Genomic DNA, 72,089 nt, shown 5'->3' on the forward strand with positions numbered 1-72,089 from the left:
TGTGCCTCGTACGGCTTGAGATCCGCCTAGGTTATCTTTAGGGTGGGCAGACTGTTCTTGAACAGTATATCGATGGAGCTACCACCGTCGATCAGCACTCTGTCGAACTGAACCTTGTTGATGCAAGGATCGAGGACCAAGGGAAAATGTCCTAGCTCGGGTATTGCAGCCCATTGGTCCTTTCTGCTGAAGGAGATCTCATGGTGAGACCATGGAGGGAGCCGTGGATCGATGAGGAGGTTATCGGTGTTGGCCACGTTCAAGCAAGCGCGGGCGAGCAGCTTGCGTTCTCGTTTGGTCTCGATGGACACTTTGCCTCTGATGATGGTGTGCACGCGATTGGTTGGCTTGACGTACTTGTGACGGGGATCTGCGTCTTCATTGTCGTTGTCCTCGTTGCGCTGTTCCCCTGCGTTGTTAGGCTTGTCGGATGTATCCGAAGCCTATTGACGCGTGTAGATAGACTTGAGAACACGGCAATTCTCTATGGTATGATTTGACTTGGGATGGAGCTGGCAGGGCCCTTTCAATGCTTTGGCATAGTCATCTTCGTAGTTACGACGTCCGCCACCTTTTTTAATGGTGTTGACCTCACCGTCGTCTTCCCGAGCACGCTTGCCCCTGTAATCATCACGGCGGTTACGCCGCTGATTACGTTGGTCGCGGTGGTCATGGGAGTCATTGCGCTGGTTGCGGCAGTCAAAATTGTCGTTCCGACCACGGTTGCCATGGTAGTCGTCGCGGGGTGGGGGTGGTCAGAGCGTGGAACCCTTGCTGCTTCTTCGATAATTATCTTTTTAGCGTCATCGGCGTCCGCATATTTCTTAGCGGTGGCCAGGAGCGCTGTGACTGATTCCGGCCTCTTGCACAGGAGCTTGTCCCTTAGGGCATCGTGGAAGCAGAGGCCAGTGATGAAAGCCTTGATTGCCTCATTGTCGGAGATTGATGGGACCTTGATGCGCATCTCCGAGAAACGCCAGACGTATTCGCGTAGTGGCTCATCTTTTCGATCTCAAATTCATTGCAGATCATATTTGTTGCCGGGTTGCTCGCAAGTTGCAATGAAGTTGTCGATGAAGGCTTGCTTGAGCTCTTGCCAAGAATCAAAGTAGTTCACCGGCAAGCTGACTAGCCATTGGTGACATGCGTGGCCAACAGCGACTAGGAAGTAGTTAGACATGACGTGCTCATCAGCCACGGCTGATCTGCACGCAGTTTCGTAGAGCATGACCCATAATTCGGAGTTCTCCTTGTCGTCGTACTTCTAAAGTTTCTCGAGCTTGAAGTTCTTGGGCCATATGACTTGGTGAAGGTGTGGAGTAAACTACTTCAAACCCGACGGGCCGTGGGTAGTGTCATATTCCATACGGCGATAGCTTTCATGGGATGCACGATCGTTGGCTCTCTGGTTGATGCGAGCGCGCAGATCACGTCCTTCGAGGTAATGACGGAGATCGTTATTGCCATCGCGGCGATCTCGGTTGCCATCTAGATTAGCCCTGCGACCGTGGTTATCACGGCAATTGTCGCGGTTGTCTCGGCGGTTATCGTCCCGGACGTCGCGGCGGTTGTCCTCCCGACGGCGGTTGTCATCCCAACCACCATCATGGCCACCTTGACGGTTGTCTGATGGGTCATTATTGCGCGAGCCACGTTGGTTGGGTGGCTGTGAGCGACTTGAGTACTGGCGGCTATGGCTTGACTCGACTGAGACGGATGGAGCCCGGGCTTAATTTACAATATCTGCGGTCTGGGCCATAGCAGCCATCAGATAGGCTTGTATTTCATCGCGAACCGCTTGGGTTTCCGGGGTATTGGGTAGCCATTGCATCGTCTCCATAGCAATGGCTATATTGGCACTTGGAGTCCTGAAGACCTGTTTGTCCCCTACCCTGTCGAAAGCATTGATGAGGTCGCGTGGCTGGACCCTTATGCGTCGTGCCTCCTCTTCTGCTTCGGCTTCGATTTTCGACGATTAAACCGGTCAATATTGCGTGCTTCGCGTGCAATCCTCTCTTGTTTGTTTCGCTAACTGCTGGTGGTTCATCATTGCTGACAACATTGATCAAATCCCCTCGCCTTGGTGGGAAAGACAGGAATTGTGGGAACCTCGGGGCGTGGTCTGGTATATCCAGATCGTATTCGACGACTTCATCGTCGTGATGTTGGAGCTCGATGTGGACGGAGGCATTAGATGCGATGCCAGACGAGGAGCTGGAGTCACCCTCTTGGACCGTGTGGACGGATCCTTCTTGGTAATCCTCAATCCGGATCATGTTGACAAAGTTGCGTGGCCTCGGCCGAGGTCGATGTACAAAACATAGATCCGAGCAGCGTTGTATATTATACGCATAGTTGGAGGCAGCGTTTCGCAGGCCGTAGGGCTAGGCCTGGTAGTTCTCCGTCGAGGCTTCGTACTCGGAGAGCCGGAGGCCCGTAGCGGAGGCTGGCCGGCGACGAGCGGAGCGCCCTTCAGGAGTAGATATGACCACGAGATCTGTACCAAGTCGTGCAAGATGACTGACCCGAGCTGGTCGGGTAGATCTATTGTGGGGAGTGGTTACCTGCTCATTAGGTTGACTTTGAATTACACTTACCAGAGCTAGGGTTTCAGCGAGTTTGGTGCCGACCCGATCAATGGAATTGAGCAGGTCGGTGTTGTCGATCTACTTCCCTTTGTAGCGGGGAAGCGGACGACGGGTTGTCGGCATGGCTGAAGATGATGCAGGTGTGGTCGGAGCTAGATGTACCGTGGTTGGAGCCAGATCCATTGTGGTTGGAGCCGTATCCATCGTGGTCGGAGCCGTATCCACCGTGGTCGGAGCCGTATCCAAGCTGGTCGGAGCCGTAGCCGATGCAGGTGAAGCAGTGGTTGACGCAGATTGAATCCACGCCTCCTCCGTAGTCATGGCGATGAAGTCATCGGAGCCGGTGGTCCAGGTGATCTACCCGATGGTGAACGTGAGGCCGTTCGGCGTAGCCACGGAGCCGGAGATGATGACCATCTTGTTTGCTTGGAGAGCAGTACGCACACCCCCTACCTGGCGTGCCACTATCGACGAAATATGGTCGACAGTCTACCTAGGGGTATGCCCAAGGTAGTAGATTGTCGGCAGACAGATGCGCAAGTCACAAACAAGACGGTGACGCAAGACAGACACGAAGTTTTATCCAGGTTCGGCCGCCAAGAAGGCGTAATACCTACGTCCTGCGTCTAATTGTATTGCTGTATGTCAATGAGAGATGATTTTGAGAGGGGTCCCCTGCCCGCCTTATATAGTCCGGGGGGCAGGGTTACAGATCTAGAAACTAATCCTAGCCAGTTACAATTGACATAAGTGGCCGGATAAGGATTCCTATTCTAACCGACCAGGATCTTGCTTGATCGCCAAATCTGTCTTGACTCCTTGCGTGGGACTCCAAACAGATTGGCCGAGCCGCGCGTCGTCTTTTGGTGGACCGGACCCTCTGATCCGAGCCGGCCCAAGCCTAGCCGTAAGGGTATAGGGGTTAATACCCCCACAGTGTTCATTTGAATAACAGTTTTGTACGGTAAGTGTTATCTCAGTTCATTCCTAGAACCATTTGAATTGTTTGGAGAACTTCTCTGATTTCTTAGCATCAAAATACATTTCATAGTTATTAAAGAACTAATAAGAAAGACATGTTAAAATAACAAATTTATGAAATGTTGAGAATAAATTCTTAGATTTTCTAGTATTTCAAGATATTTGAACCTTTAAACTAGAAATTTTTTTTCTAGAAATCATTAAAATTTCTATTTTTTCTCTCTACAAAACCATGTTCATAGTTAGAGAGAACCACAAGCCATTTGCTTCCAGGTTGTGACAGCAATAATCTCCATCTTTTTAAATCATATGAAGCCCTTATCATATCGCCTAAGTCATAGCCCACTCACTTCAATGCACTACCCTTTTGACGCATCCCATTCCTAAGCTTTTTCTTATGAGAAAAACCACCATGATGCCACTTGATATACCCTAAGTGTAAATCACATTTATTGGACATTTGTAATGATAATATCTTCTTATATCCATTTTTGTTTATTGATTTTTCTCACACATGTATAAGCTTTGTGCCATTTCATTATAAAAAGAAAGAAAGTACCAAACACAACATCAAAAGTAAAAGGAGGGAAAAGATTGGAAGAAAAGAACACATTGCGAGAACAAAACCAAGAAAAATAATGTAAACAACAACATGACAAATAGAGGTTGAGCAAGGTCGTCTAAGCCCTACCACACTTTCATAGGATATTTAGAATCTTTGTCCATATATTCTACATGAGGGCTCCAATGCCTATATTGTACAATCATGTGGTAAGTACGTATATTGCAGATTTTCCCGAGCTCCCATGCATGCACCCATGCCAGATGAATTACCAGCAAGTGAGCCCTTTTCCAATGCTACTTATCAACCCATTGAATTGAACACCAAGTACAAATACAGTGCTTGGGAGCCCCTCCCTCCTCCCCATTCTCCATGCACCCCTTATCCTCCTATGTTTGTTGTATTTGGACCTCTCTAAGATACAAACTACTACATGCACCCCAAACTATATTATATACTAGATAACACCTCGTCGCGCATTGCTGCGGGAATTTTCTTGTATTATTATATGAAAGGATTCATAGGGTGAGAAATAATGAAACCCTGAAAGGAAATATGCACATGTTTATTTACAGTCTTCATATGAGATTCCGAGCACCCCGACGACCGTATGTTGTTCCTTCGGCCATTCATGCAGCGTCTTGATTCGGACTACGTGGATGAATACGCAAGAAAGATGATGTGTTATCATTGAGAGTTTCACACCGGTACATTTGTGATACTACGCAAGAGAAACTGCAGAGTGGCCGTCGACCTGTTAATGGAAGGTTTCCTCCATGCACTTGGATCCTAATCACATAGACGTTGGGAACAACTTATCGGAGAATCAATTTTAATTTGATTAAGATTTTCTGATAAGCTGCGGTCTAAAAATAAACAGTGTGAAAAAAAATTGGGCGTTTAGCAATTTTGATTATTGTCCCATGGATTCTTTGTCTTGAGTGTAAAATAACTTATATGCCCTTAGGTTGATAATACATAATTTGTTGATCAAATATTAGTGGAAAGCGATTATGGTAATATTTTTCTTATTTGTTACACCACATAACACAAACAGATTTTGGATAGAAGTTGAAATGAATAGTTGATAAAATTCACGTACCTACGTTCACTTGTATAAGGGTCCACTTCTAATAAAAAAATTGACTTTGTCCCAGCTGTCGGCTTTGATCATCAATCTCCTTTGCAGCTCCGGTTTTTGGCAGCGGCGGCGGCGGCGAATAGGAGGCCCAACTCAGACAACAGGTTACGCAGCTTCATCCTCCCCTGCGGGCATCGACAACTCCAATTTTAGGTGGCGCCGGAGTTGATGAGGAAGGAGGCCCAACTCTTGTACACGTCGAATTCCGCAGCTTCATTGATCTCCTCTGCATGCTTGCGTGGTCGAGCAGGGCGGCCTGATGAGCGGGAGGTCAGTGGGAGCGGACGGCTTATCGAGCAGGAGCTAGTGGCGGTCGGGCGAGCGGGTGGCCGAGCGACCAAGCACGTAGAGCGAGGGAGCCAAGGATTCAGAGTATAAAAATAGCCACTCAGCTGCCGCATAGTTGCAGGTGGGGATGATTTATTTTATAAGGAAGATTGGTCGTAGACGTTTTCACATCATGATGCATGCGTGATAGTGGCGTTTAAATTCATGATGCATGCATGATAGCTAGCGGGGGAGGGCAGGAGGCAGGATCGGTGGAGCACTGGAGCCTGGAGGAGAATCGCAAGCGCCAGGAAGTGCCATAGTGGTGAGCAAGGGATGGATGAAATCTGATGACGTGGCTTCATGAGAAGCTAGGAAAAATCACCTAGTGGGGATCTCCTATTTAGATATAGGAGATAGGAGATTTCTAGCTTGTCAATAGGTCCCACCAACTAGAGAAGATAATGGTGTCAAGCTATGGTACCAAAATGATATAACTCAAGCCTTTGTTATAGAGAATCATATTTGCTTCCGTCTGACAATGATACAAGAAACAAATAGGCAGTCAATAGTTTCACCAATTTGATCACAAAAGTGGGCTTCTTATCAAATGAGGTAATTCACATCTAGCCACTCTATTAACCATTAGAAAAATATTAGAGTCACAATACATAGGAAAACTTTGCATTGTAAAAGTTTGTAATGTTTCCATACTCGCTTCTAAGGCACCAATTTGATGATGGCACACAAAATTTACTTGTAGGTTGAGTTACTTAGGTATGTTGTTATCCAGACAATCTTGCACTACTACAAAAAGCATTTTTAGGGGCGGCTGGTAACCCTTTGTAGGGGCGGTTTGGCCAGCCGCCCCTACCGAACCGTCTCTACAAATCATGCATTTGTAGGGGCGGTTCCCAGGCCGTCCCTACAAATCGATTTATAGGGGCGGTTGGTGATTGCGCCGCCTCTACAAATCGATTTGTAGGGGCGGCTGGTATTACGAACCGCCCCTACAAATCTATTTGTAGGGACGGCTCAAGAACCAACCGCCCCTACAAATCTATTTGTAGGGGCGGCTGTAGTGCCAGCCGCCTCTATAATACATGTTTGTAGGGGCGGTTCAATCTAGAACCGCCCCTACAGTACGTTTTCCCGCCAAAAAAATTCAAATTTACAATTCAAATTCGACCAGAACTGTTTGTTTTTGCGTATTCCATCCAGCATCCGCGTTGCCGAACGCCCCGCGACCAACGTTCCGAACCGCGTTCGCGTTGCCGAACGCCATGCGACCAACGTTCCGAACGCGACTACAAGCACAATAGTATTATATAAAGTACAATTACAAGTCCAATTCATAATGATATATATATATACAATCCATCATTAAATATACAAATTTTATACACATTGTTATCAACGTCCTAGAGCTAGCCTTTCAGTCTCACGAAGGTGTTGGTACTGAGGATTTGTACCTAAGTCAGACTCTCGATCATGGTAGGCGCCTCTGACGTGTACAATCTGGTCCAATATGAAGTTGCAAAGGTCGCCGATGAGCTCTAAGAGTTGGTCATCCTTGTATGGGTCTCTTTTCATTTCTTTCTCTTCTCTCCACTACAAGAAAACAAGTTTCAGTTTAGTATTTCATACCATTTATGAAATTTTTATACTATGGGTGAAGAGGTTCAAACTTACCCTTAAGGGGTGTCTCCTGTAGGCACCGGTGTTACTCATCATAGAACATATATAGTATCCACAATGTACACTCCCAGGCCTCTGCTTGGGGCACTGTGTGTTTTGCATATGAAAATATTAGGTAATGCTTTTGACAGCCATGTAACGGAGTACTGAAGAAGTAAGTTACACTTACCGCACATAGTGTTTTTATAGCCAACTTTTCCTTCCTCGCTGGATCATGCCTTCCGTGATGATGAGAGACATAGAACCTAAATGCCCTGTTCGAATTATTTTAGCAAATACAACTTGTTAGTATGCATAAGTGAACGTTACAAGTATGTATACAGACATATAAGCTAATGAGGATTGTCGATATATATACGTCTTGAGAATCGATATGAAGTCTTTGTATGTCGCCGGGTCCTTATCTATTGAATCAAAGACCCATGCCATGCTCTTCCCGACATCGACGGCTATACAAATCCAGTGGTTGCTGCATGGATTTAATCATAGAACTAGATAAGCTCTTTTACATCGAATAAAATATATCGAACATAGCTTTAAGTTATAGTTAAACTTACTCGAAGTTGTATGGTAGCCATATAGTAGAGTGTTATTGGAGATTTTTGAAAGCCAGAGCAATGTATGCCGCAACCTTAAGGGACTCTTCCCTTAGCTTCGCACTACGGATGCGCTCTTTCTCCCGAAGAGTCTTTGCAGCTGCTAGCTCTTTGGCATCCAGTGTCCACCGTTTAGGGTAATTAAAATTTGTTTGGGCTATAGCTTGAGGGTCTACATACCCGGCTTTCACACTTGGCATTTGTTTGACAATGTGCACTTGCATTCTACAAATCACGGCGTGGGTTAGTTACAACAAAATTCAAAGATTACATTCATATCATATCGGGAGGACAAGGACTTACAGGCACCACGTGCGAATTAGATTCATCTCCATTTCTCCCAGGTGAAAGCATGTGTGCATGTCATTGAAGTCAAAGACAATTTTCCCGGCTGGGCTTCCAAATGTGCCGGTGGGAAAGCATGCTTGTATGATATCTATGCTCATTGGGAGAACACGCAAGTACTAATCATGGAACCTTCTCATTCCAAGTGGTAGGCGCTGGATGTCCCGGTTTGGTAGGAAGGGCTTGCCTCTTTCATATTTTTTCGGGCAATCCTTTGACCATTCGATGGCATCAACATTTGGATACTGCTTTGCAATTTGGTGAAGTTTGCTACTGACGGCCTCCTCAGAACCCCGTGATGGGACTTTTTTAACTTGGTTTTCAGGCTTGAACTGATCATGGGAATACCACTTGGACACCGACGAGACGTCTTTGATCGAAACATAAACTGGCCTTATGTGGATTGGAATCTTCTTTCGGAGTTCCCATTCAGGCACGTCCTCATCTTCTTGTGCATCACCTTCTTCAGGAGGCACTCGTTGTTCATGTATCGGTTGTGCTTGTTGAGAAGACTGTGGCATCTCATGATGCACTTGCCCGGTACGAGCTGGAGAAGGTTGTGGCATCTCATCAGGCACATGCTCGATAGGAGGTGGGGAAGAATGTGGCATCTCAGGAATGTGGGGGTCACGAGACGGTGAAAATATCTCCCCGGCCTCAACAATTCGCTCCAAATTTGGGAGAGGGGGAGGCGGCGAAGAAGCAGTCAATATAATGTCCCGTTTGTGCCAGAGGATGAACTGCCCCATAACGTCTCCGAGTAACACTAGCCCCTCGGGAGTTGCGTAGTCTATCCTCCACTGCATGAACTCGGGCTTCACTGTATGCACCTCGACCCTAGTGTAGTCCGGCGGTATGTTATTATTGTGGTGTAAGCCACCGGGAGGATGTGCAACACCCGTTGCCACCTCCATCACAGTGTTCTGCCGACTGCTGAGAAACACCAAGGTGCAACTAGTAGGTTCCCGTATGAGATCGACTGAGGTTGTGGCTGCAGTGGAACCTTGGCTGCTAGGAACTTTCGGAGGGCTGCCAACTAATGCCAGTTCTCCCGGTGGCGTCACTAATATACGTGGCTCCATAGACATTCCTTGCTCCTCCAGCGCCTTCGCAACTAGAGTCTTCACTTGGAGCTCAAGACTAGTCTCCCGGTCTTGGCCATGTTTCTTGTACATGTGCCTGTCCTCTTTGAATCCTTGCTTCCAAGTCATCCTTTTCCCTAGCCCCCTGGTGCAGCCTGTGTGCTCCTTATTTCCCAAGCCAAGGCTAAGCTCGTCCCTCTCTCTAGAAGGATTGAATGAGCCCTTCTCTTTGTCTTCAGCATATTTCAGTATCCTTGATACCGCCTCTTGGGTCTCCAGCTTATCAAACTTAAGATTACTGCCGGATGGTTCTGTACTCCTCGCATATATCCAGTTCCTTGAGCGTACCTTCAACTTCGTCACATTGATATTCCCAGCAGCTGCGGCCTCTTCATCCATCTTTCTAAACTGCTCTTCCTTGGCATAGTAGCCACCGGGGCCTAGATGATGGTGGTGTTTGTTCCTCTTTGCTAGCTCGGTGTTATGAGCACTGAGCTCCAATGCCTCCGTTGAAGTCTTCTGAGCCACGAGCTCCTCCCATTGACTAGGAGTTATTTTGCCAAACTCGTTGAAGGGAGTTAACCCCTTTTGGATATACTTCGTGTTAAGCTCCGACCTCCAATGTTGCAATGACTCTCCCATCATCCTGATAGCATTTTTTTTACCAATTCGTGCTTACCCTCCGGAAATCTAAAATTGACCTTCAGCTGCCTATCCCATAGTGCATTCTTTATATTCTCTGGTACCTCTTTCCAGTTAGGGATTGCTGGGTTCAATTTATCTCTTACTAGGGCCCCGATCGCATTACGAAATCATCCTCTTAATTCCTTCGGCTCAAGGATCTCCCCTGCTGGCCCAACCTCCGTTATCACATAGCAAGCCTTATCTGGATATAGATTTCCTTTTCTATCCCCTCATTTCCTCTTAGGCTTGGTAGTCATGGTTGTGTCTTGAGTTTGTGGAGCAGAGGCATCGTGATCCGTCTCTATGGTTGTTGCCTCTGCTCTCCTTTCCTCTACTCCATCTTGTCCAGCGAGATGTCGCAGACGTCGATGTTGTCTTTTCTGAGTTTCAGGAGGGACCTGTATATAGGACAGGTCAAAGTGTTAGCAGAGGTAACACAGCCAAAGCTTTAGCAAAATTTATAAGCTAAGGCTTCTTCCCTACCTCCTCGTTCGGGTCAAAATCTTTGTCCAAATCTTCCTCCGTTGGCCTCCTTCTTGCTTTAGGTGGGAAAGGATCCTTGGGACTTTCATATCCCTCTTCTGACTCATCATCCTCTTCTTCTTCGCCTTCAGCAGCCTCTCCTTCAGGGCCTTCCTCCTCGTCACACTCCTCTTGAGTAAGCATCACTTCTAGATCTTTTTCTACCTCGTTATCGAACTGTTCCTGAGTAAGCTGGTCCTCTAGTGCTTGCTCCTCAAGGGTTGGCTGCTCATCATGCTTGGGGCATCGAGCTGCACGGTCTGTTGTCCACGACATTATTTCGCGCTTTGTTCTAAAAGATGCAAGAAAGTGTGCTTTAGGTACGCGAGAAGGTATAAGAAATCAAAAAGGTCTATAAACCAAAGTAGTCCTATAAAACAACAATATAAAAAAATGAGAAGTAGCAGTGGTAGAGGCCTCAGAAACATGTCAATCATCATCTGATCTTGAACTTGGAGCATCAAGGCATCATAATAGAGAAGAGAGGAGAAGGTAATGTAGGGGCAGCTGCTAATGATGCCAAGTTCCTCACAAGTTCTTGATCATCAGCTCATATTCCATATAATGTATGGACTTCGACAATTTCATCATCGGCAAAACAAAGGAGAGGAGAGGAGAGGGGAGATTTGGCAAAAAAAAAGCAACTGCTGCTTAACAAACCAGCAGTATATAAGAGGAGTAGTAGGAGTAGTAAGAGGAGTAGTAGTAGGAGTAGTAAGAGGAGGAGTAGGAGTAGTAAGAGGATTAGTAGTAGGAGTAGTGGTAGGAGGAGTAGTAGTAGTAGCAGCAGCAGCAGCCACTACACACCAGCAGTATATAAGCAAAAAAATAGAGGAGTGGTAGTAGTAGAGTAAGAGCAGCAGCCACTTAGGAGTAGCAAGTAGTAGTAGTAAGTAGAAAGTAGTAGAGTAGAGTAAGTGTAGCAGTAGAGTGGTAGTAGTAGAGTAAGAGAAGCAGCCACTTAGGAGTAGTAGTAGGAGCATCAATGAAAGAAGAGCAGCAGTAGGAGTAGCAAGTAGAGGGAGGAGTAGTAAGAGGAGGAGTAGAAGGAGGAGGAGGAGTAGGAGCAGGAGGAGTACTAGTAGGAGTAGTGGTAGGAGTAGTAGTAGTTAAGTAGTAGTAGTAGCAACAGCCACTACACACCAGCATAAGCAAAAAAAAAATAGAGAAGGAGTGGTAGTAGTAAGAGGAGGAGGAGTAGGAGGAGTAAGAGGAGTAGGAGGAGGAGGAGGAGGAGGAGGAGTAGTAGTAGTAGTAGTAGTAGTAGTAGCAGCAGCAGCAGCAGCCACTACACACTAGCAGTATATAAGCAAAAAAAACAGAGAAGGAGTGGTAGTAGTAGAGTAAGAGCAGCAGCCACTTAGGAGTAGCAAGTAGTAGTAGTAAGTAGAAAGTAGTAGAGTAGAGTAAGTGTAGCAGTAGAGTGGTAGTAGTAGAGTAAGAGCAGCAGCCACTTAGGAGTAGCAAGTAGTAAGAGGAGTAGTAGGAGTAGTAAGAGGAGGAGTAGTAAGAGGAGTAGTAGTAGGAGTAGTAAGAGGAGTAGGAGGAGGAGGACAAGGAGGAGTAGTAGTAGTGGTAGGAGGAGTAGTAGTAGTAGTAGTAATAGTAGTAATAGCGGCAGCCACTACACACTAGCAGTATATAAGCAAAAAAATAGAGAAGGAGTGGTAGTAGTAGAGTAAGAGCAGCAGCCACTTAGGAGTAGCGAGTAGTAAGAGGAGTAGTAGGAGTAGTAAGAGGAGGAGTAGTAGGAGTAGTAAGAGGAGTAGGAGTAGTAGTAGTAGTAGTAGTAGTGGTAGGAGTAGTAGTAGTAGTAGTGGTAGCAGCAGCAGCAGCCACTACACACCAGCAGTATATAAGCAAAAAAATAGAGAAGGAGTGGTAGTAGTAGAGTAAGAGCAGCAGCCACTTAGGAGTAGCAAGTAGCAGCAGCCACATGGTCGAATTATACAAAATCTCAGAACTGTACAACACACCAGCAAAGATAGGATAAAATCATGAAATTTTTAGGACAACAAAGATACTTAAATTATCTACAACTTTTATATTATCTAGGTTCACATAAAAGGTCATTTAAAGCATGAAAACATTTTTCTAACCAAAACTATACCAGCAGGAATTTTTTAAGCACACAAATCAAATGTTCTTTTATGCATTTCAGTACTCTTAAAGACAGGTCATTTAAACTGATGAAGCAATAGTTTAAAGGGTGGGGGCTCAATCTTCAGGGGGAACTTAGAAAGCTTAGGAAAGAACTTCAAGAAGAATTGATTACTCTTGAAAATTTAGAGGAAACAAACTCTCTTTCTACAGACCAGTGGCAAAGGAAAACCTGGATTATCAGTGAAAATCTTAGACTTCTTAAACAAGAAGAGCTATATTGGTATAACAGATCCCATGAAACATGGTTGTTGAATGGTGGCCTAAACACCAAATATTTTCATAGAGTTGCTAGTGGAAGAAAAAGGAAAAACATGGTTGTTGAATGGTGACCTAAACACCAAATGATCATTCAGACCATCAACTACTAGGTACCACCAGCAGAAATGAGCCAATAGCAGCAGCTAGCTCATAGTTACAAGGACAGATTCAACTTTCATTGAACAATAGACATTTTAAGATAGTGGATAGCTACAGTTTAGGTAACTAAAAATGTTGGCATGCAACATCCCAAGCAATAAAACAATCAATGTTGCCATAACAGCGACAAGCAGTTCTTTGAAAAAAAATAGTTCCTAGCTAGATGTCAATAGCAAATGTCCTAATAATATCATGGTTTAGTTTTGTGTATTGCGGAAGAGAAACCTTTAATAGATACATATCTAGCATACACAGCGGCAGAAATTTCTAGCACAACAATAACCCCTTGGAACCTTAACCCTTTTACCAGAACAGAAAGAGTGCAGGTTAAATCATGATGTACAGCATAAAGAGTTAACAACTGGCACAAAATGGAGGAAATGCTCAACAGATGTATGGCAACCTCAAGAACAAGCCAGCCTACTTCAGAATGACATCTAGCAGGCAAAATTACTAAGAACAGATCATGCAAGATCAAACAGCTTCATGGTTTTCATGAATCATTTTCACCATAGCCTTGAGTGAAGTTGCATCAAACCAGATCTAACAGCTTGATGACCGAGCAGTTCTACTAGATTAACACACAAGCTATTGAGCAGACTCGCAAGGCAAAGCTAGCAAGAATCACCAGGCGGAGGCAGGGGCGGAGATCACCTGCGCGGCTTGTGGCAGGCGGGGTTGAGCTCGCCCGTGTGGCGCGTGGGGCCCAAGGGCAGTGCGGGAGGCGGGCGCTAGAGCCGGCGTCGTCGGCGTGCGGGGGCCGGGCGCGGGGCGCCGAGAGCCTGCATCGTCGGCGTGCGGGGGCAGGACGTCGGGGGCCGAGCGCGGGGCGCCGGGAGCCGGCGTTGTCGGCACGCGGGGGCGGGCGCCAGGGGCCGGGGGCGGGACACCAAGCGCCGAGGGCTGGTGTGGGCAGGCGCAGGACCGCCGGCAGGGCCGGCAGCGTGGGCAGCGGTGGAAACCCTAGGCAGCCTAACGGCGTCGGAGGAAGAAGACAGCGCCCAGACGATGACTCCCGTGCGCTACCCTCCAATTTATACTAGGTATCATTTGTAGGGGCGGTTCCTGATCTAGCCGCCCCTACAAATACATTTTTAGGGGCAGTTCCTGATCCAACCGCCCCTACAAATATTTTTTTTTAATTATAAATTCTATATTTTTTATATCATAAAAACACAATTATAAATTCTACATTTTGTTCAAACTTTCTCAAATGAAAAAAATGGACTATATAAGTATTATAGATCTTGATGAGATGAACAACCTTGTTATTTAGAGTTTTTTCATCTGAGGTCATTTAGTGTCTTATTTGAGCAAGTTTGACCAAGTCAAATTTGGTCAAATGAAAAAACAACACTTTGACTCTAGTATTATGAACTCTAAATAACTTCAAATTGAAAAGTTTTGAATACCAAGTTTGATCATCTCAGCAAGATCTACAATTGTTGTTTTGGTCAACTTTCCATTTGAGAAAGTTTGGATGGTTCAAATTTGTGATTTTTAAATTTCGACGCCTACAAACTAGTTTTCGGAACCCTAGGTTATCTTCAAATTGAAAAGTTTTGAATACCAAGTTTGTTCATATCATCAAGATCTACAATCCTTATATAGTCCATTTTTTCATTTGAGAAAGTTTGAACAAAATGTAGATCAAATTTCACAAGTGTGTGACATAGTTTCAGAAAGTCTATATGAGATTCAAGAATTTGTGACTAGTGTTTGATAAAACTTTCTCAAATGGGAAAATAAGCTATGTAAGGATTGTAGATCTTGATGAGATGAACAACCTTGTTATTCAGAGTTTTTTCATCTGAGGTCATTTAGTGTCTCATTTGAGCAAGTTTGACCAAGTCAAATTTGGTCAAATGAAAAAACAACACTTTGACTCTAGTATTATGAACTCTAAATAACTTCAAATTGAAAAGTTTTGAATACCAAGTTTGATCATCTCAGCAAGATCTACAATTGTTGTTTTGGTCAACTTTCCATTTGAGAAAGTTTGGATGGTTCAAATTTGTGATTTTTAAATTTCGACAGCCTACAAACTAGTTTTCGGAACCCTAGGTTATCTCAAATTGAAAAGTTTTGAATACCAAGTTTGTTCATATCATCAAGATCTACAATCCTTATATAGTCCATTTTTTCATTTGAGAAAGTTTGAACAAAATGTAGATCAAATTTCACAAGTGTGTGACATAGTTTCAGAAAGTCTATATGAGATTCAAGAATTTGTGACTAGTGTTTGATAAAACTTTCTCAAATGGGAAAATAAGCTATGTAAGGATTGTAGATCTTGATGAGATGAACAACCTTGTTATTCAGAGTTTTTTCATCTGAGGTCATTTAGTGTCTCATTTGAGCAAGTTTGACCAAGTCAAATTTGGTCAAATGAAAAAACAACATTTTGACTCTAGTATTATGAACTCTAAATAACTTCAAATTGAAAAGTTTTGAATACCAAGTTTGATCATCACAGTAAGATCTACAATTGTTGTTTTGGTCAACTTTTCATTTGAGAAAATTTGGATGGTTCAAATTTGTGATTTTTAAATTTCGACACCTACAAACTAGTTTTCGGAACCCTAGGTTATCTCAAATTGAAAAGTTTTGAATACCAAGTTTGTTCATCTCATCAAGATCTACAGTCCTTATATAGTCCATTTTTTCATTTGAGAAAGTTTGAATAAAATGTAGATCAAATTTCACAAGTGTGTGACATAGTTTCAGAAAGTCTATGAGATTCAAGAATTTGTGACTGATAAAACTTTCTCAAATGGGAAAATAAGCTATGTAAAGATTGTAGATCTTGATGAGATGAACAACCTTGTTATTCAGAGTTTTTTCATCTGAGGTCATTTAGTGTCTCATTTGAGCAAGTTTGACCAAGTCAAATTTGGTCAAATGAAAAAACAACATTTTGACTCTAGTATTATGAACTCTAAATAACTTCAAATTGAAAAGTTTTGAATACCAAGTTTGATCATCACAGTAAGATCTACAATTGTTGTTTTGGTCAACTTTTCATTTGAGAAAGTTTGGATGGTTCAAATTTGTGATTTTTAAATTTCGACACCTACAAACTAGTTTTCGGAACCCTAGGTTATCTCAAATTGAAAAGTTTTGAATACCAAGTTTGTTCATCTCATCAAGATCTACAATCCTTATATAGTCCATTTTTTCATTTGAGAAAGTTTGAACAAAATGTAGATCAAATTTTACAAGTGTGTGACATAGTTTCAGAAAGTCTATATGAGATTCAAGAATTTGTGACTAGTGTTTGATAAAATTTTCTCAAATGGGAAAATAAGCTATGTAAGGATTGTAGATCTTGATGAGATGAACAACCTTGTTATTCAGAGTTTTTTCATCTGAGGTCATTTAGTGTCTCATTTGAGCAAGTTTGACCAAGTCAAATTTGATCAAATTAGTGTCTCATTATGAACTCTAAATGACTTCTGGATGTTGCAATAGAGTGGATGTTCAAATAGAGTCATCTGGATATTGCAAAGGGTAGTCTCACACACATGCATAAAATGTAGTATCACACACATACAAAAATATGTAGTCTTACACACGTACATAAATATATAGTCTCACACGCATGCATAAATGAAGCCTTACAAACACACACAACTAGCTAGCCCGCTGTAACGACTTTCCCATTGACACCTTTTTGTTCCCATGGCATTATATCTTTGGGGATGTTCTTTTCCACAACACTGATCTTCTTAGGAAAGTCTGTGAATAACGACATCTCATCATAGTTATTGTAAGCTTCAACATCATCCACGCCATCAACTCCAATAATGTGTTGTTTCCCAGAGGCAACCACGTGCTTTGTCTTCTTCTTCGGGGGGAGGTTACTTTATGGGTCAGACATATAGAAAACTTGTGCGACATGTGAAGCGAGCACCCAAGGGTCATCTTGGTAGCCTAGATTCTCGAGGTCTAGGACTCTCAATCCGATCTCGTTCAGTTGGTGTTGTTTGATCCAGCGGCATCGAAACAGGGCCACCGTTATATCCCTTCCATAGTCAAGTTCCCATATCTCTTCAATGATGCCAAAGTATTGGATCTTTCGCCCTAATCCATCGAGAGCCTCTATTCGAACGCCGCTGTTTTGGTTCACATATTTACTATCCTTTGCGTGGGTATAGTATGTGTACCCATTGATATCATAAGTATTCCAAGATGTAACTTGTCTCGATGGCCCATTCGCCAACCTACTGATGGTAATAGAGTCTATGGTTTCTCCAGGCGGTATGTTTTGGTCCTTCAACCATATAGTTAGTCGTTGCTTGTGCTGTTTCATGACCCAATCATCCGAACGGCCATTTCTCTCCGCCATAATGATAGCCAAGTGTTCATCAATATACGGTTGCATTAGTTGTGTACTCTGCAAGACACTGTAATGCGCCCGACTCACCTCTTTGTAATCATGGTCGATGAACACTTTTCTACCACTAGTGCCCTTCCCAGCCAGCCTACCCTTGTGACGAGAATCGGGTTTACCAATCCCTTTCTATACTTTTAGGTACTCTTGATAGCACTCAACGACTTCTTCAGTACTATAACCCTCTATCATGGAGCCCTCTAGGTATGCTCGATTATGCATGTATCAACTTAAAACCGACATGAACCGCTCATAGGACCACATTTCATGCAAGTAGCAAGGGCCAAGCGCCTGTATCTGATGAACCTTGTGAATCATGAGATGTGGCATTATATCAAAAAAAGCAGGAGGTAAACACATCTCCAGTTGGTTTTGTGTCTCCACCACAAATTCATGTAGGTCACTTAGCTCTTCCTTGCCAATCGTCTTCTGTGAGATCTTTGAAAAGAAGTAGCACATGCGGGTGATGGCCATTTTCAAGAACTCTGGCTTTATAGCCCTGATTGCAATAGGTAGAAACACTATCAGCATCACATGGCAATCGTGAGCCTTGTAGTGTGTTATTGACAAGTCCTTCATCGACACTAGCTTCTTCACATTTGCTAAAAACCCAGTCGGGATTTTGATCCCCCTCAGGAAAGTGCATATAGCTCTCTTCTCGTCTGGTGTTAGGTTGAAGCACGCTGCGGGCAGAGTGTATTTTCCATTAGCCTCAGGTACCAGGTGAAGCTGTGGCATCATGTTTAGCTGCACCATGTCTTTCCGTGCTTTCAGACCATCCTTTGACTTGCCTGTGTCCATCAAGGTAGCAATGAGACTCTCAAAGACATTCTTCTGTACGTGCATAGCATCAATGGCATAGGGGACCTCCAAGTCTGGCCAATAAGGTAGATACTGAAAGAAGATCGATTGTTTCTTGAAAGGTACGCCTTCGATAGGAGGTGTGCTTCTATCTCTGTTCGTCCCATCTGGATTCTTCTTTCCATAGACAACGCGTATATTTTTCACCATTCTGTACACATGTTCTCCGTTATGATGTCTCTCCGGAGGGGGTTCAATCTCTAGGGCGTTGTCATAAAATCTAAAGAACAATTTGCTGCGGTACTTGTGACTTGTCTTTAAGAAGCGTCGGTTCCTTAGGTAAACTATCTTCTTGGATGCATCCAGGTACACCCATGTAGTACCATCCAAGCAAACCAAGCATCTCGTCTTCCCTTTGATCTATCCAGACAAAGCAAACAATGCGGGGTAATCATTGGTAGTAACAAATATTATTGCTCTACATATGAAGTCCTCCTTTCGGAACGCATCGTACATCTGCTCCCCATGCCTCCATAGTCTCTCTATTTCTTGCATCAAGGGCTCGAGGAACACGTCTATATCAATGCCTGGTTGTTTAGGGCCAGAAATAAGAATAGTGAGGAGAAGGTACTTTCTCTTCTGACACAACCATGTTGGGATGTTGTACATGGTCAAGATCACTGGCCATGTGCTGTGGTTGCTCATCCTCTCATTGAAGGGATTCATTCCATCAGTGCTCAAGCCAAACCGTACATTCCTTGGGTCATCGCTGAATTCTTTGTGCTTCTCATCAAACCTTTGCCACTGACTACAATCAGCCGGGTGTGCAATCTTATCATCATCCACCTTGCGCTCATCATCCCACCATGTCATGAGTGCGGCTTCTTTAGGGTTTAGGAACATACATCTCAAGCGGTCGATCACTGGCAGGTACCACATTACTAGGGCAGGAATTCTTCTCTGCTTTGCATCGTTGCCTAATGGAGTGTCCTCTGGGGGCTAAGATTCTTGTACCACCTTTTTTGTACCCTTCTTATTCCTCTTTTTCCCCGTGGATGGTTCATCCCCACCGTAAAGGTCATTGTTCTTGTACCGGCTGGCCCCACACCGGGGACATTTATCCAATGACTTAAACGTTTCACCACGAAAAAGTATACAGTGGTTGGGGCATGCATGTATTTTTTCAACCCCCATTGTCAATGGACTTATGATCTTCTTTGCTTGGTATGTGTTGGCGGGAACTGAGTTTGGTTGTGGCAGCACCCATGACAGGAGATGCAATAGATCATTGAAACTACAGTCTGACCAGCCGTACTTAGCCTTCAGGATGAGCAGCTCAAGCACGAAACATAGCAATGTCCAATGTGTCGGACAACCCTTTTCAACACCATACAAAGTCTCCTTCGATGCTTTTGTCACTCTTTCCAAAATTTCTAGACCTTTCGGGCTATTTAGTAAAATCTCTGGTCCAAGGGTTCGAATCATGTCATCTAAATCATCTTCAACTCCAACACGTGCTCCACCATCATTATTGGCACCACCTTCGTCGTTACCATCCCAACCACCAGCATCACCACCTTGTTCATTGCCAAACTCGAAATCCATTTGTGCATCAAGCTCGGCTGAATATTGGGACAGGGATTCTATGGTTTCATCGTCGTATTCCTCCTCATCCTCGTCGTTAACAATAACCGTTTTACCATGATGAATCCACACTGTGTAGTCCTCAACAAATCCTCGTATAATCAAATGTGATCTGATGATAGTCACATCTGTCCATGCCATACGGTTCTTGCAATCTTTACAGGGGCAAATAATTGTATCCTTATTCTCTTTCAATGTCGTTGCATGCTTCGTTGCGGCTTCAATAAATTTATCCACCTCTTCACGGAAACCTGCCTTGAACCTTAACGAACCATACATCCAAGAGTTCCTGTACTCCATCTTTTACAACAACAACAAAATAAACATTAAAGGACTACTTATTCAGATATATATAAAAATTAATCAAAGTAATAATTATTTGAGAATAATTGTATATACCTCAGATATATATGAATATAAATCTAATATAATTACATGAAGCATACAAACACACCATGGTAGAGGAAAATTAATTAATGGCCCATTTATCCATAAATAATTAAAATACATATTTATTGATTACAATAAACAATTTCAAAGATAACAATTAGCAATAATTATACTTTACACAATATCTTTCGTACAAACCCTAGTCCAATTTTATCAAACATAAATTTAGAAAAACGAAATTAATAAAAAAACCAAACCCTAGATCTAGATCACATGCACATGAAACATCCATAAAACTAACTAATGGTTCACTAAAATCAAGAAACATGGACCAAATAAGGGTATGATCTTGTTCCCCTCCCTAATTTACCCTAGTACATTTAAAAGTTGGGTCTAATTTGCTCATAAATAGCTCAAGCACCATAGAAGAGAGAGAAAAACAAAACTCTAATTATTCACTAATCAACCATTAAAACTTCAAAAAAAAAGTGTGGAATAGCATTTTCTTACCTTCTACAACCTCTCCACCAAAGGATTTGAGACCAAAACCTTCCCCCCTTAGTAGAGCAATTTTTGGGAGGTGCCCAAGCCCTCCCCAACTTTCTTTCACGGGTTGGAGTGAATGACCCGAGGAGGAAGAAGGTGCTGCTTCAGTTTTATATGGGGGTCATTTGTAGGGGCGGCTGGTGATTGAGCCGCCCCTACAAATAGAAGCTATAAATACGGGCCATTTTTAGGGGCGGCTCAATCACCAGCCGCCTCTACAAATACCATTTCTAGAGGCGGCTGGTGATTGAGCCGCCCCTAAAAATCATACTCCATTTGTAGGGGCGGCTCGTATCACTAGCCGCCCCTGCTATTCCATTTGTAGGGGCGGCTGGTGTCTGGGCACCCGAGCACGCCACTGTAGGGGCGGCTCCATCACCAGCCGCCCCTACAAAAAAATTGAACCGTTGCTACAAATCGTTTTCTACGTAGTGTTGGAACCCATTAATCCTACATGTCTTATTGAAGTCACGTCATCAAGTAAATCATATACTTGAAGGTATTCATCAAGAGCACACCCTGATAGGACACCTCTGAATATTCCTTATCTATAATGATCAACTGATGCATGTCATGGTACAACAACTACAAGATAAGGCACTATCTTATTAGCATTATTAGCCCTGCTACATAGAAATAGGCCAACTAGAAGTTGGTATTAGCTATGCATTGGCCAACATCATAGTGACCATTACAAAATTCTAGTTTCAGCCTGTTGTTGAAGGAGGGAGATTGTAGGCCCATTAATGTTTCTAGTTTTGCCCTGTCTATGGTCCATGTGTTGTGTTCTGGTAGAATTAATCTAGCATAGGTTGTTTAAATAGGTTTGGTGCAGTTTATATTCCTTATCGCTCCAAACATATATAGCACTTCTAGGTTAACCATTTTACGTGAAGTGAGTACACAAGTGAAAGAGAGGTCATGCACATATGTAGGAATGTTCTAAGTGAGTGTGGTAAGCTTTAGAGGGCATCAAGGAGGGGATAATTTAATACCTCATCCCATTAGTGTTTCTGATGGGAGAATGTAATACCCCGCCCCATTAGTATTATTGGTGTTAGTCTTTATGGCCCATGTGTTGTGTTCTAGAATAATTAGCCCCACATCGTGTTTTTTAAATAGGTTTAGGTTAGCTTATAATTCTTGTCGCTCTAAATATAACACCACTGGGTTGACACTATATGAAACAAGGATGAAAGTCTATGCACACTCGTTCCACATGAGAAGCTAGGCTATAAGTAGATTTTGGACGCTGGTGTCACAAGTGCTATTTGTATATGGCTACTTAATGGCGTGGTCCTATGGAACCAAAGCCACATATGAAGAGACCATCCAAGGGTAGATAAATCCTCTGCACATTGTCCTCTAAGTTGGATTGGTTGACAAACCCTAGGGTATAGTAGAGAAACGACCTTTGATCTAGCTCAAAATTTGGCTTTAGTCCTGGTATTTTTCGCGTCCGGGACTAGAGAGACCTTTAGTCCTGGTTTGTAGATCCAACCGGAACTAAAGGTCCCTGCCCAATGGCTACTATGCCAGGCTTTTGCTGGAGGGGACCTTTAGTCCCGGTTGGAGCTACCAACCAGGACTAAATGTTAACTTTTACTCCCGGTTGGTGCCTCCAACCGGGAGTAAAAGTCTACTCCTGGCTGGAGGCTCCGTCCGGGACTATAAAGGGACCTTTAGTCCTGGTTTCTATCTCCAACCAGGACTAAAGGTACCCTCCTATATAGCCCTTGTTCCTCCCCGAGCCCGAGCCACTTCGAGCTCAGTGTTCTCTTGCTATCGCCGGCCTCTCTTCTTCCTCATCACCGGTCACAAGATTTCTTCCATTCCTCCATCGGTTCTAAAGGTTACCAACTTTATACTCTTGTGTTTCATCTATAGCTTATTTCATTTTATGGACTAGATATATGTGGTTATGGTAGATTTTTTTATTTGTAAGCCATTTAAGCTCAAAATCATTTTAAAGTTTGCGTATTTGGATGAAGGAAGGTTAAAGTAGTTATTCAAAACTAGTATTGTGCTTTCATTTCTAGCATGCATAGCACACTTCATGCTTTAGAGATATAGATAATTTTAGAGTTTTTTTTAATTTTATTTGTTTATAAAATGAGAAATTTATATTATATTAAAAATGAGTATAGAGAGTAGATGGCAACTGCTTCTGGGTCCTTGGCCTCTCATCGGGTTACAAAGCGACTGAGGCCAGACCTTCCTCTCATTGCATGCGGCAAGTGTGAGGAGAAGATTGTGATAGAGTACCGGGTGAGGAAGGAGTGTTCCAACAAGGGCCATATCTTCTACAAGTGTCCGGATCGCAATGTGAGTTATTTTGTCGTATTTGATGATTATGGTTAATTTATACTTATTTTCATGATGATTGTAATTAAAGTTCTAATTTTTTATTTTAATTTCAGTGGGATGGCACTAGATGTTTAGGCTGGTACTGGGAGGAAGAGTATGTTGAATACGTGCAAAACTCTCTTGCACAGGCGGCTACGGCAGCTGATGAGGCAGTGATCCTATGGAAGAAGCCCATAGATGTTGAACAAACGCATGATCTGTCTGTTTTAGTTGGGATTGGTCACGAAATCCTTACGCTGCTGAAGTGCATTTTAGCTTTAGTTTTTTTTGTGGTAGTTGGGATTGTCTATATTGTAGCGAGACTTTCATAAATTAATACCTTGTGTGGTGGCATGCATGTCGTATAATTAACTAATTATATTCTAGGTTTTAATATGGTATGTATGTCATGTAATGCAGATGAGCCGTCATTGGATGTACAATGCTAATTGCCGCTCCCAAGAGTTCATTGAGGACATGCATTCTTTCTTACGTGTGGCCGAGGCAAACAAACGCAATGGTTTCATGTGCTGCCCATGTGCCATATGTAAGAATTTGAAGGAATATGCTAGCTCAAGGAGTCTTCATTCACACTTGTTGAAGTCGGGTTTCATGCCAAACTATATTTGTTGGACGAAGCACGGAGAAACCGGGGTTGTAATAGAAGAAGGTGAAGAAGAACAATGGGACGATGATGACATAATTGCTGAATATGGTGCCTTCAATGATACTGCAATGGGGGAAGCTGAAGAAGAGGTAGGGGCAGAAGATGAGCCCGCTGATGATCTTGGTCAGGCCATTCATGACACACAAAGAGAATGCGAAAGTGAAAAGGAGAAGATCAAATTTGAGCGCATGCTAGAGGATCACAAGAAATTGATATACCCAACTTGTGATGTGGGACAGAAAAAGTTGGGTACCACACTAGAATTGCTACAATGGAAGTCAAAGAATGGTGTATCTGACAAGGGATTTGGGGAGTTACTGAAAATCCAAAAGAAGATGCTTCCGAAGGATAACGAATTGCCCGCCACTATGTACGAAGCAAAATAGGTAGTCTTCCCTTTAGGATTAGAAATCTAGAAGATACATGCTTGTCCTAATGACTACATCCTCTACCGTGGCGAGGAGTACGAGAAGTTAGATGCATGCCCGGTATGTCATGCATCGTGGTATAAGATCAGGCGAGATGACCCTGGTGATGTTGAGGGCGAACGTCCCACGAAGAAAATCCCTACAAAGATTATGTGGTATGCTCCTATAATACCACGCTTGAAACGTCTATTCAGAAACAAAGACCATGCAAAGTTATTGCGATGGCACAAAGAAGACCGTAAGGTAGACAATATGTTAAGACACCCTGCTGATGGGTCCTAATGGAGAGCAATCAATAGAGAATTCCCAGAGTTTGCAAATGATGCAAGAAACTTAAGGTTTGCTTTAAGTACGGATGGTATGAATCCTTCCAGGGAGCAGAGCAATAGTCATAGCACTTGGCCTGTTACTCTATGTATCTACAACCTACCTTCCTGGTTATGCATGAAGCGTAAGTTTATTATGATGCCAGTGCTCATCCAAGGTCCAAGGCAACCTGGCAACGACATCGATTTGTACCTGAGGCCACTAGTTGAAGAACTTCTACTTTTGTGGAACAGACTAGGTGTACATGTGTGGGATGAGCACAAACAGGAGCACTTTGACCTGCGAGCATTGTTGTTCGTAACAATCAATGATTGGCCTGCTCTAAGTAATCTTTCAGGACAATCAAACAAGGGATATAATGCATGCGTGCACTGTTTCGATGACATTAAAGGTATATTCTTGAAAAAATGTCGAAAGGTTGTGTACCTTGGCCATCGTCGATTTCTTCCTACAAATCACCCCCTAAGAAAGAAAGACAAGCATTTTAAAGGTAAGGCAGACCACCAGTCCAAGCCGGGCAACCGAACTGGTGAGGATGTACTCAATATGGTCAAGGATGTGAAAGTAGTATTTGGAAAGGCACATGGCGGTGAACCTATTCTGAATGACGCCGATAGTCACGCACCCATGTGGAAGAAGAAGTCTATATTTTGGGAGCTACCCTATTGGCAAGTCCTAGAGGTCCGTAGCGCGATCGACGTGATGCACCTAACAAAAAATCTTTGTGTGAACCTGCTAGGCTTCATGGGTGTGTATGGGAAGCCTAAGGACACACTTGAAGCATGACAGGACCTGCGATGTTTGAAAGAACGAGACAAACTACATCCAGAGAAGACAGATGATGGACGCCATTACTTAAGTCCTGCTAGCTACACTCTTAGCAAAGAAGAGAAGGAAAGCATGTTTGAATGCCTAGCAAGCATCAAGGTACCATCTGGATTCTCCTCAAATATAAAGGGTATAATAAATATGCTAGAGAAGAAATTCCTAAACTTAAAGTCCCATGACTACCACGTGCTCATGACGCAATTGCTTCCAGTTGCATTAAGAGGAATTCTACCTCCAAATGTACGTCTAGCCACCGTGAAGCTATGTGCATTCCTTAATGCAATTTCTTAGAAGGCAATCGATCTAATAGATCTAGCTAAACTACAGAATGATGTGGTTCAATGTCTTGTCAGCTTTGAGTTGGTGTTCCCTCCTTCCTTCTTTAATATCATGACACACCTCCTAGTTCACCTGGTCAAAGAGATTAGCATTCTTGGTCCTGTGTTCCTGCACAACATGTTCCCCTTTGAGAGGTTCATGGGAGTCCTAAAGAAATATGTTCACAACTGTGCTCAGCCAGAAGGAAGCATCATCAAGGGCTATAGAACAGAGGAGGTCATTGAGTTTTGTGTTGACTTTATTCTCGACCTTGACCCGGTTGGTGTTCCTGAATCGCGACATGAGGGGAGACTAAGTGGAAAGGGGACACTAGGGAAGAAAACATATATTGGTATGTAGGACAATTATTTTAATAAAGCACACTACACAGTTCTGCAAAACTCCTCCTTGGTGGATCCGTATATCGAGACACATAAAGAGTTGCTCCGATCCAAGTTTCCAGGAAAGTCTAAAGCTTGGATTACGTGTCAGCACATGGAAACTTTCAGCGACTGGTTATGAAAAGAATGTCAGGGTGATGAGAGTATTGATGAGCAACTGTATTTGTTGGCTAGGCAGCCATCGTGGCATATCCTCACATACAAATGGTACGAGATAAATGGGAATATATTTTACACAGTAGCCCAAGATAAAAGGAGCACCAACCAAAACAGTGGTGTCCGCATAGATACCACCGACCCTAATGGAAATAAGCAAACATATTATGGCCGCTGTGTAAAATAGTTTTAATGATTTTAATTAAGTAGTATATTTTTGTATGATGCTAATTGTAATTATTATTTACACTATGTCAAATATTCATACAGTAAAACAAAAGAGTTTAGGTTATAATTTTTTGTTGTGTATAATAATGCAAAACCAAGTTCAGGATTTTTTTATAATTTTTTGGTAATATTTTATTTATTAGGCAATTAATAACTCTATGCATTTTTATATAAAAGAAATATATAAAAAAGAAAAAACCTTATGGAAACCGGAGAAAGCCAACTGCAAACCACCTTTACTCCCGGTCCTAAAATGCCCTTTACTCCCGGGCCGTGGCTACACCCGTGACTAAAGGTGGGCTATGTTTTCGCAGCCCGCCAAAATGACCTTTACTCCTGGGCCGTGGCTACACCCGGGACTAAAGATCAGACCTTTAGTCCTAGTTCTAATCATCACCCGGGACTAAAGGGTCTTTAGTCCTGGTTCGTAGTGGCAACCAGGACTAAAGGTCTCCCTTTATAAAATCTCTCTGTCTCCGCCAAGCCTCGTCTTCTCCACCAGATTGATCCAGCAGCGCCGCCGCCCCTAGGCCACCCTAGCCTTGCCTCACGCGCGCACGCTGTCACCGGCCAGCCAGCGCACGCCTCGCGTCGTCCTCGTCCCCGGCCCACCTTGCCCCCAAGCAGTCTTCTCCAAGATCCGCAGTAGGCCACAGCTATGACATGTCTCCAGGCTTGGCCCCGGTCTCCCTCTTCCTCTGCACTTCCCTTGATGATGCCATAGTTGGTGTTCCGACGACGATGGAGATCACCGAGCTAGGTTGGGGCGGGGCACCCATGGCCTTGGCGGGATTTATAGATACCTAGTGGAGAACAATGTTGAGATATGTCATGGTGGGGTTCATATTTGAAAGCTGCATATTACTGAATTTGTTAGAGGGCTTTTGTATAAACATGACTACATTCTATTGTGCAATTTGAAACTAACAAGAGGTGGTCGAGTCGGGGAAGCTAAAACATGTGTCTTGTCTGTTGTCTGACTGTCTTTCTCATGATGTGTGTAGGTCAATAGAATCGGTATTAGTGATCAGCGGTGAGATGATCAGTGTTGTGCAGGACAGTTGTGTGTGTTGCTATTGCTAGCAGGTAGCATGCTCAAGTGTAGAAGGGGCAAGGCCCAAGGGGCTTGTTCTGTCATCACAAGAGGGAGGATGACGGTTAGCAGTGTGTGTTTGTGAACCTGCTTTGCTGGCTTGAAGTCTTTGTCGCGATATATGTGTTATTATAGATGCTCAAGATATTGTTAATTAGTTCTTATAGTTTATCTAGTGTATTTACAGGCTACGTGCGGTCGCATGCCGTAGATGTCAGAAACAGCTTCATCTTTTGAAAAAAAAGAATCTAGTATGGTTTCAAGTTGAACACTAGGTGGAATTTTTTGGTGACCTACTAAATCCACTCCCCAACTCTCTGTTGGGTCGGCATCCAAGTGTAACATGTTTTTTTAGTAAAGTCTAAGTCTCTAACATGTTTTTTTGGCTGCAGAAGCTGGACCTCACGTTTGACACCTTGGATGTGAGCCACCGCCGCCACCATATATAATCCATTTATGATGGATTAATTGCTCCAACCTTTTGTAATCGAATGGATGCGTGTGCCGAGCCCTCGTGCCGGCAATCTTGTAATGCGATTTTGCGCTGAGCCATCGAGCTTAGTAGAGCACGGGCGTGCCCGGTGTCTCGTCGTTTCCTCCTTTTTGCGCAGTAGCTTATGACAACTAGTTAAAAAATTATAGAAAATCCGTACTAGTTGAACTCGCGGACCGTGTTTAGCTCGGCGAGCATGTTCTCTACCGAGCGGTAACGGACGTCAAGGAGGAGCTTTGATTCTACGAGGGAGAGAGGGAAGACCATGTTCCCTTCCTCGTAGAATCGGAGCTCTTCCATGGCCAAGTACTATGCCGTCCGATGGAGAAATGCTCGCCGAGATGATCACGTAAGCAAGGTCAACTAGTATGAATGGTTATTTATTCACACGTCTCGATATCATCGTAGTAGTCTGTCAATCACCGTACCCAAACGTAGTATATATATAAATATAAATAATAAACGATTATTATGTGTGTACACTTCCATTCTTCTGTTAACCTGCGGAAATATCATGTGAATTACTTACCTGCAAAATGACCATGGCCACAGCCATGAAAAATGCCAACGACACAACACTAGCAACCTTGTCGGCAAGCACCATTGTGTTGTTGGGACGAATTACTATATGGAGAGAAGCACTTGTTCCTCTCTGTCTGGATGGGTTCTTGTTCATTCATTGCTCTCCTCTTCCCCGCCGGGTTATATATACCTAGAGTGTTGTTATTACATTTGTTGCATCAATATCTTACTTTTACCAAAGTCTCCTTTGACGAACTTTTCAGAAACCGTAGAGTAATCAATAGAGTCTACTAGAGTACAGATACAAAAATGATTTTTACAAATGTTACTATCCTTGAGGTGGCACGTCCTGCAGGAGTTCATTTTATAGATATAGTTTTTATTTTTTATAGATATATCTGGTGGTGTAAAAGCTAGATGGCTACCTTGAGAGACAACATGGATGAAGAAATGATGAATATTATCAACACCGGCACTCAATTTGCCGATGGTGACCAGCAGGATGTAGACGACGGGAGTCAATACCTGGCTCTTGAAGGTAACCAAGAAAATATTGTGCAAGAAAATACTAGCGAGGTATACATATTTATATATATATATTTGAATATTATATTTATATATATATTTGAATATTATATTTATATATATATTTGAATATTATATATATATATATATATTTGAACATCTATCATCTATTATGTGTACACATGATATTGATTTATTCTTTTTTATACGTAGCCCTCTGAATCGACGACCACAACGGCGAAAAGCAAAAAAAATTGAGGCCCGAAAAAGCCATTGGAGGGGCGCTACATAATATCGGAATTCAATATCGAGACAGGCGAACCACTTGGTCCACATGCAAGGAAATTCATGCAACACTGTGGGTGCCTTGTAAGGGACAGACTTCCAATCAGTGCCCGTGAATGGAAGCAAAAGATCAGCGAGCCTCATGTTAGTTTTGTCTCTAATCTTGATAAGAATTTAATTTGGGATGATATCCTTCAACATTTCATGTTGCAAGCGGATGATTATGATGCTATCAACGATGATGAATTGAAGGAACTAGTTCAAAAGTGGGCTGTGAAGAAGATGGCCACACAATTTTAGACTTGGAAGAAATCCCTATACACGAAATACATCAAGAAGAACCTAACGCCCAATTTCAATACTAGCGGCCCACTCGTGAAGTTGAGGCCCTACTGGAATGATTTTGTACAGTACAATACATCGAAAGAGGGTGAGGAACGGGTGAGAAAGAACCAAGAGAATGCCCGACAGAAGGTATACCACCATGGCATGGGATTAGGTGGCTACGCGACTGCCATTCCCAAGTGGGAGAAAATGGAAGCGGATATTCTTGCCAAGGGTATCGCACCGGAATCACTCAATTGGCCCACACGCGCGAAGAATTGGTTTTTCGCTCATGGGTTAAGACTGGACCTAGAGACCGGGAAGCTGGTTCATGGCACAAAACTCGAAAGAGCAACACAAAGATTGTCTTATGCTCTACAAGCTAAAGCTATTAGTGCGTTCAGGCCCAATAGAGAGAAGGATGAACTGACGTATGCCCTCAGGACCACTGAACATAGTGACCGAATGAGAGGTTTAGGACAGAACATTTCTTGGGAGCATGGTTTCCCTGATGACAGAGATACCTACAAAAGCCGAAAGAGAAGGAAGAATGAGGATGCAGCGTGGATCAGCAGGTTGGAGGAATTGGTTCGTGAGTCATGGGAGGCGTTGCTTCAAGTACAGGAGCGCGAAAAAGACATGCAAGCTAGAATGTAGGACAAAATCATAAAGCAAGTGCAAATAGCAATGAGTGCCTAGAGGCAGGCATCAGATCCAGGAATGAACATTAATATTAGCCTCCTGATTAGTTGAAAAGCAGCTGCGCTTCCACGAAGTTGCCAAATCAAGATGATGCAATGCTACGTTTCCCCATGGATGACATCACTGCACCGTTTACATCATGTGAGCTACATATTCCAAAAGAGAATGCCACAATCATGGTGGCTCTCGGTGTTTTTTCTTCTCCAGATCCTACCAAGACACCAAGAATCCATGGGGCAATAATACCACCTGGATATGTTAGCGTCTCAGTGGATAGAGTTAACAAAGGTTTTAGTGACCTGCCTCTTGACATTCCAGGAGGTGATGGAGAGAAGACTCTAGGAGAAGCAGAGAAGACATTCATACTATGGCGCAAGCGTTACATCATTATTCCCGGGGTCTCTAGTCCACCGCCGCTTCCTCAACTGCTAGACAATAGGTGCGGACAAAAGTGAACGAAACAAAATTTTCACAAACTTTCTATTGACATGCATGATTAATAATAATAATTTCTTATACCTAATTATTCTTTTTTGTAATCACACAGCAGGGCCTCCGCCAACCTAAGTCCAATTATTCAATCTCTAGATTATCATAGTGCCCCGGGCAATCAGGTGGCAACGCCGCCACCGCCGCCACCTCCAAGGAGGTCTCCAACGCCTCCAACGGCTGCCCCGCCTCCCTTGATGACTAAGAGGAAGCCAGCTCCTAAGAGGTCCACCTTGCAAACAAAGTCATTGTCCCACCAGCCGACAAAGAAGAAAGCCTCGTCTAATCCAGTTATTCCCCAAAAACTGTCTTTCTAGAAAAGTGAAAAGGAATTAAAAGCTACAGTAAAAAAAGATGTGGACAGTTTCTTCGAAAAAGTAAAAAAGCAACGAGAAGAGAGGGAGAACCCGGAGAAATCATACTTCTACCTACCTTCAGATCTTCTAAGAAAGAAGGTGGACCAGAAAAAGCGGAAATCTCAAAAGACCCAGCCAAAATCGGACTACGACCGCTCTCTCACCAAGTCGTTTGAGGCGGCGTAGAAAAAGACTAGACCAGAGAAAGGTGTTGCACAACTCGGACAACAATCGCAACAATCAGTCCCCCCTCTTGTCGTTCATAATGAATATGGTTCGAACTTAGACTTAGACGTCGATTTTGAGAAGCTGGCTCGGTTTTACGAGGAAACTGGTTTGGACCTTGCCCAAGTGCTCGCTGAAGGACCATCTGCTCCGAAAGTGGATCATTGGAAAAAATTTGAACGTGGAAAGAGTCTATACAACCCTGAGGCCTTAGGTGAACTGGGTACGCAAATGTACCTGCTAAACAAGTGGTACATGGCGGCATATGAACGGGAGAGGCCATTGTTACTGTCAAAGTTAGAAACCAACATTACTTCCGTGGCGACACCAACTATGCCACCTGGACTCTCTCGACAAAAGTCTCATTAGCTGCTATTGTCTATAAGTGTGATTATTTTCTACTATTAAAGTGTGTATATATAAAGCTACATGTATATATATACATTATATATCCTCACACTATATTTTTATATATGCAGATATGAGATGATAGAACTCAGAAAGAGAAAGGATAATGATGTTGGTTTCGTTGATCCAAATGTCGTATTCAAACACCCTAATCCCTGCCTCAATGGAAAGCTGAACTCGAGAAAAATCCCATGAGGTTCTTAGTGAACCAACAAAACAAGGACATACTCTTCCCCTATAACTTCAAGTGAGTGTTAAATAATTAATGTCGATCATATGGATATTTGTTCAATTATTTGTTTACTAGCTAAGCTATCTCCCATATATATACATATATGTTGACTCTAGTTAATGTCGATCATATTTGTGTATAAAAACATATGCAGCAATCACTGGATATTGATGGTCATCGATATGGCCAATAGTCGGTTGAGAATCTTAGACTCGTTAAGAAAAGAGCAAACAGAGTACCAAGACATGATAGATATTATTCAAGGGTAATATGGTCTCTCTAGCAACTATGTATACCCCGATCTCTTAACTGCAACAATTATTAAAGACCAAATTAATGTTTTATTTTATTAGGCGCAGTGTTTGAAAAAGTTTCATTGAGAATCACCACATGAAACATTGTAAAGCGCCACTGGATGTAATCGCACACAAAGTAACTACTATCTACATTTATATATATATATATAATTCAATTAACACCATGCATGCTTTCAATTCACCGGATCTTTTTTCTCGTAAAAGTGGGTTCTGAGGCAAGAATAGGGGAACAACTACTGCAGATACTATGTTTGCGAGTTTATCGGGGCGTACACAAAAAGAACTCCTGAAGAGATCCTCAAAGTATGTTATATAAATATATTCATATATTCACAATTTCTTTTGTTGCTCATATATATAAGTAATCAAGTGACCAACACACACACATATATATATATATTAATACTTTTTCTTTAACTTTTATTGAAGACTCTATGGTTGAAGGAAAAAGTCATACGACGTGACCAACTGAAAGCAATTTAAGAAACCATAACAGGATTTCTTAATGACCAGGTCCTCAACCCCGCCGGCGAGTTCTACAATGACATCAACAAAACATGGAAGCCAAACTAGATGGAGTGATTTTGTTATCCTAAGGATATGATATAATATACAATGCAACCTTTATTTGTAATATATATATATATACACACACACATACATACATATTATATGTACATAAAATAATGTACAATATATGTATATGCATGTAATATATACGTTAGTTTCATACTTTAGTTTGTACAAAATGTTCGAACATTATAAACGTGTAGAATACGTATATTATTAGCAGCGTAGAATGCGTATTCGAAAACCTATTCGAAAACCAAAACGAATCATCAATTGAAAATAGAAACAAAAAAAAGGAAACCTTTAGTCCCGGTTGGTAATACCAACCGGGACTAAAGGGGCGCCCCACGTGGCTAGGCCGGGAGGCCCTTTAGTCCCGGGCGCGAAACCGGGACTAAAGGAGAGGACCTTTAGTCCCGATTTCATACTCCCGGTTCTAAAACCGGGACTGAAGGCGGTTGAGAATTGGGAGTACAACTCGTTTCTCCACTAGTGGTAGAAGCTAAACAATTATGCCCATTATCCTATTTTGTCCCTTCAATAATAATCCCCTTCTTTGTTTGTCAATAGCCATTTTATTTAAGTCCATTGCAATCAGCTAAAGAATTGATTTCTACTAGAGTGTGCATGCTACAAGATTAACCTACACAATAGATAAATTGGGGACTAACATATAGTCTATGCCTCCGTCGAGAACCACTTAATATGGGTTTGCCATACCTAAATTTCATGAGTATTCCACATGCATTTCCCAAGTCAAAACTAGTAGCTTTCACAAAAGCCCCAATACAACATTTAATCCACTAAAATGTAGTAAAAATATATTCATGCCTATGTAGGGTGATTCGATCTATAGTAAAGAGGAATAATAAGATATCAAGTCATTAAAGGAGCTATCACCCCCATGATAGTTCTACCGAAGTGAAGAGGCACCATCACCATCTCAATTTCCTTCATCTTCATCTCATGCGTTTAGGATCAATAGACCAAATTCAATCAATGTATGTGGACATCTATTAACTTTTCGTGATATTATATGTTCTTCGTCCATTTTCTTGCTCACGTTTCATGATATTCTATGTTCTTCGCCCATTTCCTTGCTTGTATTTTGTGATATTCTATGTTCTTCATCCATTTCCTGCTCGTGTTCTATTCATGGTGGGTTAGTAATTTCCATGGAGCAGGCGGACGCACATATTTGTGATGTGTATCTTTGTTAGTAAGAACAAAATAAATTTGTGTATCTTTGTCATGTTCTTTTTGAAAATTTTATGTCATGAGAAATTCTCAAAAGTGCTTTGACAAACATTTTGTCACTTTATTTCATCTATGGGCTAGGTTCCATGATCTTGTGCATCTTTCTAACGTGATTTCTTATCATTTCTGAAGTTTTGTTCACGGTGCATGCCATAGGTTAACAACACGAGACCACCTTCAAAAGCCATTGCTAGATAGCATTGTACATGTGAAAACGTGATTAATTTCAAGATGCACTTGTACCATAGTAAACTCCTTTCAGTTATACTTATACAATGAATGCTGAATTCGGACATTACTTTTTGAAAATTATGGCCATTTACAAATGAATCACACCTTTCCTATTGAACATAACATCTTATTCATTGTGTCGGCATCGATAAGGCTATTAAAGCTCATCTTCTTCCTCCTCACAACTTCTTATATCTTTTTTTTACCTCTTTCGCTTTTCTTCTCAGATCTCCCACCTCTGACACTGTCACCCCACACCTGCCTTCCCATTGACGGTGGGCTTTTGTCCCCGGTGCCATAGACACACGCCTTGCGACCACTAGCCATGATTACCCCTGCCACTTCCACATTGCCGTCTATATTTTGCCCCACTACTTCTATCCCGTACTTTCTAACTTGGGCGTCCCTTGCCCCTACCTCTATCCACAACCCGCCTAGTCTGCATCCTGGGGCTTCCTTTCTAACTCTAATGGCCATAGAGCCCTCCGCAAACCCCGCAAACCCTAACCTCTCTTCTTCGATTCTAGCTCTTTGGTCTCATGGAGGAAGACGATAATTTGGATGTGGGCTCTACCGCGGTCGGAAATTGCATACCACGATGCACATGCGTTAAATAAGACTTTGGTACTTAGAACAACAACTTCCTATTCTTTGAGAATGTATTGCAATTTTAAAAAAAATCCTAAAATTTTATTTTCACTTGTTCTTTATTGTTTTTAGAAACATTTTGAAGAAAACACTTTCGCTAAACCCTTTACGAAATGCTTTAAAAAAACGTTTCAGTGTAGTGTCTTTATTAAGAAAACTTTTTCTATGGCTGTGTTTAGTTGGATGGAATTTGGGAATTTGGCTACTGTAGCACTTTCGTTTTTATTTGGCAATTAGTATTCAATTATGGACTAATTAGGCTCAAAACGTTCGTCTCGCGATTTTCAACCAAACTGTGTAATTAATTTTTTTTTCGTCTACATTTAATGTTCTATGCACGTATCGTAAGATTCAATGTGATAACTGCTGTAGCACTTTTTAGGAAAACTTTTTATAACTGAACAAGGCCTATGTCACACGACGGACGCAGGCCGGCAACATTGGACGTACCGGCGAGCAGCCTGGAACCCAAAAACCCATGGTCGCCTGCCTTTGTTTTCTCCAAACAAACACCACAGCCAAAGGCGCAAAGCAAAACCTCAGTGGAAGTGGAAGCCGCTAAAATCCAATCGGAACTGATGACACAGAGAAACGGACACCCCCTCTTCTAGCTTTTTTCTCTCTCTCTGCCGCCGTCCGCCGGCCTCGCGCACCCCGCCGGCGACGGAACCGATCCCAGGTACGGGCCGTCGCCCCTTTCATCATTCATTCCCCGCATCCTCTCTCAGCTCTCACACCACCCTATCCCGTTCCCTCGCAGGACGCCGCCGCCGGCTGTCAATCGTGCCCCACTCGACCCGGGGACTCCGTTCAGGTCCTCCCCCGAACTCGCACTGCTCTCCGTCGGTTCAGGTGAGGATCTCCCTTAATCCTTCTCCCTCTTCTCCTCCCGCCTCGTCCTCTACCTGTGTATGTGCGCGTGATGGGACGCGGGGGCGTTGTTGGGTGCGGGGCCCAGCAGCGGCGGACGAACTCCAGCGGCTGCTACCTGGGCGACTGCCGCCTTCGGATGGGCGTTCGGGGCCAAATCCGTAGCCTCAACCAGCCGATGGGAGCCCACTAGTATTTCCTGCCTGCCCTAGTGGCTGTGATCCTAGCACTCTGTTCCGTTCCGATTTCTGCACCGCGTGTTGACCACATCAGACAGAGAGAGAGGAGGGTGGAGCACCAAATCGATTTCCCCATCTTATTTTGGATCTGTTTTCCCATCTTATTTCGTGAAGCTACCTGTGTCAGTACAATGGGATGATATATTGATTTCCTATTTTTAGGACAGCCTTACCTGTCATCTCTGTTTACAAAGGCAGCGCCTAGCTCCATTTCTAGGCTCTTTTACGCATAGATATGTTTTGTGCTTAGGTCATCATGAAATTTTCCATTTTTAGGATAGCCTTACCTGTCATCTTTGTTTAAAAAGGCGGCGCCTAGCTCCATTTCTAGGCTCTTTCACGCATAGATATGTTTTGGGCTTATGTATTCATGAAATTAGGAAAATTTAGAGATCGGCAAAAATGAATCATGGTCATATTACTCATGGATGCATGATAACATCAATTTTTTTAACCTAATATGCTAAGTTTCCTTTATTTAGTATATATGGCATTTCTCTAACTGTCCACATAAAAGTATGAAAGCTTAGGCACGTCTAGTTCCTAGGCAGAGCCCAACTGCTTGCCTAGCACTTTTTTATACACTGCCTGTCATCAGTAGTGATGTGCCCTGATATAGTGCACTGTTGTGTATCTTCCATTGTGCAATGCTTCTGCAATGTAAGACTCCACTATGCAGTCACTCAGATTTGTATCTGCTCCGGGCTCCTTTTACCAGCATGACTCGTCTGGGGGAGCAAGTACTAAGTACGGGTAATGCAAATCTATTCAGAATTTTCCCGCCCCTCTCTCCCTCTCAAAAATGATGTGGTTTTCATGAATTGCCATTTCTCTCTCTCTCTCTCTCTCTAAAAAATGATGCGAATTTTCCCATTTCTCTCTGCTTGGGTGGTCTTCTATTCTATGCATTTGTGGCATCTAATAAACATTTTGAAATAGTCCAAGCATGTGTTACAATGTGCACCATCTCTTTTGATCTTTCCTTTTGTTTTGCAGTTAAAAACATGACTGCTCAGACAAAGAAGAGGGGCGCTACGGAAAATGGGGATGGTGGTGTTGGTTTGGGCCTTGCTGCCTTCATTGCAAACAATGAGGATGTGGGTCCCATAGTCCGGCATGCTTTTGAATCTGGGAAGCCTGAAACCCTCTTGCACAGCCTCCAGAACATCGTGAAGATGAAGGAGGTTGATATTGAAGAGATTTGTAGACTCCACCATGAGGAATTCATCCTTGCAATCGATGAGCTTCGTGGTGTCCTGGTTGATGCTGATGAGCTTAAGGGCACATTGTCTGATGAGAACCTGCGGTTGCAAGAAGTTGCTAGCGCCTTGCTACTGAAGCTTGATGAGCTTCTTGAGATCTATTCTGTAAACAGTAATGTTGGGGAAGCCCTAGCTACATTGAAGATTTGTCTGCAAGTTATCAGTCTCTGCAAGATATGCAACAGGGACATTGCTGAAGCAAAATTACTTTCTGCATTGAAAACATTGGAGTTGATTGAGAAGGACTACCTGCAAAATATTCCACTGAAGCTTCTGAAAAAGGTTATTCGTAAACAAGTTCCTATGGTAAAGCTGTACATTGAGAAGAAAGTTTGTAGTGAGTTTAATCAGTGGCTTGTGTATATCAGAAGGACTGCTAAGGAGATTGGGCAAGTCGCAATAGACCAGACATCTCTTACTCGTCAGAAAGATGAGGGAATGTGTGCCCGACAGAGGGAAGCAGAAGAATCTAGCCGTGTTGGGTTCGACGTGAATGCTGACACCTTGGATGTGGAGCACATGGCTGAGGAACCAATGCTGGAATTTGATCTTGCGCCAGTGTACAGAGCACACCATATCCACATAGGCCTTGGTCTTGGGGAGAAGTTTCGAGAATATTACTACAACAACAGGCTCATGCTACTCAATTTGGACTTGCAATTTTCTACGTCACAACCCTTTGTTGAGTCCTATCAACCTTTCCTTGCTCAGGTAGCTGGCTTTTTTATTATTGAGGACCGTGTCCTTCGAACTGCAGATGGGCTTCTATCTGAGGGCCAGGTTGATACAATGTTGGAAACAGCCATTTCTAAAGTTACTCTGATCTTAGAGGAACAGTTCTCCCGCATTGATGCTGCCAACCACCTCCTCCTCATAAAAGGATATGTCAGTCTTTTTGGTGCAACCCTGAAGAAATATGGATACCGATCCATGTCAGTTGTTGAAATTCTTGACAAAACTAGGGACAAGTATCTTGAACTTCTTCTTTCTGACTGCCGGAAGAAGCTCAACTATGCCTTTTCTAAGGACTCATATGAGAGGATGGTTATAAAGAAGGAAAATGAATATGACACAAATATAGCAGCATTCCAACTTGAACCTGTTGATGGAGTACCAAATTTGCCATATGTTGCTCCATTTTCCTCCTCAGTTCCCAATGCTTGTCGTATTGTGCGTTCTTTCATTGAGGAGTTGGTCAGCTACTTGTCACACAGTGGTAGCACAAACATCTATGATGTGGTGAAAAGTTACTTAGACAAGTTCTTGATTGAGACGTTGAATGATGGTTTTCTGAACCTGATACATGGTGGTTCCCTGGAATTTCCACAGGTGGTGCAGATTGCAGGAAATATTGCCATTCTTGAGCAGTCCTGTGATATGTTCCTTTGGCATGCTGCTAGACTTTGTGGTGTCCCTAGGTGCCTCCTTGAGAAGCCCCATTCTGGTTTGACTGCTAGAGCTGTGCTCAAAGCCTCCCAGAATGCAGCATACAATGGATTGATTACTTTGGTCAATTCCAAGATTGATGAGTATATGTTGCAGTTGACTAGCATCAATTGGACTCCGGAGGAAGCTCCAGAGCACGCAAATGACTACATGAACGAAGTTATTATCTATCTTCATGAGGGGGTATCTTCTGGGCAGCAGATTGTACCAAGAGATGCCTTATTCAAGGTTGTATCTGGTGCACTAAGCCACATCTCAGATTCTATAACAACGGTACTTCTTAGTGACCGGGTGAAAAGGTTCAACGCAAATGCTGTTGCTAGTATTGACATTGATCTGAAAGTGTTGGAGGGGTTTGCTGATGACACATACCGCATGACTGGGTTTTCGGACCTGAGAAAGGAAACAAGTTTCAGAGATTGTCTAGCCGAAATAAGGCAGCTAATAAATCTTCTTCTCAGCAACCAACCTGAAAGCTTCATGAATCCTGTAACCAGGAAGCAGAATTATGGAGCCTTAGACCATAAGAAGGTGGCAATAATTTGTGACAAGTTCAAGGATGCCCCAGACAGTTTATTTGGAAGCCTTTCAAGCCGAGCCACAGTGCAGAGCGCCCGGAAGAAATCCCTGGATGTTCTGAAGAGAAGGTTAAAGGATTTTAGCTGAGATTAGCTGTGCTACATCATTAAATAAGCTAGTACTCAGTTTTTAGGAAAACAATGGTTCAGCTCAAGTCTTACCATTTCAAACTTCTTTCCATCTTTATTCCCTTTTTAATCAACTTCCGTTTTGCCTTAGGGCGAAATCCTTGGATGTGCTGAAGAGAAGGTTAAAGGATTTTAGCTGAGATTAGCAGATGAGCTAGATCATTAAATAAGTTTGTACTCTGTTCAGGAAGACAATGGTTCGGTGTAAGTCTTAGCCATTTCAAATTTCTTTCCATCCTTGTTTATTCCCTTTTTAATCTGTTTCCATTTCGCGTTTTTTGGAGCTAATGTAGACGTAGTGATCCGTATAGATGAAATATTCATCATTATTATGATCAGGACACTTTGTTGTTATGTGGCACAAGGTAACTTGGTGCCGCAAGCGCTGAGCATCTTCACAGCACACTGCAATCCTCTGGGTTATCAGGCATCGTCCTGGTCTTGAGAAGTGCCAATGCAGGCAGCACGAAGTCCAAAGGGGTGAACCCAACTGCTCCGCAGACTGATACAAAGTCCCCAAAGAAGGGCATTGCAGCGGAGACGAGCGTAATCACGGCCATGTATGCAGACGTGTATGTCAGCCGGCACAGGCAGGGTCTGCAGCTCATGTTCTTCTTCGCCTGAAGCCTCTCTTCGAAGTGCGCAAACGTAGGCCGGCAGTATATCTTGGCGAAAGAAGTACTGTTTGATGGTTATGCCACCAAATTAATTCAAGATGGGAACAGCACGTGTTTGGTTTACCTGGAAGCAACCTGCTATCTGAATGACTGCAAACGGGTTTGCCATTACAGTTGCCCATCTTGGAGCTGTCAGGGAGGACAGGATGTAGGGCTGGACCTGAGCGCCAAATGCCCAGTAGCCACTGAATGCGAGGGTCCAGTAGGACACGACGATGATCGTGTACGCTGAAGAGACGCCTTTGTACATGTTTGCCCTCACCAGTTCTCGCACGGTGCTCTGGATTTCAGATTTTCAGTCCAGAGTCTTGAGAATGGCAGGTTACGACATACATGGACCTCATTATATGTGAACATCAGATCAGATGGGCACCTGAATTTCTGGCAGCATGGCGTCGCCAAAGGAGAAGGCTATTGTGCCCAATGCGTTGAAACCTCTGAAGATCTAGTCGCCAAAGGAGAAGGCTATTGTGCCCAATGCGTTGAAACCTCTGAAGATCTTAGTTGCGGTGCTTCCTTGTAGACTGTAACTGATTCCCTTTCTTTGGATCCGATATCCTGCATGAATTAACTCAGTAACCATATTCATCAGTGACAATTCCACCCCCATCTTGTTCTGCAGACAAAAAAAAGAGAGAGAGAGAGCTAATACTATGTTATATTACCGAATACCTGTCATATATTGTGACACCAATGGTTGTCCCCGCAAATCCAACGGTGCTGGCAGTGCAGATAGCATTGACCCACCGGAACGAATGGATGTCAGGGAGCTGGGAAAGGAGCAGCTCCAATGCACCGAAGACAAGGATGAACTGCTGCAGCGTTGAGGCTGCTGCCGACTGTGATCTGGATTGCAATGTTGTTGCCTATAGATGCCACCTGCTGGAAGAACGAGACATACCAGTAGCCCCAAGGACCTGAACAAATTAAAAAGCACAGTTGAAGTAACTTTTCAGTTGCAATACTGCTAACAGTGTTACTCTATACTGAAATGGAATTCTTTTTTTTTAATTAAGCAGTACAACGTAGACACTCACAACGCACGCAAACGAGAAATCAAAACTACGAACAATAATCAGTCTCTTTTCAGAAAGTTTCTGCTGTTAGAATGCTACTGTCAGGTATAAATAAAGAGAGAAGTTTATTTGCTGTGGCAAATAATGCCATTACTGACCAAAGATGCTGTCTGCCAGGAGCCGGTAGTTGGTTGTTTCTCCCCATTCCACCGCCATAGAGAGGCCACAACCAAGCTCGAACACCATGTAACTAGTGTCCCAATAACCAAGCTGCAGACACCAAGAGGCCAGCCAAGGGAGGCAACAGTAAAGGGCAAGGGGGCGTAGGCCGCCGGCGTGGCGATCGTCGTCGCCACGTGGAAGGCCGCTTGCCGCCACGTGCCTCTCCCAGTCTGCTCCACGTCGGCCTCCGCCTGATCCTCCTGTGCGCCGCCGGCTCTCGCCGGTGACGGCGACATGTGTGAGTGTGAAGCTGCTGCTCTCTTCACCTAGCTCTAGCTTCAGGCAGACGAGACGAGCACGTGGTGCACCAGAGGGCAGACCGGCAGAGATGTCAGCTGTTGGTGGTGGATACTCAAGTGAGACAGAGATCTCGAAAGGGACGCACAGGGAAAATGGCGCACCGGTTTGCCTTGTTATGTTGACTACAGAGTACAGAGCCGAGAGAAAGATGTCCGTCCTCTGATGTTGATGTTGGACAGCAGGGAAACTGGATACAGCCTGTAATGACGTCGGACGGCTCTCCTTATATGGAAGTAGTATCTCACTGACATTCAGGGCCACAGGTCAGCCTACCATAAGTGGCATATCGTCGATCTATCCAGTTTTGTGTTGTGTGAGCTTAAAGCGATATTAAGGTCACGAGTACATGAAATGAGTTTGACGTCATATATGATTACGTGATGATTTGAAACAGAGGGTTTAGTTTATATGTAAGTTTAAAGAGTTTAGTCGAGGCAGAATATGCCTTTGAAATAAGGAAGAAAAACAACTCCATAATCAGAACAAGCTTTGTTGCAGTTACGAAGCTAAAGTGATTTGAAGAGGGATGCACTTGTCTTGTTCTTGTCAGGATATAGTCATAGAGATATGTGTTATGTGTTATAGAGGATGCAATCAAACTCGCTATTTTTATATTTTTATGGTGCATTTACACCTCTACACACAACGTATCTTGACTTCATCCCCGCTTTGCTGTGCAGTAATACTTAGTTGAGGGCATCCGGATGAACGGACGGACCGACCCCGTGTGCGTGATACCCAAGAACAAAAAGAGGGGGCGTGCAGTTACAGTCAGGTGGGTCCGCACCCGTCCTTTCTGTGGGGCAGCGCATGGGAGCGTGTGTGACCACTCGTTTGGGATACATGTGACGCGTGGGGAACCATGCATGCACATGAGCAGAGAGAGAGAGAGAGAGAGAGAGAGGCTCCCTGCTGCGTCCGCTGCTAGCTGGACCAGGCCAGGCCGCTAGCCGCACGCACCCAGGGCCCCAGGCCTCCCTATCGCTCCTGCCCTATGCTGCCTAGCGCCTAGGCCTGCTGTTGCTTGTCATCTTGCTCTTTTCTCTCTCTATGTTGTCTGCGCCTAAGCCAAGCTGCCCCTGCCGCATGCTGCTTGCAATGTTGCTGCTTTGGTCTACCAGATTAACCAGTTGCAGGGCCGGCCAGGCCGCTTGCCTGTTTGTGAGAGGAGCATGGGCCCACATCTGCATGCGCCGTTTGCTGCTTCCATGACAGTTGACCATTGGCAGCTGAGTGCGGGCCCAAGTTTTTCCGCCACTCCATAGCATGAAGCTCTGTATGTTTCATGCATTTCAGATGTATGTGTTCATTTGGATGTTGCATGTGTTTCATCTAGATGTTGTATTTGTAGCATTGACTATACACGTATGTTGCAAGTGTATGTTTCAAATGTTTTATCTGTTTCAGACGTATGTTGCAAGTGTTTTATCTATATGTTTCAAATGTTGCAATGGCTATACACGTATGTTGCAAGTGTTTTATCTATATGTTTCAAATGTTTCATCTGTTTCAAACGTACGTTGCAAGTGTTTTATCTGGATGTTACATATATTGCAGTGGCCATACACATATGTTGTAACCTTATGTTTTAAATGTTTCAGACGTATGTTGCAGCAAGTGCTTCATGTTGCAAGTGTTTTCATTAGTAGGCATAGTATGTTTCATGTGTTTTAGATATATGTTTCATATGTTTCTTCTTAATATTGCATGTGGTCCCTATCTGCATGCACGCCCACAGGCACGCATCACAAAAGCGAAGCGAGGGGCGTAGCAGCATGGGGGGTAGGGCGTGGTGGGTGGTCCCCACCTGCTTGCACCGGCATGCAGCACAGAATGAAGCGAAATGCGCAACAGCATGCAGGTACGGCCTTGTGTGTGTACGTGCAGCACCATGTTGGGCCGAGCGGGCAGGTGCATAGTTGCAGCCACATGCGGGACAAGCGAGACAGGAGGCGACATATGCAGCATGCAGTCAGACTCATCAAGCATGTGGGGTGGGCGCTGCAGCACCATGTGGGGGTGGGGAGCAGGCGCACAGTTGCAGCCGCATAGGGACAAGCGAGGCAGGCGGCGACAGATGCAGCATACGGTCAGACTCATCAGGTATACGGGGTAGGAGCAATAGACAGGGCATGCGTGTTCAGACGGGGCTAGCGTCCCCTTCTTGTGTGCTTCCAAAGCGCTCTAGCAGTTTGTCCGAGTCGTGGAATAGGGTCGTAAACATTCATCAACTGGATCGATCCGAGAACTTGAGACACGTGTCAACGGACATGTCTAAAAAAACATTCATCAACTGGACTAGTGACCGGCGCCCATTCAGCTTGTGATTACCTTTCGAGGAAAAAAAACACAAATATGGACCAGTGAATGTTTTTTTCCCTAGCTAGATATAGGGGTTAAATATGGCAGGAGTAAACAGTAAAGTTGCGACCGAATTTCTAATTTAATTACACCTCGATGGTAACTAGTACTCCAGTAGAAATAACGAAGGGACAAGGCCACACCAAATGACTAAACAATTAATAAAGACCAAAATAATTGTCGATGCAGAAAGTGACCAACACGTAAATATTTATAGTTTTGTCGTACGTTATGATCGGATGTGACCTAACACTCAATGACACAGGGTTTAATCTGGTTCAGGCAACGTGCCCTACGTCCAGTTTGAGTCGGTCGATGTGAAAGGATCTAACAATGGCTAGAGGGAGTGAGAGTGAATAGACGTATCTAAAAATTAACTGCAAATGCTAAGTTCAAATTTGTCGGTCAATGTCGGAAGTCCCGGCGTTTGGGTCGGAACTCCCGACGTCATCAGAAGTTCAAGGCACAAACGTCAGTAGTCCCGACGCCTACGTAAACTACAAAAGCAGTGCCAAATTTAACTTTGCGGATAAATAATCTTACAACCCCACTTCCTAGTGGTTTGGTGAAGATGTTCGGTCACTCCCTTGATGCTGTAATGCCTCCAAATCGTAGATCGAGTCCAAACCCTAAAATGAAGTTTGAGAGAGAAAGAGACAAACAAATACAAATAATCTCTAACAATCACAACAATAAGCACACGAGACATAAGGATTTATCCCGAGGTTCGGCAACCCGAGCTCCTACGTCCTCGTTGTTGAGGTGACCACCAACATCGGAGTCTCTTTCACCTCCTTGCCTCTCTCAAAGCGACTACAAAGGTCACTTGAGCTTTCCACTAAGAAATCAAAGGGTAATACAAACTTACCAAGGCTCTTCCACAAGATGGAAGCTTTTGGGCAACGCCTAGCTGGCTAGAGGCAAAGCCCCAAGAGTAATAGATGCAAAATCAACCGGCTTGACGAAGAAATCAAGTGCTCAAGCTTGCCAAAGTGATTATCTCACTTAATCCACTCTCCTTTCACTCAAAACCCTAAGGGAATCGAATATTGAAGCAAAGGAGGGAGGAGAGGGGCGCCTTTCTTGCTTGGGGGTTGTTGGGATGAAGTTAGGTCAGCTGTGAATGAGTCTGTAACGGTTAGAAGTGAAGAGAGGGGTATTTATACTCTTAGCAGAAATCTAACCGTTCAGATCTACGTTGGAAGTTCCGACGTAGATCTCAGGACTTCTGACGTTAACATAAAGCACTGTTCACACAGGGTCAGAAGTCCGCGCGTGCAAGTCAATGTCGGAACTCTTGACAAACGTCGGGACTTCCAACGGTCGGAGCTTCCGACGTACGTCGAGACTTTCAACGTGCGCAATCAGTCAACTAGTGAAGCTCCAGGTGTCGGGACTCCTAACAAGGTCCGAGACTTCCGACGGGTGCAGACAGCCAGCCAGTAGAACCACAGTTGTCGGGACTCCCGACTTGGGTCGGGACTTCCGACTGTCGGGAGTTCCGACTCACGTCGGGACTTCCGACGTCCGTAGTCACCGCACAGGCTAAGTGACTGGGAGTCAGAACTTTCGGCATGAGTCGTGACTTCTGACGGTCGGGAGTTTTGGCTTACGTTAGGACTTTCGACACCGACAGTCACAGAAAAATAATCTACGTGCTCGTGGAGTGCTAGAGTGTCTCTCTTTTGATTTGATTTTTTATATGCTTGAACACTCTATCTTCCTCAGACCAACTAAGTTTGCATCCCTCTTTATAGTGCGGCGGATCCTAAACTCAAAAACAAAAATAAAACATTTGGAGAGCGTTTTGAGTTCGTCCACCTTTACAACTTCAAGAATTGAGGGATACCATTTCATCTTTATCAACTCTTGGAATCTTTCATGGGACTAATAGCTGCGACATATCTCATTAAGATCACATTAGTCCGTAATTTGGATGTCATCAATACACCAAAACCCACATAGGGGGCAAATGCTCTTTCAATCCCCCCCTTTTTGGTAATTGATGACAACCAACTTAGGCTTTTATAAGAATAAAAGATTTTAAAGCTTTTGAACCCTAAAATTTATGAAGAGCTCCCCCTTGATGTATGCATAAATTTCAATTTCAATTAAAATCAACTATACATGATTTGCATACATCAAGACAAAAGCTTCCCCTAAATTTTGCAATCCATGTGGTGCAACAAGTGTGTGTGAACAAATAGATATCCATGAAAAGAAATGCAATATGACATGCTATTTCACACAACAAGTAAAAAAATATGATGGCCAAGATTGAAAAGTAAAAAACTTGAAGCAACACATGGCCATCCAAAAACATCCACCATCACAAGTAGAGACAAGCACAAGCTAATAAGATAGATAGAAAACCATTACTTGTCCTACAATCATTCATCATAAACACATATAAATAGATGTCCATCATAAGCTAGCCACCACATGACTTAGTGCATACAAGCTAAAAGTTTTAAAGTCTCAAAAGTAAATAACCAACTAACTTATTACAAGATGAATCACAAAGCCTAACACTCTCCCTTTGTCAACAAGTGCCAAAAGGGGTAGGCCGCATGAAAAACCAACTACTCATCCTCGTAGTCATCATCCTCATCTTGGTCACCGTCCTCACCACCATCGTCATCTTCACCATCCTCCTCCTCAATGTATTCCTCATCTTCTTCCGTCGCCTTGCCCTTGCCATGAGGCCGAGAAGTCGCATCATCTTTGTATGCCGCACAAGCCTCATCATATAAAGCCAACGGATCATGGGGAGGCACAAACGGCGGCGGAGGAGAAGACACAATCCCTGTGTGCTTTTCCAACTGGTAGAGCCTCTCTTGCATATCGTGGTCACATTGAGCACTAGCACAACACTATCCAAACATGTATGTCATGAGGAACTTGAATTTGCTTGGCTTCTTACCCAAGGAGGAAGAGAGGGGCTCAGCACTAGAAGAGCGAGCAGCAGCAGTAGGTGGTGAAGCACCACAACAAGAGCGAGAGCCCGAAACACCTTTCCCTTTTGCTTTGGCTGCAACACCTTTCTCCCTTAGTCCTCTTGCAGCAGAGATGGATGTCTTGTTGGAAATCTTTAGGAGATTGTGCTGAGTGTCTATGGGGAACCGAATGCCGGACACTTGCTCAATGACATGCATAATGTATGGTGCATAGGGAAGATGCTTCACCGGATCCTCAGTAGCATCATGTATCTTGTTCCAAATGTATCTGCTGATGGAAAATTTCTGAAACTCATCTCCAAATCACTAAAGCACCTTCTAAGAATCATCACGAAGGAAGGTGGAGTCACCTCACTTCGGATACAAGATCTGTCTCATAATGTTATTAAGGACATAGTAATAGGGCTTCAGATATACTATATGTCCATCAGCTGTATGTCCATCAAGGTACATGTGTTGGTACTCCTCCAAATCTACGTCATCATACTCAGTCAACTCAGGTGTAGTGCGGTCAGTATGACTCAAACCAAGAAGGCGAGAGAAAGTGATGAAGTCCACCTTATAATGCTTGCCTTCAGTGGTCCAATGAATAAAGTCAATAGCACCGGTAGGGTCTCTCTCATGATGATAGGAAGCATAAAATAGACAGATGAGCTCATTGTTCCAATGCTTCCTAAACTCTAGCAAGTACGATAGCCCCATTGAGTGTATATCATGAACCATCTGCTCTAGCTCGGGCTTCTTGTACTTACCAAGAGAGTATGCATCAATGCACTTCATCTGAACGACTGGTGGCTCCCACTTCTTTGAAAACTTCAGATAGAGAATGGAATCATAGAAGTCATAATGGAATGGGTGCCAAAAACGATACTCAAGCTGTAGATCCTTCTCGTCCTCAGCATAAAGGTTCCTTCCCCTCATGGACCTAATGTCCTTAACCCGGTAATGGTAGTCCACTGGTAGAGGAGGAGTCCAACCACTAGCAGGATTAGGAGCCATGGCGGGCTCCTGCATGACCGATGAAATGCCTGGGAAGGGAACGAGCTAAGAGACGAAGCCCAAGCCACGAGTCGAGGTGCGAGTCGATGGAGCTGCAATGGTGCGACTGGCACGCTCAAGAGCTTCTTCTTCATCATCAATAATCAGAACATCCCCAACAAAGGCTGGAGCAGGAGGAGTGGCAACCGATGATCCTTGATCATCACGGCGATGGGCACGAGAACCACCAGAAGCAGCATGGGGACCTCCAGCACCAGCACGGGGATATGCCGCTTTGGTGCGGCCAGACGGCTTAGGGATAGCGGCACGATCTTGGTTCTTCTTGGATCTCTTCTCCTTATGACGCGAGGGACTGTCATCATCCATGACTGCGAAGAACACAAAGTGGAACTAAGAAACAATACAATAAGACACGAACGAACATCGAGAATTGAAGAAACATGAATGGAGTGGTCACCCTAGGGTCGGGAGTCCTGGCCGTAGTCGGGACTTCCGGCGCACATGGTGACCATCCCATTTAAGGGGCTTCAAATCACGACACACATTCATACAAGGAGGTTAGAGGAGTAGAGAGGGAGAAAGAATAGAGGCAAAGCGCAAGGTACATTGACAATAGGGTTAGGGCGCCACAGTAGTACCTTGAATCAAGGAAAGAGGAGATGGAGAAAGACGAAATCATAGTCCACGAACAAATCGACGATCCCTGGCAGCACCACGAACAAAATCCCCACCACACCACCGATCTGAGTAAGGAGATCGAAGCACAGGCGGTGGTCGGAAGAGCCGATAGGACTCCCGACAGCACAACCAGAAGGGAGGGTAGCCAAAACCTCTGATAGGCCAGAGCCATGGATAGGGCACGACGGCGCAAGGAGCGAGGAAGGGCGGGGGCGGCGCGTGGAAGGGCTAGGGAGGTGCAAGGAGAGGGATGGCGATGGGAGTGCGGGGATGGAGAGAGTAACCATAGTAAAAGGGATCGGGCCAATTATAAATGAGTAAATGAAACGATGCGGCGCGGTCAAAAACTCAGATCTATGTCGGGACTCCCAGTGTACGTCGGGAGTTCTGGCGTGAGCCATGACTTTCGGCCATCGGGAGTTCTGACCTACGTCGGGACTTCCGACATAGGGAAACTAAAAAACACCTCAACCTACACTCACTCTACCATGTGGGGCAAAAATATGATGGACACTAACATTTTCACAAGTGACTAGATTTCATTCAACCAGCACAAAGCAATAGTCACTCATGAAAATTATAAAATAGATTTTGAAAGTGTCACACAATGTTTTCTTAATTCTTTTCTTCTAACTAGATCAAACAAAATATGTGTGCAAGGGATCAAGCCACGTTATGAGAATCAATGATATTTAGTTCACTCTTCAAAGCACAAAATCTTGACTCATCTAGGGGCTTTGTGAAGATATCATCTAATTGCTTTTCAGTGCTCACATAGTGAATGGCAATATCTCCTTTGGCTTTGTGGTCTCTCAAAAATGATGCTGGATGTCTATGTGCTTTGTTCGAGAGTGTTTTACATGGTTGTTTGCCAACTTAATGGCACTCTCGTTGTCACACAAAAGTGAAATCTTGGTTAACTCACTTCCAAAGTCCTTTAAGGTTTGCTTCATCCAAAGTAGTTAGGCATAGCAAGCGTCGGCTGCCACATACTCGGCCTCGGCGGTGGACAAAGCAACGGAATTTTGCTTCTTAGAGCTCCAAGACACCAAGGATCGACCAATAAATTGGCAAATCCCGGTAGTACTCTTTCGGATTACTTTGCAACCGGCATAATCCAAATCGGAATAGCCAAGTAACTCAAAAGTGGAGCCCTTAGGATACCACAAGCCAAGATTAGGAGTGTGTACTAAATACCAAAAAATTCTCTTAACAACCATAAAATGACATTCTTTCGGATTAGCTTGAAATCTTGCACACATGCACACGCTAAGCATAATATTGGGCCTAGATGCACAAAGGTAAAGAAGTGATCCAATCATGGAGCAATATACCTTTTGATCAACATCCTTTCCTCCTTGATCAAGATCAAGATGTCCATTGGTTGGCATGGGTGTCTTGATGGGCTTGGCCTTGTCCAAGTTAAACTTGTTCAACATGTTGTTGGTGTACTTGGTTTGACTTATGAACGTGCCATCCTTGAGTTGCTTGATTTGAAATCCAAGAAAGAATTTCAACTCTCCCATCATGGACATCTCAAACCTATTTGTCATAATCCTACTAAATTCCTCACAAAAAGCCACATTAGTACTACCAAATATTATGTTATTGACATATATTTGGCAAACAAAGATATCATTATTGACTTTGCGAGTAAACAAAGTAGCATCAGCCTTTCCTATCTCAATACCTTGTTTGAGTAGAAAATCCTTCAAACAATCATACCAAGCTCTAGGGGCTTGTTTGAGCCCATAGAGCGCCTTGTCGAGCTTATAGACGTGGTTTGGATACTTGGGGTCTTCAATGCCCGGTGGTTGCTCTATATACACAAACTCGGATAGGGGGCCATTGAGAAATGCACTCTTCATATCCATTTGATATAGCTTGAAGTCATGATGGGCGACATAGGCGAGTAGAATACGAATTGATTCTAGCCTAGCCACCGGTGCATAGGTCTCCCCAAAATCCTAGCCTTCAATTTGCGTGAATCCTTGAGCCACCAACCTTGCCTTGTTCCTTGTTACCACGCTATGCTCATCTTGCTTATTGCGGAAGACCCACTTGGTTCCAATCACATTTTGCTTGGGCCGTTCCACTAAGGACCAGACTTTCATTTCTAGTGAAATTATTCAACTCCTCTTTCATGGCTATCATCCAATCCAGATCATCAAGTGCCTCTTCCACCCTACGAGGTTCCAAAGGAGAAACAAACGAGTAATATTCACAAAAACTTGCTAAACAGGAACATGTAGTTACCCCTTGTTGAATGCTCCCCAATATGTTATCAACAGGATGATCCTATTGAATGGATTAATACACTCTAGGATGTGGCACTTGAGTTGATCTTTGGATAGGGCCATCATCATCATCATCATGGTCATGATCGATTGGAGGATCACAATCATGAGCTTGTGGAGGGTTAACTTCACTTCTTTCTTCATTGTTGAGTTGAGGTTGAGCTTGCTCATTGTTGACATCATCTTCATGAGAATGACCTTGTGCTTCATTTGATCTCCCATCTTGATTATTTCTTATTGTGGAAGCTTCACCATGTTCATTGGATGAAACATGATGAATGGTTGGATCAAGATCATCATGCACAACATGGTCTTCATCTTCATCTTCGATGGGCTTTACTTCACCAATGGCAAGCTTCTTGATTGCTTTGTGTATAGCTTCTTCATTACCTACAATCTCAACATTGACTTGCTCTTTTTAAGAGCCGTCAGTTTCATCAAAAGTCACGTCTACCGCAATTTCAGTCAAACCGGTGATTTTATTGAAAACACAATATCCATGTTCGTTAGTACCATAACCAAGCATGAAACCTTCATCAACCTTTGGTGCAAACTTAGAGCTTTTGGATTTCTTGTTAAGTATGAAACACTTGGATCCAAAAACTCTAAAGTAGTGCACCTTAGGCTTTTTACCGGTTAGAAGTTCGTAGACTGTCTTTTCTCTTTTCTTGTGAAGATATAAGCGGTTGATGGCATGGCATGCCGTGTTGACTGCTTCCGCCCAATAGTTGGTTGGAGTCTTGTACTCATCCAACATTGCTCTTGCGGCTTCTATGAGCATTCGGTTCTTCCTTTCCACAACACCATTTTGTTGTGGAGTGTATGGAACCGAAAACTCATGCTTGATTCCTTCTTCATCAAGAAACTCTTCAATGTTGTTGTTCTTGAACTCCGTCCCATTATCACTTCTAACTCTCTTGATGTTGACATCAAACTCATTTTGGGCTCTTCTTGTAAACTTCTTGAAGATACCTTGGACTTTACTCTTTTCACGCAAAAAGAATACCCAAGTGAAACAAGAATAATCATCAACAATTACATAACCATATTTGTTACCACCAATGCTTATATAAGCGATGGGTCCAAATATGTCCATGTGAAGCAACTCCAATGGCCTTACGGTTGTCACAACATTCTTGACAGGATGTTTAGCTCCAACTTGTTTTCCTGCTTGGCATGCTCTACAAATCCTATCTTTCTCAAAAGAAACATTTGTTAGTCCAAGGATGTGTTCATCTTTTTGAAGTTTGGCCAAGTTCCTCATCCCAACATGAGCAAGTCAGCGATGCCATAACCAACCCATGCTAGATTTTGCCATTAAACAAGTCTCGGGATTTACTCTATTTGATGTGAAATCAACTAGATAGAGTTTTCCTTTTAAATGACCCAAAAATGCAATAGAGAAATCTTCCCTTCTATAGACTTCCACACCCTTATCCGTAAAGAGACAATTGTAACCCATCTCACAAAGCTGTGAGATGGACAACAAATTGTATCTCAACGAATTCACAAGTAACACATTTGAAATGGAATTATCATTTGATATAGCAATTTTACCCAAACCGAGGACTTCTCCTTTTGCATTGTCACCAAACACAATATTTCCACTTTGATCATGACTTGGTTGGAATGATGTGAACATGTCCTTCTCTCCGGTCATATGATTGGTGCATCCACTATCCAACACCCAACTTGTTCCACTGGAGGAATATTCCTACAAAGACAAATTAAGATTTTGTTTTAGGTACCCAAAATGATTTGGGTCCTAGGGGGTTAGTCACATAAAACTTGGGCACCCAAACACTCCTCATAATTTCCTTTCTCTTTTGGGCACCAACATACTTGACCACAATCTTGCCATCCTTGCCCCAACAACACATATAGTCACTAGCATAGCACTGTGGAAGTGGTGCTTATGGCTTGGGGGCCTCGTATTGCTTCGTCTTGATTGTCTTGTTACTTGTAGGTTGGATCTTTGGAATGTATACCTTGTTGTTGGCCTTGCATATAAGCTCATCAAGAGCAACGCCCTTGTTGAACTTCACACAAGGCACACCATTGATCATGTTCCTTCCATTGGCCAATGCCTTCCTTGATTGATGGGTGCCTTGATGACTTGTGTATAGTCTTGTTGGATTGCTCTTGACACTTGCACCCATTCTTCAAGATCATCTTCAACCTATGAATCTCCTTATCTTTCTTCTCTAACTCAACAAGGTTAGTTGTATATGCATTCACATCAATTTTATAGCATCTTTTACAACCATTACTAGTGGAGACATTAGAGTCTTCGGTTGCCTTAGGAGAAGTTGAAGTGCTAGCCCAAAGAGTACTATAGTTTAGCTCAAGATTTTGGTATTTTCTTCCAAGCTTGTGAGGCTTTCTTGAGCTATACTCTTCTCATTCTTGAGGCTAGCTACTGGATCATTAACCAAGGAATGTTCCTTAGTCAATTTCCCAATTGAGTCATTGGCTAAAGACAATTCAACGGTTAACTTCTCAACCTTCATCTTTTCCTCGGCGATAGATGCTTCAAGAGCAAGGTTTCTCTCTCTCTCTTGAGTGATTATATCTCCTTGCATCTCTAAGCATCTATCCCTCTTCTCTAATTTCTTCATTAGTGTTTTATTTTAGTGAAGGCCTTTTTACCAAATTTCTTTATCATAGTTGCTTCAATTTCTTCTATGTTATCATCACAACTATCATACTCATCACTAGAGGGATCAGGTGTAGTATGTACCTTCTCCCCTTTTGCCATGAGACAAGTTGGGGGTGTAGTAGTCATTGTCGATGAGGTTGGAGAAGAGCTTTGGTGGTGAAGATAGGTTGGGGAAGAGTTTTGGTGTTGTAGTTTAGTCAGGGAAGATCATGGTCGGTGAAGAAGAGTGGTGGATGGTGATGTTTGTGGCTCCCTTCTTCTTCTTCTCATCATCACTTGAGTCACTATCACTTGACTCCCATTCTTCCCCAAGATGATCTTCACCTCTCTTCTTGCCTTTGTTCTTCTTGTCTTCATCCTTGTCGTGCTTGTGCTTCTTCTTCTCATTAGAACAATCGGGGTATGAAGTGACCGGTTTGACCACATCCATAGCAAAACCTCTTTTTGAATCTCCTTTTTCCATCATCATAGGCCTTGCGGTTGCTTTTCTTCTTCATAAACTTTCTATGATTTCTAATCATAAATGCAACCTTTGTATCAGAATCTTCTTCTCCACTTGAGGATTCATCCTTCACTTTCTTCTTCTTCTCTTGACTTAAACCTTGACCTTCATGTTGTTGAGATGTTTTAAGGGCTGCACTCTTGTTGTATCCCATTGCAATAGGATTTTGATTGTGAGCATTGATTGCATCTTCATCTAGACACTCATGATGCTTAAGTTTTGAAAGAACTTCTTAGGGTGTCATCTCATCATAACTAGGCCTTTCCATGATCACGGATGCTAGCATGCTGTTCTTGGCTCTATAGGTTCTCAACATCTTTCTAGCAACCTTATTGTCATCCCATTCAGTGCTTCCAAGAGCTCTTATGCAGTTGACCAATGCCACGAGCCTATCAAACATGGATTGTGTTGTTTCATTTTGCAAGAACACAAATCTTTCCAATTCACCATGAAGTAACTCAATGTTGCCTTTTCTCACACTTCTATCTCCTTCAAATGACACTTTCAAAGTATCCCAAATTTGTTTTGCACTTTCCATTCCATTCACTTTTCTAAACTCATCTAGAGCTAGGCTTGACACAAGCAATGCTACAGCTTGTGCATTTTGATGGAGGTTGTGCACTTCTTCTGGAGTTATCTCTCTATCTTCATTGGTAGGAATCATCACACCAACATCCACAACTTTCCAAAGTCTTGCGGCAATGAGATGCATCTTCATCTTTTAGGACCAATCGGTATATCTTGTTCTATCAAAGTGAGGTGGCTTGCCAATGCTGACGGACAGAGTATGTAGTGTTGAACCTTTTATGAGTTGTCCATAGTCAAAACTCATGTTTGAATATATTCCCTTTCCATGAGCATGCTCACCAGCTCCAATATCACTAGCGGCATCTTTGTTTGCTTCATTCTTGTCACTTGTATCATTCTTGCCACTTATTGCATCATCAACCTTCTTGCTCAATTCTTCCTTCATCTTGCTCATCTCATCTTGCATCTTATTCATTTCATCTTGAAAGAGCTTGACTTGAGGACTCATCAACTCTTTAGCTATTTTCTTGGCCATTTTGGCGGCAATGGCTTGCATCTTGTCGGACTCTAACATTGTTTCTTCTCATGCGGTGAAGCGCTAAAAGAAGAACTTGCTCTGATACTAATCGAAAGGATCTAACAATGCCTAGAGGGGGGGGGGGGTGAATAGGCATATCTAAAAATTAACTGCAAATGCTAAGTTCAAATTTGTCAGTCAAAGTCGGAAGTCCTGGTGTTTGGGTCAGAACTCCCAACGTCGTCAGAAGTTCTAACACAAACGACAGCAGTCCTGACACCTACGTGAACTACAAAAGCAGTGCCAAATTTAACTTTGTGGATAAATAATCTTACAACCCCACTTCTTAGTGGTTTGGTGAAGATGTTGGGTCACTCCCTTGACACCGTAATGCCTCCAAACTGTAGATCGAGTCCAAACCCTAAAATGAAGTTTGGGAGAGAAAGAGACAAACAAATACAAATAATCTCTAGCAATCACAACAACAAGCACATGGGACACAAGGATTTATGCTGAGGTTTGGCAACCCCACAAAGGAGCTCCTACGTCCTTGTTGTTGAGGTGACCACCAAGGTCAGAGTCTCTTCCACCTCCTTGCCTCTCTCAAAGCGACCACAAAGGCCACTTGAGATTTCCACTAAGAAATCAAAGGGTAATACAAACTTCCCAAGGCTCTTCCACAAGATGGAAGCTCTTGGGAAATGCCTAGCCGGCTAGGGGCAAAGCCCTAAGAGTAATAGATGCAAAATCAACCGACTTGATGAAGAAATCAAGTGCTCAAGTTTGCTAAAGTGATTCTCTCAGTTAATACACTCTCCTTTCACTCAAAACCCTAAGGGAATCAAAGATTGGAGCAAAGGAGGGAGGAGAGGGGTGCCTTTCTTGCTTGGGGGCAGTTGGGACAAAGTTAGGTTAGCTATGAATGAGTCCGTAATGGTTAGAAGTGAAGATAGGGGTATTTAAACTCTTAGTAGAAATCTAACCATTCAGATCTACGTCGGAAGTTTTGACACAGATCTCGTGACTTTCGACGTTAACATAAAGCACTGTTCACATAGGGTTAGGAGTCCACGCATGCAAGTCAATGTCGGAACTCCCAACAAATGTTGGGACTTCCGACGGTCGGTACTTCCAACGTACGTCGAGACTTTCGACATGTGTAGTCAGTCAACCAGTAAAGCTACAGGTGTCAGGACTCCCGACAAGGTCCAGGACTTCTGATGGGCGCAGACAACCAGCCAGCAGAACCACAGCTATCGGGACTCCTGGCTTGGGTCGGGACTTCTGACTGTTGGGAGTTCCAACTCATGTCAGGACTTTCAACATCCATAGTCACCACATAGGCTAAGTGACTGGGAGTTAGAACTTCTGGCATAAGTCATGACTTCTGATGGTCGGGAGTTCTGGCTTACGTCGGGACTTCCGACACCGACAGTCACAGAAAATAATCTATGTGCTCATGGAGTGCTAGAGTGTCTCTCTTTTGATTTTTTATATGCTTGAGCACTCTATCTTCCTCAGACCAACTAAGTTTGCATCCCTCTTTATAGTGCAGTGGATCCTAAACTCAAAAACAAAAATAAAACCTTTGGAGAGCATTTTGAGTTCATCCGCCTTTATAACTTCAAGAATTGAGGGACACCATTTCATCTTTATCAACTCGCTAAATCTTTCATGGGACTAATAGCTGCGACATATCTCATTAAGATCACATTAGTCCCTAATTTGGATGTCATCAATACACCAAAACCCACATAGGGGGCAAATGCACGTTCACAGTGACTTTATTCCTGAGCCCAGGTGCTCGAAGTTTGCTATGGGGTTACAAACGGAAGGGAGAAAGATGGGGGGTGCAAGAGGTCCGGTCAAACTCTAGTCTGATGGACCGAGAGTGACAGGAGCTTCGCTGTGTGCTAAGTATTCGAGTGTGCGCTCTGTGTAGCTTTAGAGTGTCTAAAGCTAGCAGAGGGTGAATTGATGTAAGTGAACTAATCGATCTCTCCTTTTGGGAGAGAGTGCATCCCCTTTTATTGATGAAGGGGATGGCCTTACAAGTGAGAGAGGGAGAGTGTACATATGCTAAGTCTTGTTGCCCACATCGTTGGGTACAAGATGATTGTAGGTGCCCATAACACTGTTAATGTTGGATGCATGTAGGAGGTTGCGTCGTCTTCTTCTGGTATGTCATACGTCGGCGCCTGCCATACTGTTGATGCCCAGAGGCATGTGGGCAGAGCCTTACCATGTTTGTTTGGTATGGGAGTTGATGGCGCCCACAACAATGTAGGGAAAATGTCGGCACCCACAACACTGCTTGGGTTCTAACATGCTAGGAAGGTTGTAGGGTACTGTCCTATAGGTGTACAGGGTATGGTCCTTGGTATTGCAGTTGACTTGAGTGCCCCACCTTACTTTCTCCATCCATTTTTTGGTCCTCACCGAGCGGGCGTCCCCGGTCGGTTGGTCCCAGTCAGCTCTGATTGTGCTAGTCGGAGAAGAGCTGTAAGTAGGAGTTCGGCGCATCCCTGGTCGAAGACGCGGGTTGGAGTCAGAAGTGGTGTTTGGCTAGGCCTTCCGATCGAAGAGGCCGTTTGAAGGTGGGCCAGAGTCGAAAGCGAGTGTTGAGGCCTTTTAGTTGGAGAGGTGGGCCAGAGTCGGAAGCGGGCACCGTTCCTGCTCGGCCAGGCCTTCCGGTCGGAGAATGGATCACCCTTTTGGCCTGTCGTTTAGGTATTTGGGCCAGCCCAAGAGTTGCGCGTCATTCGCAACGTTGTCTACTGGGCTAAGCCTTTGTTGGGAAGCCGGTCCACGAGGGACCCTAGATTTATGAACTTGACAATGATATTCCTCACTAGGATGGCCTTAGTTTGGAAGCAAATTGCCCGTACCATTGTATTATTTTAAGTGCATGAGCAGTATTATTTGCTAACATTGTAGAAAATGTCTATGTAATTATCAATTTTTAAGAAATAGTAGGGTAGACCTCTACTGGTTAAAATATATCAATAATAAAAGAAAAAAGAGTTAAAATACCCCTTTAGACCGAGATAACTAGTAAAAAAGAAAAAAAAACTCAAACAATACCATCAAAGTATGGCTTTCTTGTCGAGTGAATATCATGGTTGCGGAAACCCTTCCTATGACAATATTCAGGGTTTCGTCATTGGTTGGTGTTAGTAGGCCCCATCCAGGAGACCCTTCTGTAGCCCCAAAGCCCAAGCGGTCCACAAGAAAGAAGGCTAGAAGTGTGAAGATTGCTGGGCCAGAATGGGCCTACAACGCCTGCATCACGAGGCCCACTACTGAGTGAGGATAGGAGGGAGGAGACAGAGTGGAACTATAACAATCGAGAACTCATTACATTTCTATTGTATCGGCCATAGGCCAAGCACTAGTAGTAATATTCCTAGCTACTATAGTTCTTCTCTGTTTCCGTTTAACCACCGCCGCCGTGGTTAACATTGGTATCAAAGCCACTAATCTCTGGCCACCGCACGTGCTGGAGGACCCCCTCCCACTTCACTTGTCTCCAACGTTGCCGCGGCACCATGGATCCAGTCATCTGCCAGATGTTTAACGATTTGATCTAGTGATTCGACTCCTTCTGATCCGAGTTTGATGGCCTCGGGCCCTATCTAGATCACCGCTTCTCCAAGTCGAAGGCCATCCGATTCCTACGTGATGCTGCCATCGACGGCTGCCTCAAGTCCCTAGAGCACTTTGCGTCCACCCAGTACACCACTGCCATCATCGCTGACAACTAGGGAGGCCACTTCTCTGAGCACGTTAGTGAGCTAGAGGAGCGTGTCCACGACCTCAAGATGGTGTGCTACGTCAAGATCTAGGATGAGCGTGACAAATGGGTCACCGCCCTTGAGTCCGCAGTGGAGGCATTCAAAGAATGGCATCCTCGGATCGAGCTCCCTCTCCACCATTCGCTCAGAGGTGGATCGATTGTCCAAGCTCTAGGATCAAACCTGTGCTACTCAAGCCAATGGATCTCTCGGGCCAAAAGGTACACCAGAGTTTGGTCACCGGGCGAGCCTCTTCTAGAGCAATGACTGACTGGCCTAGTGGGCACGGCGTGGCCTCACCAACATGGGATGCGGGGGTATGGATCAATCATGACCATAGCCCCGTTCCCAGCCAATAGTACATTCTCTGTCACCAATCCTTCTTCCTCATCTGTTCAGGGTGTCAATCGTCTGCCAATTCCCCATTCGATGCCTCCCCATCACCCTCCTCTTCCTCCGCCATTGTTACCGTACCCTCCTCCTCCGCCACCATTACCGTACCCTCATCCATCGCCACCAATTCCATACTCACCACTATACTACCTACTGCTACTATTTCCCCCTCCCAAGCCCCACTATCTGCCCAATTCCACTCCGTAACCCCTACTCCTAGTTCATCCACCTCCCCACCCAGTTCAAAACCCAACACACGCACAACCCAACTTCATCCCCAACATCCATCAACCTAATTACCTTCCCAATCAATCCAACCCAATTTAGGTCTCCTCCCTAAGATGTTGTTTCCTCAATTCGATGGGGATAATCCTAAGCTATGGTTGTCACGTGCTCATTCCCATTTTGAAATGTATTTGGTTCATCCTACGATCTGGGTTTGCGTTGCCACTCACCACTTCACCCATAACGCAGCTCGTTGACTTTAGCCTATCGAGTCTAAAGTGCAGAACATATCCTAGGAACTATTCTCCAACCTTATTCATGAGAGGTTCAGTCATGATCAGCATGAACTGCTGTTATGCCAACTATTCCACATCAAACACACCTCCATCATATCAGATTACATCAAAAAGTCCACTAATCTTTTTGAACATCTCAAAGCCTATAATGCAAAGCCTGACAAGCTTTACTTTACCACTCGCTTCATCGATGGCCTAGTGAGGACATTCGTTCTATCATATTGGTTGCTCAGCCACAAGACCTCGATACTACGTGCACTCTCGCCTTGTTGCAGGAGGAGGCGTTGGATCAAGGGTGTTGCAAGAACTTCAAGTGCTTGGAGGTGTCCCCGTTCATGAGTACAACAACAATCAAGGGCGCTCTACCCTTGCCTCTGCCTCCCCAGCGTCCCCTGGCTCTGCCTGAGGCTGGCGTCGACAAGCGTATGACTCCCAAGTCTTCCACCGTTGATGACAAGATGGCTACACTTCGAAACTATTGCACGGCTTGTGACCTGTGCGTCTAATGTGGTGAGAAGTGGGTGCCAGGTCATCGGTGCGCCCTGGTGCCTCAAGTGCGCGCCCTCCAGGAGGTCTAGGCTTTGTGTTCTGAAACTTTTGATGACTCCAAGATTGTGGTTCTAGATTGTTGGGGTTATGACCCTAGGGTGTGTCAAGGCACCAATTAGACAGTAGGCCACATAGCCTGTAATACACTAGCTAGCGAAAGCCCAAATGATTGAGGCCTAGCTAAGCCAAGCAAGCTAGGCCAGACGATAAGGCCAGGGTCAGCCATGACCCCTCCTTCGTACCTTAGCCACACAGTGCTAGAAAGGGACATGGCCTCTCCCTCATCATGACCCTTGGAAGGAATGGGGAGAGGTCAAGCCTAGCCAAACATGTCTATTCTGACAAGAACAGGCACACCACACTGACCCCGCAAGGACCGAGGAGACAATAGTCACCTCGGTCCGGTCAGACACCATTCCTGTGCCATGTCGCACAGACAAGACAATACCACCCAAAGTAGTGATGATAGGTACGATGACCACCAGGCACATACGGCCCAACAAGACAAGAGTATGATCCTGCCCTTTACGAGATGGGATCCACGATGAGGGCCTTGACTCAGATGCCATCTGGGCTAGCAGGAACCACGATCCCAATGATAGGGATCGTGGCCCTTTGCTCCTCAAGACAACAAGGCAATCAATGACCCAGGGGCAGCCACCAACTCCTATACGACACCCTAGAAAACTAGGAGATGATGACAAAGACCATGACAGAGACCATGTCGCACATGACGATTGGCGAACCACCATCGTGCCTACAATGCCACCACAGCCGGCATAGTAGCACCACACCACACCATGCCATTACATGGGCAAAAGACCATGATGATAGCCATGCCTGGACACACCTCGCCAAACGACATAGCTTGCAAGCCAAGTTAGCTAGGACCTCCCTTAGGCTCATGACCCTTCGGTCGGGAGAACCTATTACTTTGTATGCGCCCTGGCCCCGAACTCTATATAAGGGAAGCCAAGGCACCCTTTCTAGGGATGAGATCCATCCTCTACCATTTCATTCATTCCCCATAGTAATAGGGCTCTTGAAGCTTCCCTTCGGATAGCCCACCACCTAGCTTAGGTTCTTCTACCTCTTCCACCATTCTTGCACCCCCATTGTAAGAACTTCAGAGCATTCAAGCGATGAACATGCACTCGATCATCTCTAAGACTGGACATAGGGCTCTAGCATGAACTAGTATAAATCCTCATGTCTTTTGGATGCTACCATCATCTTCCTAGAGTAGTGCGGCAATCGTATAAATTTAATAGTCCGATTTTAAAACACTGACAGTTGGTGCGCCAGGTAGGGGATAGTCACGCACTCTCATTTGTTAAGAAGGAAGTGATGGCTCACGGCGACCACATTCGCCGTGAAAACTATGAGTTCATGGGTGTCAAAGGGCCAACACCCGCATCTGCCTCTAGCCGTAGCCTGAACCTCCACCCTAGAGATCTGGATCCAGCGTCCCACGGCGGGCACACTCTTAGAACTACCCTCGAGGGCTGCATCCTAGAGTTCACCTACCCAAAGGGGCCAGCATCCTCACTTATCACCGGCTGTGGCCATGTCTCCCATCTAGGAAACTAAAGGTCCATGGCTCATAATGAACTCTCTAGGGGAATGGCCTCGATCGGCCACATCCTTTTGGGAAACCACATGGCTAACCACACCAAAGGGCTAGTGCCCACGTTTGCCTTCAGTTGTGGCCTAGACCTCTGCCCGGAGGTATGGATCCTATGATCTACGGTGGACACACTCTCGAAACCACACTCGGGGGCTGCATCCTAGAGTTCACCTACGTAGAATACCCTGGCCCATCATTGGCCAAGGCCAAGACTTCCACCTAGGAAGCTAGAGGCCTATGGCTCATGGCGAGCTCACTCGAGGAATGGCCCACGGTGGCCACATCCTTATGGGGAATCACAAGATCACCCGAACCAATAGGCTAGTGCCCATCATCTGCTCCTACCTAGTCTAGACTTACCGCGTGGGAAAATTGGACTCCACAGTAGAGCCATGCCCTAGACAGTGTCTCGGCCACCAGGGGGATGCAATGAGCTAGGGCACACATGAATGATGGAACTACCTGCTGCCATGCGGCGTCGCCACTAGTGACCCGATAGCTAGGCGGCACCACGCCGCGTGAGGCCAAACCTAGAACTAGGATCCACCCCTACATGACAAACAAGCTATGTAACATGTCTGCGCAAACTATTAGCTATCACTTGGAGGCACATGCATCCAAGGAGGAGGGCCCCCTGAGTGCGTTGTGCGCTGCACCAAGCGAACCAAACCATGTTGCACTCAGAACCCCCTTCCATAGCGACAGGTCATGCTAGCTCTTTGTCAAGAGCAGCAACCGCACCTAGAGGTGGGGACATGACAATCATGACGTCATTGCGCCATGAGGGCTCAAACATCGGAATGCATAGGTCCTCCTAGCTAGAAGCTACAGTGGGCTAGACACGAAGAAGACGCACTTAGGGGCTCACAGGCCTGCCAAGGATGTCGAGCCAGCAAGAGTCGACCCAAAGCTAGCTGAGAGGTTGATCCACACTGGCCGCAACCATTCAAAACACTGATGAAGCAACCGGTCATGAGCAGATGCTCAGGGGCTCATCGCACCCCGAGTAACGGCTACCAGTCCCACGACAACTCCTGGTACAGAGGCCAGTCACACCCACTTTAACCTTAACCTCTCTACCCAAACACGTCCACATACACATGTAGGCTCACCCTTAGCTCCAGAAAACCACAACTGACCCATGGAGCGAGCCATGGAATAATGTGCTCGGGTGCCTTGTCCTAGAGCCCTTAGATTCCTGAGTGACCCAATCCGAATTACGCTGGCAACTAGACATGATTCACTTATGGAGGCCACACATGAGGGCGCATATACATGTCCCATGACATAGCACTGCTTGTCACCATCCCAGCAACCCTTTCCCGAGCATCTTCTGATCGCTCCCCATGCCGCGACAAGCTAGTGACCCACGTCCTATCCTCTCGCTCAGGTCACCCTGGCTGACCCAACGGACCAGCTCCTAGGCAAGGCCAGGCACCTACGCATGAGCCTAAGAGGAAATGGAAAACTTGTTCACTCAGGGCCAGGGGAGAAAAAGGAAAGAGGACTCGTGTCACTCTCTTGCTTTCTTCTCGCATTGCGCCAGATCTTTGATCATCTCTCACCATTCTGTCGCTCCAACAGATCGCACACATTTTAGCCCCATGGGCCAGCCCCTAGGTTAAAATACGCATTCATGGGCATAGATCTAAGGGGATGAAGCACATTCCAATTCGAACAGAAAGTAAGTGAAAGAACGATGGAGTGACAAGCGAATATGCTAATCATACACTATGTGCAAAGAGCCCAAGCAACATCTGTCGTTGAACGAGGGACCTATTTCGAGCCTCTCCATGCATACCCACGGTAGGACAAAATGACAAACTATTTCCCAACCTCTCAACTGCAACGAGACACATCCCAGACCAAGCTTCTCGGACTAGCTCTAGGGCAAAGTTGGGCACCCACATAGATGGGGAGCAAAAGGAAGCAGAGCGCTGCTCTGCCCAAGTGAGTGGAACGGGGAAAATCAAAGCCTACGCCCTTTGCTCATTTTTTCCTATTGCATCTGAATGGATCGGTGACCTAACCCTGACACCTTGACCGTAGCATTGGGCTACATAACATTCAGCTCTATGGCCCAGTCCTTAGGCTAGAACACGCACCTGCGCTCACAAGGCTAGTGAAGGAGCACATTCCAACCCAAACACGAGTAACACGGGTGGTAATGCGACAAGAAAGGTCCACACGCTAGCAAAACCGCATGTGGGAGCAGTAAGCTCCCTAACAACCAGGCAGCCCTTAGCATGCATGACGCTCGAGTAAGCCTGTCCGCCTGAGCTAGAAGCAAACAATCATTCACGGCCGACCCTGCTGAAAGCCCTAGTTTGGTTTTGGATTATTGATGAAACCTAGGACTAACCTTTGATCTAAGTATGTGAATTAGATAAGGTGGTCCAATCCAAGTGGTGGAGCTAGATGATGGACATAGATGATCAAGTGCTCATCATTTGGAAAAGAAGAAAGAGAAAAACAAAAATGGGCTCAAGGCAAAGGTATTTGATAGGAGCCATTTTTGGTTTGCACTCAAGACACCATAGAGGGTGTGAGTGATTTAAGATCGAAGCCATACTATAAGAGGGGAAATCTTTGGCAAAGTGGTTATCGAGTGCCACTAGGTGACATCGTTCTTGCATATGCATTTAGGAACCCATTGTGCTATCTTTGACCCTTGTAAATTGTTTTGAAAAATGCTAACACATGTGCACACAAGTTCTACACTTTGTGGTTAGCAAGTTGGAAGCAAGGGCGAAGTGGTTATGGACTTAGAAAAAGAAAAGGTGCTAAATGTCCATGACCGGACGCTGGCCGTGGGGTGACCGGACTCACCCCGACGTGCTCGGTCAGTTATAGTGAGGTGGCGTAGCGTTGGATGAAAGTGCAAGGAATGTGATTGTACACTAGACCTAATGCGGGGTCATGTCCGATCACGTACAGTAGTCGAGACGCAGTGCTCGGTGGTGCGATCGGATGCAGGAGCCATGAAGCATCCAGACACGTAGGAGTAAAGCAATTTCGTTGATTTATGCTGACGTCACATGCATAGAGAGGAGGCCAATGTAGACCGAACATCATGGTGCATTATGTCATGTTTGACCAGGCATGTCCGGTCAGCTTTTATCGGCTCTAGAACCTTTCTGGAGTTGATCTGACGTTGAGGGGCTTGGAGTCTAGTCACTTGAGAGCCGCATCCGGTCACTTGTTGACCGTGGCTTTGAACATTAAGTGACCTTTGGGATCTGGTGACTAAGGTTTGAATGAGGACATGTGGTGGCCATCGGTGCGATCGAACACTTGGCTGAGTTCGGTCAGTGTGTCTGGTCATCCCAAGAGTGCCCAACGGCTCTTTGAGTCTTGGGGCTCTATAAATAGGAAGGTACCAGCTTGCAGCTCACTCTCTTGGCACTATGACATACTTGACATCCTTGTGAGCCTAAGCAAACACCTACCACTCATCTCCATTATTAATTTATCATCATTGTGAGATTGGAAGTGATTCCTAGTGCATTTGCTTGAGTGATTGCATCTAGTGGCACATGGGGATCATTGGAGCTGTGGATTTCTTGTTACTCTTAGTGGTTGCCGCCACCTAGATGGCTTGGACTAGTGGAGGAGCTTTGGCACGAGTTGGTGATTTTTTGTGGCCATGTCCCAGTGATTGTGAGTGGTCTTGAGCCTTCCCTGGCAGAGCGCCAAAAGGTAACTCTAGTGGATTGCTTGTGTCATTGAGTTACCTCACTTGTGGGTAGGTTCTTGTGGTGTCCAATTGTGTGGACGAGGTTCGTGCAACACCTCTTAGCCGCTGAACTACCAAGTGTTGGTCGACACAACGGGGACTAGCGTGCTGGCAAGCACGTGAACCTCAGGAGAAAAATCTCTTCTCTTGCCCATTGGATTACTCCCGGTGATTATATTGACGTTCATATCATTGATTGGTTCATTCCTCTACATGGCGGTATAAACATCCCACTCACTCCTTTACTTACTTGCAAACTAGTTGTAACAAGCTCTTTAGTGTAATTTGTTTTGAGAGCTTGTCTTGCTTGCTAATTTAGTATCACCTAGTGGAGCTCTTTAGTGTAGCGTGTTTGAGAGCTGTTATTGAGTAGTGTTGGTGTTTCATAGCATAAGCAGAGGAATCCGCAAGCACACGGATACACCATTGTAGCACTTCTCCCGGAGATATTCAAGGTATCATATTTTTCCAAAGGAACGAATGTGTAAGTCTCTTAGCTAGACCACCTAAAGAAAACAAGTGAAAAGTAGCTTGGGTAGTGAGGTTTTTCTAAGGGTAGATATCTTAAGCAGGGATAACTTTGACACTATAGACTTGCTTTGGGCGCCGGGTTGCACCTGGTCTACCAAGTGATTCCGGCCTATGCTCTACGTCGAACCCGGATGTGGGGGAGTACAAAGGACGGATAGGGCTGTCACCACCTGCCGCTTACCCCTCAACCCTAGGGAACAAAGCAAACGAAGATAGCTTCTAGCCAAGACACCACGTCTACGCTATCAACGATTACTCTAGCATGCATTCAAGGGTTATATGTCTCTATCTATGCCCTTCTACTAGAGTACCTACCACAAGGGAGGACGACGAACCCACATGTTTATAACGATCAAAGGTAGCTTTCTTAAGAAATCAATACCAAAGTTAAACACAAACTTCTTACTCCAAGTAGTAAGATGTTCATAGAGGTACAAGTGGAGGAGTTGCTAGCTCTGACACTCTTCCGCTAGTGTAGCTTGCACACTAAGGGAGGTTGCCAATAGCCCTAACACTTCTCCAACTCTTTCCTCACTCACTCCACTCTTATTCTAGCTGAATGCTAGGTAGAAATGTAGCTCTCCCTTTCTTTTGCTCTCTTGATGTGTGTTGTAAAGGGGAGCTCTACCCCTCTATTTATACAGGGAGGATGGCGGTGCTTCAAGCTATTATTGGCGCGAGAATAGGGCTACACCTGCTCAGCATGGAGGCATGTCACCACTAGAGTGAGGAGAGGCAGGGAGGCACCCATAGGGGGTCGCTCACCCCTAGGGTCGGCCACCCCTTGACCACCGCCGTTGGCCACCACCTTCATGTGGCAGGCCTTGGGCTAGACCTGGATCGCTCCCTTTTGGTGCTTTGCCCTAGTTGAGTTGAGTTGATGGGTGCCTTTGTTGTTCCTTTGTGCAAATCAGCGTCAGAAAGCGCCTTTCAGTGAATTTCCCCATGCATTTATGTTTGAACATGCTTGTACCAAAACTTGTGGAAAGTGTGAGTTAAAACCCCTAATTCTAAGTTTTGGTGTCCATATTTATTTATTTTGTTCAAATGTTGGTGGTAGGATCATGATCTTAAGCACCACCAACAAGCTCCCCCATAGTTAGTCCTTTGCTCGTCCTTGAGTAAAATTTAAGGACTAAGTGGGTTCATTTCCTTGATTTGAAATCGGTATACATGTGTTATTCCATGCTTCACCATAACTTGTGAACTTCCAAGTGTCCACCAAAATATCTTGGGTAATTAAAAAATAGAATAGCTTGGACTCAAATTCCTTACCCTATTCATGCTTAGATACTTGGGTTTTGTAAGATTTTGAAAACATAAAGGTAGCTTTTTTGTTCCTTGAATGATTCACTCAAGTCACTCAAATCTGTAAGTGGTTCCTTACCAAGGCATATTTGAAAGTTTTTGCCTTCTCTTTTGATCATCCTACTTCTAAAAAGCTTATATGGGGTTTTAGGTAGCGATGAATGTTGTGAGGCACACTTACCTTGCATATGTTGTAAAGTCAAATCCTGGACCTCACCAGAGGGAAGCGTCATACTCTTAGATCAAAACAGTGCAAGTGTGTGGAATTTTTGGTGGAACTGCACTCCTCTATTTGATATGATCTCCTTCTCTAGCTTTTTATTTGGAGACATGGCTGACATATATATTTTTCTATGAGCCTTCATGTGCTCATCATTTTTCATTTTTTTCTATACTTTGGGACCTTCATGTGTCCCTATTTTTTTGGAGACCTTCATGTGTGTCATCATATTTTTTCAATACTTTGCATAGCCTTTCTATCTCTTTTACTATGGGGATCAGATCTCTAGAACATGGAGTATTTATGTGATGGTTATGAAAAAATGTTTTAGCGTATTCCCAGTGTAGGAATAGCTATTATGTGTGGCGTGTGCGTGAGTTTTGATCTTGAGAGCATGAAACATCTCTCAACAGGGGTCACAAAATTTGACCGAACTCAACACAGAGTAAGAGGCACATGGGGAAGGTTTCTGTCATGTATGAACATATATGGCCTTGGTAGGTATTTGTATGTCATTCAAGGAACATGCTATTTTGTATTTTGTTTTGTAAAATAAACCCCAAGCACTTTGCAGGAATAAGTAAGTATCATATCATCCTACTATATCTCATTCATCAATTACTTAGATAAAATGGGTTCCCTATGATGAGTGTTCGCAAGTTTTTAGGAATATTAGCAGGGAATAAAAGGCATACAAACTTTTAATCATTGGAAGATATGGAGATGGTGTATCACTTTTTATTTTAATTTGTTGAGTTCAATTTTAAAATTCTTATCATTAAAAACGAGAGAAAATTGCACATATCGTAATTTCTGCGTATGCTGTTTTATCTATGCAAATTGGAGGTGCCTCCCCCACACTTGTTCCTGTCTTTATTTTTCATTTGACAACAAAGAATCCAAGAGTCAAGTGTAGACAGATAATTCTAAAATAAATCTTTATTCAATCATAAGAATAAGAGGTGCATTACATGATTGGAAAGAAAATGCTCTAAATGAAATAACTAATGAAATGTGCACCTAAGAAAAACAGAACATGCGCCTAAGGAAAGAAATAGATAATGCTCCTAATCAAGAGCGTGCTCTACCCTTGCAGCTCTTGCCACCTTGCCTAGTCTATGCCCAAAGCTAAAGATGCAAATGTCCAATAGGTGCTTAAGGCCTTTAACTTTGATCTTGCTATCATCTAACTAGCCCCTGAGGAATCTAATATCCTCGCATAGGTTTGTGATCTTGTTCTTTAGCGAGGTTATTTGAGGATATTCAGGAGGCAGAGACTCTTTGTCCTCCTCAAAGATAGTGCATGATTTTAAGGGAGGCAGCTTATTGGTTCTCTTAACTCTAAGGGGCTTAGATGAGGAGCCGGCTGTCTCTTTCGAGATAGATTTTTGGACAGGGGTTGTTGGCCCCTTGCATCTCCCTAGTTTGTGCATTAGCCCCTTTCCACACCCGCCATCAGGCTTTTGAACCCCCACTACAGTGTAGCTATAGCTATAAACGGTGTTGCCCGAAGGCGTTACACGAACGCTTTTTGTAGCACTTTCCGGAGTCTTGCGCTTGTCAGCCCCTGAAGCTGACCTTGATGGGGGCGCCCGCCTAGGCTGGGCATCAGCCTATGGTGCCTTGGTCCTGGCCATGGACCGTACGCTCATGCCTCCTGTAACAGAACCGCCCAATTTATATAAGATCAAGTACGACTGTCCCCGCTAACACGTTGACACACGCATACTTTCACTCACATAAACCCGGTAGTCCGCCGAGTATCCCGAAAGACCTCGGTAAATCAACATCACAACCAATATCGCGTGATTAAGCAAATACACATCACATACACAGGGTTGCGGCGGAAAATAATATTACAAATGGATTCACAAATAATAGTACAAGTTTTGGTTTTAAAACCGCTTAGGGAAAACAACACAGCTTTCCAATAATTACATTAATATAAGTTCCAAATATATTGCTAGCATAAGTGACATCATCCGACAAAAGCATATAGGTGAGAAGTAACTATAGAATCACCGAGCCCACCGGCGGTTAGCCACCATCTTCAACAGGCCGAGAACTCCACCTGCAACATGGTGGGATAAACCCTGAGTACGAGAATGTACTCAGCCAGACTTACCCGTCGTAAACCAGAAATAAAGTGACACCAAGGATTATGCAAGGCTTTATTTGATGGAGCTGAGCCGACAACCTTTTTGTATAAAAGCTTGAGTAATCATTAGCATTATCCGCCTATACTAGCAGCGACTTTTAGCCATTACCTACCATCTATATTAGCACCTATACTAATCAATCACTTAATTAAGTTGCAAACAATAATAACCATATCAGGTAATTCATAGCTCATTATCATAGTCATCATCATCATCTTTTAACCATATCATTAAATTTAGTGAGTCTACGTTGCCGCTGCTCAGTCAAGTTCTCACTATCCGGGAGAGACGGCGATTCGAATCGATTCCTATCCAGCTGCAGGGGTATTCCTAACACTCACCCAATCCACCTGATCAAGGGTTTCCTCGGGTCACCTTTGGTACATCTCAGGAATCGCGGCTCCGAGCAGCGCCGCACCCTCAGGGAGTCCACTCTGCCAGGTGGTCAATCTCACCTCGGACTTACGCCAATAGCTCCCCGCACATCCTTACTACCGCCAGGGTGCGCACTTTCACTTCTCGGTCTTCCGGCCTGAGTTGAGCTACTCGGCTTCGCGGTCGGAACAAGTTATCCGGCCAACTAAGTGATAGGCATGCATTCAACATGACATGAGGACGTACAGCGAATCGGTCCTTAAACGACACAGACGGGGATAGATTCACACCCAAGACCTCCATGCCTTGTTGCTGCACTACCATCATCCCGTCCGGTCTCTTTTCATTATTAACACATGGTTCTTTTCCATGATAGCAATTATAGCCAACCATGACCAGAGCTCATCCTACATCTCGCAGGTGACAGGAAATCACCCGACTTCTACCGGTCTAAGCATAGCTAAGCATCATTCGATCCTACACTTAATTAGGGTTCATAGGATTTTATCTGGACAAGGTAAGGATATAATGCAACAATTGGTTCCAACCAATTCCTATACTTAATGCATCATCAACAATAAAAGATACTCAAGATCTTTGTAAAAACATGGGAGGCTTAGAATGCTCCGGGGCTTGCCTGGGATCCGACACAAGTTAGCTCAGTTAGGTTGCACCGTCCTGGTGACATCTCCGGTCCTAGCACTTGCATTCAGGGGTTCTTCCATCTTCTGGACAGCCCACCGTTACACCATCGTCTGTCTCCACATCATGCGCTCCACGTCCACGTGCTGTACCTAGCGTACCTAGGATGAGATGCATAGATGCAGATGCATGAACATAAAGAATACACATGAAGGAATGCAACAAGAATACTAAATAAGCATATGTTACACTATACACACATAAGCATGTCATACAACCAGCTAGCTATACATGATCAAGTACTTCACAATTTAGCAAAACATTTTAGGCATGCTACCTTAACTCTAGGTGTCCAAGATAACCATTTGCAATCATACAAACAAGAGCAAGTAGAAGCAAACAATTCTAGATACAAGCAGATTTGGACAGCAGCAAACAGTCACTTGTTTCAAACATAACTTAAGCTACAAACATCCCACAAGGATGATCTAAGACTTTATGAAAATCCATAGAAATTGTCTACAAGATTGATGTTTACATAAAAAGCTAATTACAAAGTTAAACAGGTCAAACATGTAGATGTTTCAGACCTATCCAGACATGGACATAAAACTGATTGCAACTTCAGAGAAGCATAACTGTAGTTACACAAATCCAAATGACTTGCAAGAAGACCTTTTGGAAAGATTATGAAATTATCTACATTTCATATGTAACCATCATAGCATGATTCCCAAGTTAAGTAGGTCGAAATTATACCTTTACAGAAACTGGTCTAAACAAGACAGAGAGTAATCAATT

General features: G+C 44.2%; 2 protein-coding genes and 1 pseudogene across 3 annotated transcripts; 1 reads left to right on the forward strand and 2 right to left on the reverse strand.

Annotated features, from left to right (window-relative positions):
• Positions 1-35,733: 35,733 nt before the first annotated feature.
• Positions 35,734-40,181, forward strand: LOC136489000 (exocyst complex component SEC15A-like). 2 transcript variants are annotated; one of them, XR_010767410.1, is made up of 4 exons: positions 35,734-35,875; positions 35,957-36,048; positions 37,302-39,924; positions 40,060-40,181. XR_010767410.1 is itself a non-coding variant. In XM_066485759.1 (3 exons), the coding sequence occupies exon 3, from the start codon at positions 37,310-37,312 to the stop codon at positions 39,677-39,679; it is 2,370 nt and encodes a 789-aa protein (XP_066341856.1). In that variant the 5' UTR covers positions 35,734-35,875; positions 35,957-36,048; positions 37,302-37,309; the 3' UTR covers positions 39,680-40,028. The 2 variants fall into 2 exon arrangements, 1 of the variants encoding a protein (XP_066341856.1); XM_066485759.1 differs by lacking the exon at positions 40,060-40,181 and having other exon boundaries at positions 37,302-40,028.
• LOC136459886 (proline transporter 3-like) lies at positions 40,116-40,788 on the reverse strand. Its single transcript, XM_066459744.1, has 3 exons — positions 40,771-40,788; positions 40,462-40,677; positions 40,116-40,385 (listed from the first exon to the last, which is right to left on the reverse strand). Exons 1-3 carry the CDS (start codon positions 40,786-40,788, stop codon positions 40,116-40,118), a joined length of 504 nt encoding a protein of 167 aa, XP_066315841.1.
• LOC136489012 (GABA transporter 1-like) lies at positions 40,604-41,890 on the reverse strand (annotated as a pseudogene).
• Between the last annotated feature and the right edge of the window lie 30,199 nt (positions 41,891-72,089).

The sequence above is a fragment of the Miscanthus floridulus genome, chromosome 1 (genome assembly GCF_019320115.1).
Source record: "Miscanthus floridulus cultivar M001 chromosome 1, ASM1932011v1, whole genome shotgun sequence".
NCBI classification, from domain to species: domain Eukaryota; kingdom Viridiplantae; phylum Streptophyta; class Magnoliopsida; order Poales; family Poaceae; genus Miscanthus; species Miscanthus floridulus.

Excerpts from the sequence above, each read along its gene's own strand:
- LOC136459886 (XM_066459744.1), bottom strand. Across the intron at positions 40,386-40,461 it reads AGATAGCAGGTTGCTTCCAG|ATATACTGCCGGCCTACGTT; the intron begins GTAAACCAAACA and ends TCTTTCGCCAAG.
- LOC136489000 (XM_066485759.1), top strand. The coding sequence starts at position 37,310 with ATGACTGCTCAGACAAAGAAGAGGGGCGCTACGGAAAATGGGGATGGT.